Source organism: Triticum urartu, chromosome 2 (assembly GCF_003073215.2).
Source record: "Triticum urartu cultivar G1812 chromosome 2, Tu2.1, whole genome shotgun sequence".
NCBI lineage: Eukaryota > Viridiplantae > Streptophyta > Magnoliopsida > Poales > Poaceae > Triticum > Triticum urartu.
This window is the reverse complement of record NC_053023.1, coordinates 666217733-666289059: the sequence shown is the minus strand read 5'-3', so window position 1 is coordinate 666289059 and position 71327 is coordinate 666217733. Positions and strand designations below refer to the sequence as shown.

Sequence of the window (71327 nt, the reverse complement as noted above, 5' to 3'; positions counted from 1 at the left end):
ATAAGATAACTTCAAAGGGAAAACTCAATTCATTACAAGAGAGTAGAGGGGGGAAGAAACATCATAGGATCCAACTATAATAGCAAAGCTCGCGATACATCAAGATCGTATCACCTCAAGAACACGAGAGAGAGAGAGAGAGAGATCAAACACATAGCTACTGGTACATACCCTCAGCCCCGAGGGAGAACTACTCCCTCCTCGTAATGGAGAGCACCGGGATGATGAAGATGGCCACCGGGGAAGGATTGCCCCCTCCGGTAGGGTGCCGGAACGGGTCTAGATTGGTTTTCGGTGGCTACGGAGGCTTCTGGCGGCGGAACTCCCGATCTATTGTCTCTTCTGGAAGTTTTAGGGTACGTGAGTATATATGGGTGCAGGAAGTACGTCGGTGGAGCTTCGGGGGCCCCACGAGGCAAGGGGCGCGCCCCCCACCCTCGTGAGCACCTCCCTTGGCTCCTGACGTGGGGTCCAAGCCCATCCGGTAGCTTTCCTTCCAAAAATAACTTCTCCAGTTGATTTCATTCCGTTACGACTCCGTTTGATATTCCTTTTCTTCGAAACACTGAAATAGGCAAAAAAACATCAATTTTGGACTGGGCCTCCGGTTAATAGGTTAGTCCAAAAAATAATATAAAAGTGGATAATAAAGCCCAATATTGCCCAAAACAGTAGATAACATAGCATGGAGCAAACAAAAATTATAGATACGTTGGGGACGTATCAGGGTCCCTCGTGTCAACGGTCAAACAAAATGTGTTGGTTTAAGCTGCCTCGTCAGCATGGACGTGTGGGCCAACCCTGTCATAAATGGGTTTAAACTAACCTAATCGGTACCCCCTCTGTCCCATAATATAAGATGTTTTTGCAAGCTAAACTAGCTTGCAAAAACGTCTTACATTGTGGGACGGAGGGAGTACTAGGTAGTAGTTTCTGGCATGGATTAAGAAATTTTGGGTATGTTTTGGCTATTTTTGTACAATAGATTCTTCCTAGGGCTAGTTGAAAGTGGTATTTTTGTTAAATACTCTACATATTGTAAGTAGGAGTGAAAGTTAAGCTTTGGAACCCAATAAGCAAGGCTAGTTACATAGTGCATATGTGTACATGATTGAAAGTAAATATCAACCATGAGTGACTAATATCTTGATGGAAAACTCGAAACTATGGAATACTAGGAAAAAAATTGCATGGTTGGAAATACTAGCAATGTTCATGTGCATTGCAACGAATCATAATTAGAATAATACTTATTCACAAACTTGATACAAAACACTCTAATTTTGATATACATATATCACTAGAGATATATTATGTTTCAATTAGAATATATTCCTTGGGCTGTTTTGGTGAGGTTAGGGAGGGATGTGGTTGGTTTTAAGATACTAATTATGGGTTTTTTCTGCAAATTGGTAGACAAGTGGGATGTTGGTGAGAAAAGGCAACAACTTACCTCACGGTCGTTAGATGTAGATCTAATGGTCACAAACGACGAATGGCATAGACCATCATCACCAACTTAGTCTTCTATAGGAGTACTAGCAAGATTCGTGCATTGCACGGAACATCAAGATGCATTTTTTTATAAAACACTTGTTGTGATTGACCCATGCGGGAGTAATCCCATGTAAACAAACTAATGATATCTCGAGAAATAGGAGATAAGGTGAAGAGGAGTTGGGCGTGGTGGTGATTGGTGGTCGGACTAAGCGGAGGCATGGGGATTGATGACACCGGCAGCGGCCACTAGGCCAGTTTGTTCCAGAGGCTTCCTTTCTTAATTGCTCCACCATGAGGTTGTTGGAGATAAGGATGAACGAGGGAAGGCCTTGTCTGCAAATGTGGAGAGGGGTGCGGGTATCTATTAGTTTAATTTCCATTCGTCAGATATAGATCGGACGGTCTATATTGCAAGATGGCACGCGTACCATCATCACCAACTCGGTTTTTATAAGAGAAGAAATATAAGTATGGAGATACAAACGTATTATGATACTTGTTTCCGTAAACTAGCATCTACATTCTATTCAACGCCTCAGCATGTGAGGCCTTAGCACAATGACTTCTTGACTGTGTAAAACAAAGGTTTTCCCGTCGCCGATAAGGAGAGGGTGACGGCGATGCGCTTTTTGGCTTGCTCTAGTCCTAGTAGTCATACTAGGTGGTCTAAGCACGTGTAGATTTATTCTTTTTCATGTCTCGTGTTTGCTGTACTGCCACGACTGTTGATGAATAGACGGTAAGTTATTCATGGGGAAACCCTTGTTGAGCGTGTTTGCGGGAGAGAGAGAGAGACAATGTGCGTGTGTGATATGTCTAGAGACTGAGGCAATGATAACAGATTCTTTGTGTCTATGTGTGTGGAGGATAGAGAGAGACATGTACATGGGGCTTTGCGTTGTGTAACATGGAGAAACATATACATAATTAGAGAGTGAGTGTGAGATACACATGCGAACATGGGGAGAGATGAGGATCCAGATTGATGGGTGTTTGTGCATGTCTGTGTGTGTTTGTGCGCGCGTTTGTGTGTGAGAGGGAGTGTGTGTATGTGGAGTAGAGAGACCACTAATGATGTAAACCTAGTATAAGGGAGAGGGGGAATGGTGTGACATGTGTAGTAGCGGGATAGCATGGGTGTGGGCGGGGGAGCAGACTATTTGGAAGAGACATCGAGTGTGTGTGGGAGAGGGGTGTGAGAGTGAGAGAGAGAGAGAGAGCTAGCGAAGGAGAGAGAGAGAGAGGAAGAGAGGGGGCGTTTGTGTCCATAAATGGCGTATAGATTGGGAGACAATTTTGATGTTGTTTGAAATTGGCCTATGTACGGAGACACAAGGGAAGCGAGTCATCGTGTGTGTGATAGGGACTTCATGAGAGATCTAGAATAGATGGTGTACAGAACAATGTGCGAGATCGAGAACGATGATACATTAGGGAGCAATGGAAAGAGTCACGACATATATGTATACAGGGAGGAGCTAGGGCAGGTCCGCATGTGGGAGAGATAGAAATAGGAGAGTGGTGCACAAGGAGACAAAGTGTGCTTGTTTGCAGTGGGGGTGGTGTGTGAGGTGAGTGTGCGAGAACCACATAACTAGGGAGATAGACGTTTGGGGGCGACGTTTTGTGTGTATGGGAAAGATACACTCTACATAGTGTGTGTGCTTGGGAAAGAGAGATGTCGAGAGACCTAGCTAGAGAGTGGGGGAAGAGATGTGTGCATGCCCAAGAGACAAAGTGATAGAGACCTATATTGGGGTCCGGACTTTAGAAGAGAGAGGGGTGTTAATGTGCTCGTGTGTTGGTGTTTGGGGGAGAGAACGACTTCTCTGTGTGGGGGGGCGACGAGGCTTTAGATAAAGAGTGAGGTGTCTATATTTGAGGGACTTTAGCGTACCTGAGATATACATGGTCAATAGTGTGTGCACTCATGGTTGATCAATTTGTTTCACAGTTTGGACTATGAGATAACGATACTTTTGAACATGCATGATATACCTTGATGTACCAGAATTACAAACCTAAGATTAGAATTTTGGAATTCGACTCCATCATTAGCTTTTGTAATTCATTTCAACGGAGGTACATTTTTTAAGCCGGGATTTTGTGATTTCAAATTCATATATCAAACCTAGATATATACACATACGGGCATGTTCAAACCTTATAATCATCCACTTTATTCATACACATACACATTTTTGCTTTTGTCATCATATTTAGGATAAACACATTTGGAATTTCATTTGAATTGGGCCGTATGATGGTATTTGCCTGTAGTAGCTCAATGATCCATATTTGAATTGACTGGACAATCTAATTTTTGAGTTGGAGACATTGATTTTCAAAACTTGCACTTTTTTGCATGCAAAACAAACAAATTCTCGGCCATGATATCATAGTCGGTCGTACAAGAGCAGAATATAATTTCAGGTGCCAAAAGCTTTCAAACTTCTCGCTCACATCGAAATATCTTGCGCCCGAATGTTTAGCCCTGCTATATTCTTGTTTTACCCCTACCACATGAATGGAAAAGGGTTGCTTTGGTAACTCCATTGTTTTCCCCTCTTTGCCCCCAACATTCTTCCCAGAGCCCCTCCCCTTCCCCTCCCCCCCCCCCCCCCCAACCACGGCAAGCCGCCGAATCTAGTCCTCCGCCGCAGCGGTGGACCTCACACCCTGATGGATCTACCTTCCGCACCTTGGAACCCCCAATTGCCAACTCACCACTTCACCGGAGCCGCTTCAGCGACTGGCTTGTCCACCGCTCCAGATCTCCTTGACCGCCATCATGGTCCACTACACCAGATCTGCTTAACTGGCGCCCTCGTCCACCACAGTGTAGGTGTAACGCCCCGTATGTAACTTGCCATATTTGTATTCCAACTCTTGCCATTTTCGGCTCTAAGTTATGATATTCTCTCGTGGTTGGGTTTTGTCTTCGTTTTGCATTTTGTCCATGTCATGCATCTCATATCATGTCATCATGTGCATCGCATTGGCATACGTGTTCGTCTCATGCATCCGAGCTTTTTCCCCGTTGTCCGTTTTGCGATCCAGCACTCCTATGTCCTCCGGCGCCCCCTTTTGCCTCTTTCTGTGTGCGGGTGTTAAACATTCTCGGAGTAGACCGAGATTTGCCAAGCGGCCTTGGTACACTACCGGTAGACCGCCTATCAAGTTTCGTGCCATTTGGAGTCCGTTTGATACTCCAACGGTTAACCGAGGAACCGTAAAGGCCTCGTGTGTGTTGCAGCCCAACACCCCTCCAAAGTGGCCCAAAACCCATCCAAACCCCCTCCATCCTCTCGGCAGTTCGATCACGATCGCGTGGCCGAAAACTGCACCTCATTTGGACTCTCCTAGCTCCCTCTATCTATAAATAGGTGCACTCCTCCGAATTTTCGGGTCCAAACCCTAGCCTCTTCTTCCCCGCGCCGCTGGACACGTCCGGATCGGACCGGACGCGTCCGCCCCGCCGCCTCAGCCACTCCCGTGCCGCCACGTAATTGTCGCCGACCCGCGCGCCGCAGAGGCCCACCGGGGCCAGCCGCCGCCCGCCTCCACCGCGTCCTCGCCCCGCCGCCCGGTCGCCCGCGCGCACTGGCCGCCGCCACTCCACGCTGGCGAGCTCGCCGCCCGGCTGCCCCGGAAACCTCCGCCGCCCCGCTCAGCCGAGCCATCACCGAAGCGCACCCGCCGCCTCCGCCGGTCCCGGTCGCCGCCCGCGCCGTCCAAGGTCGCCGCGCCGCTGCATCGTCGCCTCCCCACTCCGGCTTCAACTCCGGCGAGCTCCTGCGACGCCGGCTACCGCGTCCCTCAACTCCTGCAAGAGCTCCGGCTGCCTCGGCTTCTGCGCGCTCAGATCCAGATCCAGAAAACCTAGGGTTGACCTCGTATTTTTCCTAAGTGTGCAACATTTTCATGCACTATTCATCATGTCATAACTCCGCATTCATAGCTCTGTTTTGGGCGTGCCATATATCAAAATGTTCGTTAGGATGTCCTCTTCATTTTGTTCCATTGCACCATGCTTGTTTGAGTCCATCTTGATGCCCAAATGTCTGTTGCAAGAGTGCTATAAAATGTTAGTTCATGATTCTTATCAGTTTATGAGCATTTGTCATTTTTGCCATGATTATTGTGTGCCTCCTATGGACTTGAGCCCTATATGTGTTCTGGGCTATGCCATGCCATTTTTACAGGGGTGTATGCCATGTATTTTTTTATCAATGTGGTGACTAGAACAAGCATGCAAAGTAGCTCTCGTGATGTTGCTGATTTCAGGGACTTAGAATTTCACTAAGTCATTTCTCTGATGTTATTTTTATGCCATGTATTCATGTTGATACAGAGTGATCCATGCCTCTTTTGAGTATGTTCAGTAAGGATGATTTGGGCATATGGTTATGCTCTATCCATCCATGCCCTTGTTTTCATTTATGGAGTGCCCTAGCATGACTCAATCTTGCTCTACTTTTGCTATAAAATGTTCCTGGCAGATTGTTTACGTGTTAATCAATTTTGCCAAGGTTGTTGTAGTTGATTCATGCATGCTATGAGATTGTTCTTGCCATATTTAGCTTCTTGATCATGTCTTCTTGCTGGGTGTATGCTTAGTTTGTCATGCAATGCCTTGTGTTGAGTGCATCGAGCTCGCAAACATGCCTACGTAACTCTGTTTTTGCCATGTCCAATTTTCTGCCAAGTCTGAATCTGTTAACGAAACTTGCTATGTTTACATGGGTGTCATCTTATCTTATGATCATTTTTGGCTTATGGTCAGTAAGGGACTTTTGTTATATGCTTTGAGTAGATTCATGCCATGCCTTTGTTTGCTATGATCTGATCCTGTAGCATGTTGTTATCATGCTCTAAATATTGCTTTCTGATGTTAATTCCTGACATGTTAGTATTTTCACTAAGTCTGTGAAGCTGATATCTTTTGCACTTTTGCGATGCTTGTTTGAACCTGCTATTGTGTGATTTAGCCGTAGCTCAGTGTTCATCTTTTGTCAAGCATCTTGAGTAGACCACTGCCATGTGCTTTGTTGCTATGTTAGAGTGCAGTAGCTTAGTTTCTTGTTGCATTTTAGATGGCATCGTGCTGTTAATCGCAAGATAGTGCCATTATTGTTTTGCTTGCCATTTGCAAACCGTGCATCCGATTCCGGTGATCTTTATATCGATTTTGACCGAAATCAACTCATCTTTCCAGCGGCACACTTGGTTTTCCAAGTTGAGGCCTGGTTCAATCTTTTCCTTCCGGAGCACGTATATGCATTGCATATTACATCCCGCATATCATGCCATGTTTTGCATCATGTTGCTTGCGCATTGCACCGTGGTTGATTGTGGTTTCTTTTGCTTGTGTTATTGCCTTGGGTAGAGCTGGGAGACGAGTTCATGATCGAGGAACCCATTGAGTACGCTTACGAGGATCAAGCTTACGTCAACTCGGAGAACTTTGCAGGCAAGATGACCATACCCTCGAAATCACTTCTATCTTTGCTTGCTAGTTGCTCGCTCTATTGCTATGCCTATGCCGTGATACCTACCACTTGCTATATCATGCCTCCCATATTGCCATGTCAAGCCTCTAACCCACCTTGTCCTAGCAAACCGTTGTTTGGCTATGTTACCGCTTTGCTCAGCCCCTCTTATAGCGTTGTTAGTTGCAGGTGAAGATTGGAGTTTGTTCCTTGTTGGAACATGTTTATTGTTGGGATATCATTTTTATATCTTGTTTACTTTAATGCACCTATATACTTGGTAAAGGGTGGAAGGCTCGGCCTTATGCCTGGTGTTTTGTTCCACTCTTGCCGCCCTAGTTTCCGTCATACCGGCGTTATGTTCCTTGATTTTGCGTTCCTTACACGGTTGGGTTATAATGGGAACCCCTTGAAAGTTCGCCTTAAATAAAACTCCTCCAGCAAGGCCCAACCTTGGTTTTACCATTTGCCACCTAAGCCTTTTTCCCTTGGGTTCCGTGGACTCAAGGGTCATCTTTATTTTAAACCCCCGGGCCAGTGCTCCTCTAAGTGTTGGTCCAAACTAGAGCCCCTTGGAGCGCCACCTCGGGGAAACTCGAGGGTTGGTTTTTGTTGTACGGATTGCTTATCCGGTGTGCCCAGAGAACGAGATATGTGCAGCTCCTATCGGGATTTGTCGGCACATTCGGGTGGCTTTGCTGGTCTTGTTTTACCATTGTTGAGATGTCTTGTAACCGGGATTCCGAGTCTGATCGGGCCGTCCTGGGAGAAGGAATATCCTTCGTTGACCATGAGAGCTTGTGATGGGCTAAGTTGGGACACCCCTGCATGGTTTTGAACTTTCGAAAGCCGTGCCCGCGGTTATGGGAAGATGGGAATTTGTTAATATCCAGTTGTAGAAAACTTGACACTTAACTTAATTAAAATGAATCAACCGCGTGTGTAGCCGTGATGGTATCTTTTCGGTGAAGTCCAGGAAGAGAACACGGTTTCGTGTTATGCTTGAATGTAAGTAGTTCAGGATCACTTATTGATCATGATAGCTTATCGACTGTGCCTTGCTTCTCTTCTCGCTCTCATTTGCGTAAGTTAGCCACCATATATGCTAGTGCTTGCTGCAGCTCCACCTCACTACTTTTGCCTACCCTTAAGCTTAAATAGTCTTGATCGCGAGGGTGTGAGATTGCTGAGTCCCCGTGACTCACAGATTACTTCCAAAACCAGATGCAGGTGCCGATGATGGCATTACAGGGGATGCGACTGAACTCAAGTGGGAGTTTGATGAGGATTCAGGAAGTTACTATGTTTCCTTTCCAGACGATCGGTAGTGGAGCCCAGTTGGGGTGATCGGGGATCTTATGCATTTGGGGTTGTCTTTATTTTGGTTCTGTAGTCGGACCTTGATTGTATTATGGATGATGTAATGCTATATTTATGTATTGTGTGAAGTGGCGATTGTAAGCCAGCTCTTTATCTCTATCTTATTCAGTACATGGGATGTGTAAAGAGTACCCCTCTTGCGACATGCCTACTATGTGGTTATGCCTCTAAGTCGTGCTCCGACACGTGGGAAATATAGCCGCATCATGGGTGTTACAGTAGGCCCTTCACTGACTCCCTCGTTCGTCCCTTCGCTGGCCCTTCATACAAGCCCTCATCCATCGCAACAGATCTGCCTCACCGAAAGCACTGTACAACACGCCCGATGAAGCCTTCGTCCACTGCACCGGACCCGCTCGACGGACACCATATTCAACTCCACCGGCCCTGCTTTACCGACGCCGCAGCCTCATCAGGTTATTTCGATTTGTACTCCTTCGGTTTTTCTCTTTATCGTGCAACTTTTCACTTACCACAGATGAGCTTTCTTGTATGTCGACGGGCGCCGCAACCGTAGCACCGGAGCCGCTTCAGCGATGGCGACAGCCGACCCAAACTCAACCGCAACACGAGCACCATTGACGATCCTTAGCTATCAAGTATGCCAACAATACCCATACGCCGCCGAGGATCAGGTACTATTATCCAACGGCCGGCGCCTACGTTCACTTTCTTAGCATAAGCACCGCACCTTTGAATTTCTTCAGGGCATCATTCAGTTTTTCATGATACGCGTTATTCTGCTTGCACCTGTAGGGCCATACTTCTGGCAGTGAACATGTTACATATGCTAAATTACATACCAGTGCACATATAGTTAATATGCTTTAGTTTTGTCCTAAGTATTACTGTGCTTCCTAGATATCGCTGCCTACTATTTTACTTCTTGCATGCCATATTTATGATAATGGTGTTGTTCTGATGCCACCTGTTGGTTCCATCAGATTGCTTCATGTTCTCTAAGCTTAATTACACATCAGCAAACTAGCATGTGGTTCCGCTGGTTTTTGTTCATTTTACCCTACATTTTCTGATGCTAGCTATTACATCACTGCTCCGAGCCTCTGTTCATTACTTTTTTGTGTGTTCTTGATCTTCCCAAGTTGCATGACTAATTTGATGATTCTATTAATTATGGAGCTGCCAACTCCATCAAGCAAAATATTTGTTCTTTTGGGGCTGGCACCTCAAACAAGCATAAAAATATAGGGAAGCAGATATATTGTCGTGTATGCACACACCCTTCTTTCATTAGTTTAGATGAACCATTGATGATCAATTCAAACCAGTGCATGTGATTAAAATTAATTTTACCTAAATAGAGGGTGCAGAATAAACTACAACAAGTAGATTTGCAACCACGGGATGCTGACGATATCTTCAAAGAACATTGCAACAGCAGCGAGGCTTCACAGCAACATATGGTAAGCCAGTGTGTTTTAGTACATGTGAAATGTAATGCGTGTGGGCTGCTTTCTTGGCTTGTGCTCTCAACCTGTAATCCTACAGAATAACAAATAGTTCAGTTGTCTGCTTTGCTATATTGCTTGATTCGAATGCTTGTTTGTTACTTGTTACGCTATACCTGAGTTGGCCAATATGTCAGCAGTGTCTGTTGTACTATCGTAAAGAAATGCTTGCCTAGTTCATTTGAGTCCTTAACTTTTCCTTTGAACTTCATCACAAGACTATCTTCGTAGTTTATATGAGGCCACACTGTTAAGTGTTTTCTCAGATTATTTCAACTGCTTAGATGCCTTGGCAACTTCAATATAGCGGTGGTACACTCCCTTTCAACTAGGGATGTCAACTGGGTCCCGTTTAATCCCGATTAAAGTCCACTAGTGGTATGATAGTTCAAAAGAGTTTTTTGTTTTTTGAGGAAAATGAACCAGGGAGCTAGCAAAAACTAACTAGATGGGACTGGCGGATGTCATTTATTTGCCACTTACATCCCTAGTTTCATCTTACCATTTTAATTTCTTTTCGGCTGATGCTGCTTCAAACCATTTAAATATAGCTTGCCATGCTCGGCAATAATTCGTATGTCGTTTACCATGTAAGCTTACTGCCTGGATCATGCGATGACTATCTCTTACTTATGTCCAGCGAAAACCTTTCAGGATGCCGTTCACACTAGGACACAATGTACAACCCCAGAATCTATTTGTGGAAGCAGTGCGCCATCCATGTTACCAGATGGTAGCAGTTCAGAGGCAACACCGCCGGAGAGCAGTCTGAGCACATATATTATAGTTCTCGAGGCTCTACTAGAGGCAGAAAGAGATGGTGTGGCTGCCATGAATGATGTAATCTCGATCTTGAAGCTGGAAATTATGCAATTAGCTACAGGCATTATGCAAGCAACCCAAGAATTGGAGGAAGTAAGAATGTTGCATTTGAAGACGGAGGAGGTCCTGCTGCTTCTGCTATCTGAAGCACAGGGTAATCCCAGTTCTTCTTTAGATAGCAGTTGAAATTGTCATTAGATTATTGTAATGATCTGAATTTTTTAGGCGAGGTAATCCTCAGTAGTTGTATGATTGACATAAGGTGAACTATTTTTCATGTGAGCATATTGTATTGGATGAAATAACTGTTTGACTCAAAGTGTATCCAACCTACTAAATTCGAAGATCATGGCATTTCTAAATCATAATCATATATAAAGGTGGAATAAATCTTTGTTGTGGTTTTAAATAAATAAATAACAAAACGTAGAATTATCTGTGGATATTCATAATCGAATAAAAATTGGATTTGGATTTAGTTGCCAGGGCCCAGGGCAAACGTGAATGCTAATTCTCCCAAGTTTTGAACAAAGTGGCTAAACACCCACTATCATTTGTGGGCTGCCCGAAGCAAGTGTTTGCGAGATGGAAATTACTTTCTACCCCTGACACTTGACACCTTATCGACCGAATTTGCACTGTTGTCGATAGTGGTAGACTAGTAACTTTAATCAGACGTGACACGGGGGCCTCTGAGCCCATTCAGACACGGTGGGTGCCAAACGTGGGTGGCAAAACACATTTGATTCAAGCTTGTCTGAAAGACATGTGTCTCTCCCTCCATTTCCCCATTCATCCACGGTGGGCGGCAAAACAAACTCTCCTCGTCTGAAATCGATGTAGGCTAATATTTTAAATAGGGGCAGATGTGTAACTTCTCTCAGACGTGACACAACCGCCCTACCTGTCAGCCCCATTCATACACCGTGGGCGCCAACCGTGGGCGGCAAAACACCCTCTCCTCGCCCGAAATTGTTACCGGCAAATATTTGGGAGATGCGAGATTACCGTCCTATCCCCAACCGACGTGATGTCCGAAATTTTAAATGAGGGATAAGTTCGTAACTTTCCCACATTTCAGACAAGCACGTCCCAAAGTTTGAGATCCCCCCTCCCCCTCCATTTCCCCATTCATACACCGTCGGCGCCACGACAACCTCCCCACTGCGGCCAGCCTCCTCCGTCCGCCACCCCATCCTCCACCTTGCCGGAGCCGCTACCCCTACCCCGTCGTCCACTGCAAGAGATGGACGTCTCTCATCCACGGCGCCGGACCAGGATCCTTTCATCGCGTCGTCTCGCTTCATCGGCGCCATCGTCCACCTTGTCGTTGCCGCTCCTATGACCGCCTCGTCCATGGCAACAAGATTTATCCCCCGACCCGGCTATCTGCCATCTAAAGTCTTCTTCCCCACCGCCGACAGCCATCGCACCTGCAGCACCCTCAACGTATCAGCAGGGGCCTACACGGCGTCGCAAGAGAGGTGGTACTCTTCCATATGTGCTTAAGTTATTGATCTCACCCGGAAAATAGATCTTAAATTGTTTACTGTACTTTTCTTGTCTGTACCAAATCGTAGTGGCTAGTTGAATGCAAACATTGGTTGCGAAGTAGCTTTGTCCGGTTTGCACCTTCAGATCCGCCATGTCACGGTCACTATACTTGTAAAGCTTATGGTTTCCTCCCTTTATATTCACTACCATCATCGTAGGTGCTTCACTGCTTCATGTCGTGCTAGCACTGCTCCTCAAGACCTCAACCCATCAAGCGAAACAACATGCCACTCATAATTCCAAAGCTTATGTGTTGAAATACGAATATGATATGATGCTCATATTACTAAAACAGAGAACGTTTAATTGGTCACCTAATGTTCCTATATTCGTTTCGAAAAGTATGTGCGCCACCCACTGGTCCAGCTAGTTCCACTCTCCTGATTTTACTCTTGATGCTTAGGGTTTTCCCCTTTAATCTACTCTACTATGATGTGTGTAGGTGCTTTCTGTCATACTAACATTACTCCACCCTTCAAGCTAAACAACACAACACTCAAAATTCCAAAGCTTAGTTGTTCAAATATGATTGTGATATGATACTGATATTAGTTAACAGACACATTTAATTGGTATGCTAAAGGTCCCACTTAAGTTTCCAAATGCATGTCGCGACATATAGAGAGACAGCAGAATTGCATTTCTTTGTCACTTGTTGACTGTACTTTCTTGTCCATACCAAATCTTAGTTGTTATTTCAAAGCAAACATCGGTTGCTAACTACCCTTTGCGCGGTTTGCAGCTTCAGATCTGCCATCCCACTGCCACGGTCAACACTATACTCATCATGCTTACGGTTTCCCCATTTTATGATGACCACGATCAGCTTGTTTTTATGTTTTCATGCATGTCAGGTATTCAACATTACCAAAATGAATATGAGAATGGGCGCACGAGAGGAATATTGCGAAACAATCCACTGGCTAACAAACTTGGCATGGTGGAGGATGGCCTATCTTATTCACCCATCAAGGTGCATGCTCTAACTTGCCAAGGTTGTATTGGTCGCACATATTTTGCATCTGACCTCTTGCATTACTTCTACTTTGTTACACCATCTTCTTAGTTTAAGCATCATATATGAGTATATGCCATACCTATCCATTTTCTGTACCTATTCCATGTGTCGTCATACTATGTTTTTCCAGTCAAATGTTGTTCTTTCGTAATAGATGTCCAAAAGGAAGAGGGTAAGTGCAGATCCTCAAGGAGTACAAACTAGGTATTTGGAAAAGGTAGTGATACCTGTTAAATCAGATAGATCAGCAGCCACAGAAAACACAGGCCCAACTGTACCAGACTTTACCCCTACTCTAGTGGCCAAACCCCTATTAGAACTGCTGAGAGCCCAGCGTCAGGTATTGTCTATGATATCAATTCAAAATTTGAACTCCTAAATTTCTGTATGTGCCTTACCTTCTCTCTTGTATGAAAACTAATTTCAGATGAATCTCCTTGCTCAAAGGATCATAGGATCTCACGACAATACTGGGCTCTGCATTGCTCTTGTCAGTACCTCTTGCCCTTTGTCAGCATACTTACACTCATTGTTGTTTGATTATGTAGCATCACTGTAAATGTTCGCTTCTTTATCCTCCCTTTGCTTGAAATTATAAGATCTATATTTACTCTTAGATAAATGTAGAATTAACACAATGGTTATGAAGTTTTGGATTGCTCATGTAAGTACCTGTTGTCATGTACTCCCTCTGTATCGAATTAATTGTTGATTAATTTGATGTATTTAGAACTTAATAGTGCTAGATACATCCATTTGAGCGACAAGTAATAACGGACGGTGGTGGTATTACTGTACATGCATCGCGAGATAGTTGATTGTCTAGCATTACTATGCATCTTATCTGCTCTGCCCTCCACTTTCTCAAAATTATCATATCTACATTTACTCTTACCAAAATGTTGAATAAAGCCAATGCCACTGCACACGTTGATGTCTGCATTCCTCTTGTCAGTACATTTTGCCTTGTAATGCTGTACTTAATTAATTGCTATTTGATTATGTATCATCAGTCTGCACCTGAGCTTCATTATCCTCTATTTCTTCCAATATTATTTGATCTATATATAATCTTTGCAAAATGTAGAATAATGGCAACGCTTATAAAGAATTTTCTTTGGGAAATTTATTGAATTATCCTTCCATCAACATGGAGAAGGGCTTTGTCCAGCCTGTGTTAACATGTAATGTAAGTTCATCCTTATCAAGCCTTCAAACTTTGTTCTAGTATAGATTTGGATAGGCATCATTTCCTCCACTGCTGTTTACATCTGATTGGATGTTTGCAACAAGTACCAGTTTTAAATTGTAGTTGTAAAAACATGTTCCTTATGCAGAACAGATCCATTTATTTGCTTATATAATTGTGAAACCTATTACTTGTCTCCTTGTTTCTCTTTCAGAGTCGTATCTCTTATGCCAGGCAGAACTTTAGGAAAGATAGTGAGCTAAACCATCTTGAGGATAGCGAGATGACCCCAAGGTCATGTCTTGATGAAAATAGTGAGTTGAAGCTACTCACCAGCAGGTGTGAGACAACCTCTGTGCAGTTGCTGCCTCAATCAGTTCGACTTCTTCAGTCTCAACTTAAAGCGGAAAGGCTTGCTTCAGCTCAACTCCGACTTGAAGTCAAAGATGTAATGAAGATGTCAGGGGACTGCCTTGCGCACTATGATGCCATATAGCTAGGGATGAAGCATCTATCGTTGACACAACTGAGGTCTCATCAGCTTGTTCGGCTGCTTGCGGGGCCCGACCTTGCCAGGTCTATTGCCTTCTGAAGTGCTCTCAGTTTTGCATATTCTTTTGTCGGCGCGTTTATATGCACTGGTGGCGACCTTTGATGCCCAGTGTATGTAATCCGTGGTCATGTTGTGCTTTATTATCACCGGTAGCGAACTTTGATTCCCAGTGGATGTAATATGTCGTAATTTCTTTATTGTATAGTCTAGGTTTATTCTTTGGTCGGTATGCTGTAATTTAGGTCATAAGGTTCAGTGGATCTCAGTGTTGTCGGTCTTCAGGCTGGCCCGTTACTCATATGGGCCAAAACGTGGGCCTATAATCATCTTGGGCCATTAGCAGGTCTAAACCTATATTTACTGTAGTGACACTGGGCCTCCTATGGGCCGTAGAAACAATGGGCCTTCTACGGTCCATAGAAACAATGGGCCTTCTACGGGTCGTAGAAACAATGGGCCTTCTACGGGCCGTATCATCAATGGGACTTATATGGGCCGTATGATCAATTGGCCAAACATGGGCCAAAAACAGACCGCATTATGGCCGTAAACGGGCTAGAGTTGGAGTCGTCCGTTCATGGGCCGACCATAACGGGTCGTCGTTAATAGGCCGTATTTGATGACGCTATGAAAACGGCCCAACATATTAATGGGACACAAATGGGACGACTGTAACCACGAGCTGAATTTGGTCCACAAGTAGAAAATGGCAGTAACCGGGCGTAAGTAACCGAATGCTGGAAATGAGCCCAAGAATAAATGGGCCCTGAGAAGGCCGAAAGATAACATGGGTATAAAGTGATACACTGTTCATTACGGGCCAGTTTCACCACAGGCCGCTAATGGGCCAAGAGTTACAAAGGGCCTCATATGGGCTGAAAGACGTCATGGGCCATACATGGGCCGAAACTTAAAATGGGCTGGAATCATATTGGACGGCTCAGATGACGCTACTAGGCCTAATTCGGATAGGTCGTAACGGACCCTACGTTAGCGGGCTATAAATGGGCTATATGCGAACAAGCCGTTAACAGGCTTTCCTTGGGCCAGCCTGCCACCTTTTGACCAAGTCAAACGGGCTGGACTTTTCACAGTGGGCCTCTGTTGGGCCGTGCCACGTGTCGACGTATCATAGGCGCCTTGGGTCCGATGAGTGGATGACATCTGTCCCAACGGTGAGCCAACACGTGTTTCCTCCAGCCAATGATGATTTTACACATGGAAAATCCCCATTGGTCGGGGCTATTAGCGGGTTATCGGATCCAAAACCGGACCCGATAGCTTAACGGCGTTTCGTTACGGTGGATGCCACATGTCGGTCACCCTTGACGAAAGCACTTCTGTGATGCGCGATTTATCGTCATGGAAGTGGACACTTCCGTGATGATAATTTTGGTAATGTCATGGAACACTTCTACGACAGCACAGGTATGACTATCTTGATTCTGTCATAAAATCGTCATGGATGTACATGCATGACAAAAAACGCGACCTACTGTGACAAACACGTATCATCACGGAAGTGTATTTTTTTGTAGTGATGCATATCAAATATACCTTTCACTTTGCCATCCTTCTTATCCGCCAAATACTTGGGGCAGTTCCGCTTCCAGTGACCAGTCCCTTTGCAGTAGAAGCACTCAGTTTCAGGCTTAGGTCCAGACTTGGGCTTCTTCACTTGAGCAGCAACTGGCTTGCCATTCTTCTTGAAGTTCCCCTTCTTCCCTTTGCCCTTTTTCTTGAAACTAGTGGTCTTGTTAACCATCAACACTTGATGCTCCTTCTTGGTTTCTACCTCCGCGGCCTTTAGCATTGCGAAGAGCTCGGGGATTGTCATATCCATCCTTGCATATTATAGTTCATCACAAAGCTTTTGTAGCTTGGTGGCAGTGATTGAAGAACTTTGTCAATGACACTATCATCAGGAAGATTAACTCCCAGTTGAGTCAAGTGGTTGTGGTACCCAGACATTCTGAGCATATGTTCATTGACAGAACTATTCTCCTCCATCTTGGAGCTGTAGAACTTATTGGAGACTTCATATCTCTCAATACGGGCATTTACTTGAAATATTAACTTCAACTCTTGGGATATCTCATATGCTCCATGACGTTCAAAATGTCGTTGAAGTCCCGATTCTAAGCCGTAAAGCATGGCACACTGAACTATCGAGTAGTCATTGGCTTTGCTCTGCCAGACGTTCTTAACGTCATCAGTAGCACCTGCAGCAGGCCTAGCACCCAGCGGTGCTTCCAGGACGTAATTCTTCTGTGCAGCAATGAGGATAATCCTCAAGTTACGAACCCAGTCCGTGTAGTTGCTACCATCATCTTTGAACTTAGCTTTCTCTAGGAACGCATTAAAATTCAAAGGAACAATAGCATGGGCCATTTATCTACAATAACATAGACATGAAAATACTATTAGGTACTAAGTTCATGATAAATTAAAATTCAATTAATCATATTACATAAGAACTCCCACTTAGATAGACATCCCTCTAGTCATCTAAGTGATCACGTGATCCATATCAACTAAACCATGTCGATCATCACGTGAGATGGAGTAGTTTTCAATGGTGAACATCACTATGTTGATCATATCTACTATATGATTCACGCTCGACCTTTCGGTCTCACTGATCTGAGGCCATATCTGCATATGCTAGGCTCGTCAAGTTTAACCTGAGTATTCTGCTTGTGCAAAACTGGCTTGTAGAGCTTATCACACCCGATCATCACGTGGTGTCTTGACACGATGAACTGTAGCAACGGTGCATACTCAGGGAGAACACTTATACCTTGAAATTTAGTGAGAGATCATCTTATAATGCTACCACCGTACTAAGCAAAATAAGATGCATAAAGGATAAACATCACATGTAATCAATATAAGTGATATGATATGGCCATCATCATCTTGTGCCTTTGATCTCCATCTTCAAAGCACCGTCATGATCACCATCGTCACCGGCTTGACACCTTGATTTCCATAGTAGCATCGTTGTCGTCTCGCCAACTATTGTTTCCACGACTATCGCTACCGCTTAGTGATAAAGTAAAGCAATTACATGGCGATTGCATTTTATACAATAAAGCGACAACCATATGGCTCCTGCCAGTTGCCGATAACTTTGTTACAAAACATGATCATCTCACACAACAATTTATATAATCACGTCTTGACCATATCACATCACAACATGCCCTGCAAAAACAAGTTAGACATCCTCTACTTTGTTGTTGCAAGTTTTACGTGGCTGCTATGGGCTTAGTAAGAACCATTCTTACCTACGCATCAAAAATCACAACGATTTTTTGTCAAGTGTGTTGTTTTAACCTTCAACAAGGACCGGGCGTAGTCACACTCGATTCAACTAAAGTTGGAGAAACAGACACCCACTAGCCACCTGTGTGCGAAGCACGTCGGTAGGACCTGTCTCATGAACGTGGTCATGTAATGTCTGTCTGGGCCGCTTCATCCAACAATACCGCTGAATCAAAGTATGACATGCTGGTAAGCAGTATGACTATTATCGCCCACAACTCTGGTGTGTTCTACTCGTGCATATAACATCTACGCATAGACCTGGATCGGATGCCACGGTTGGGGAACGCAGTACTTCAAAAAAATTCCTACGATCACGCAAGATATATCTAGGAGATGCATAGCAACGAGAGGGGAGAGTGTGTATACGTACCCTCATAGATCGAAAGCGTAAGCGTTAAGTAACACAGTTGATGTAGTCGAACGTCTTCGCGATCCAACCGATCAAGTACCGAATGCACGGCACCTCCGCGATTTGCACATGTTCATCTCGGTGACGTCCCTCGTACTCTTGATCCAGCTGAGGCCGAGGGTGATTTCCGTCAGCAGGACTGCGTGTTGATGGTGATGATGAAGTTACCGACGCAGAGTTTCGCCTAAGCACTACGACAATATGACTGAGGTGGAAAACTATGGAGGGGGCACCGCACACGGCTAAAGATCAACTTGTGTGTCTATGGGTTGCCCCCTCCCCCGTATATAAAGGAGAGAGGAGGGGAGGGCCGGCCGGCCCCTAGGGCGCGCCCCAAGAGGGGAATCCCTACTCCTAGTAGGAGTAGGTTTCCCTCTTTCCTAGTCCAACTAGGAGAAGAAGGAAGGAGAGGGAGACGGAGAGGGAAAGAGGGGCCGCGCCCCCTCCCCTTGTCCTATTCGGACTCCCCTTGGGGGGCGCCACCTCCTCGCTGCGTCCCTCTCTCTCCCCTAAGGCCCACTAAGGCCCATAACTTCCCGGGGGGTTTCGGTAACCCTCCGGCACTCCGGTTTTATCCGAAACTATCCAGAACACTTACGGTGTCCGAATAACATGGTCCAATATATCAATATTTATGTCTCAACCATTTCGAGACTCCTCGTCATGTCCGTGATCACATCCGGGACTCCGAACAACCTTTGGTACATCAAATCACATAACTCACAATACATATCGTCATCGAACATTAAGCATGCGGACCCTACGGGTTCGAGAACTATGTAGACATGACCGAGACACATCTCCGGTCAATAACCAATAGCGGAACATGGATGCTCATATTGGTTCCTACATATTCTATGAAGATCTCTATCGGTCAAACCGCATAACAACATACGTTGTTCCCTTTGTCATAGGTATGCTACTTTCCCGAGATTCGATCGTCGGTATCATCATACCTAGTTCAATCTCGTCACCGGCAAGTCTCTTTACTCGTTTTGTAATGCATCATCCCATGACTAACTCATTGGTCACATTGCTTGCAAGGCTCATAGTGATGTGCATTACTGAGAGGGCCCAGAGGTACATCTCCGATACACCGAGTGACAAATCCTAATCTCGATCTATGTCAACTCAACAAACACCATCGGAGACACCTGTAGAGCATATTTATAACCACCCAGTTACATTGTGACGTTTGATAGCACACAAAGTGTTCCTCGGTATTCGGGAGTTGCATAATCTCATAGTCATAGGAACATGTATAAGTCATGAAGAAAGCAATAGCAATAAACTAAACGATCATAGTGCTAAGCTAATGGATGGGTCTTGTCCATCACATCATTCTCTAATGATTTGATCCCGTTCATTAAATGACAGCACATGTCCATGGCTAGGAAACTTAACCATCTTTGATTAACGAGCTAGTCAAGTAGAGGAATACTAGGGACACTTTGTTTGTCTATATATTCACACATGTACTAAGTTTCCGGTTAATACAATTTTAGCATGAATAATAAACATTTATCATGATATAAGGAAATATAAATAACAACTTTATTATTCCCTCTAGGGCATATTTGCTCAGTCGTACCCTGTTCTTCAATATGCAGAAGGCACTCTCATCGTCCTCTAGCCAAACGCCGATCAATTGCGGTCTCTAAAAGACCTATTTTTACAATTCTCTAGAGCAACGGGTCTACCCATAAATTTACAAAAGAGCACTTTCGGACAACTTTATTATTTCCTCTAAGGCATATTTGCTTCAGTCGTACCCTGTTCTTCAATATGCAGAAGGCACTCTCATTGTCCTCTAGCCAAACCCCGATCAATTGCGGTCTCTAAAAGACCTACTTTTACAATTCTCTAGAGCAACGGGTCTACCCATAAATTTACAAAAGAGCACTTTCGCACCTATACACGTGGACGACGACCTATCCAAAAACATTGTTGATATCCTTCGTTGTCCTGTTGCTACCTTCCCACAATCTTACCTTACCCGGGGCTTCCTCTCTCTACAAAAAACTGAACCTCTCAAACTTGTTTTTTCATCATTGACAAGGTTGACCACAGGCTTGCTAACTAGAGAGGTCTAATGCTTTCTCTTGTTGGCAGGGCAATCTTGGTTAGAGTGGTGCTTCGGGCACCACCAATTTACATGATGAGTGCTCTTCTATAGCCCACGGGGACGCTGCAAGAGATAGACAAATGTGTTGGGGAACGTAGCAGAATTTTAAAATTTTCTACGCATCACCAAGATCAATCTATGGAGTCATCTAGCAACGAGGGAGAGAGGAGTGCATCTACATACCCTTGTAGATCACGAGCGGAAGCGTTCAAGAGAACGGGGTTGATGGAGTCGTACTCGTCGTGATCCAAATCACCGAAGATCCTAGCGCCGAACGGATGGCACCTCCGCGTTCAACACACGTACGGAGCGAGGACGTCTCCCGCGCCTTGATCCAGCAAGGAGGAGGGAGAGGTTGAGGAAGAGGGCTCCAACAGCAGCACGACGGCGTGGTGGTGGTGAAGCTGCACTACTCCGGCAGGGCTTCGCCAAGCTCTTACGGAGGATGAGAGGTGTTGGGGAGGGGAGGGGCTGCGCCTTGGATGTTGTATGCAGCCCTCCCCTTACCCCTCTATTTATAGGGGAAGGAGGAAGGGGGCCGGCCCCCTCTAGATGAGATCTAGAGGGGGGGCGGCGGCCAAGGGGAGGGGGCTTGCCCCCCAAGCAAGGGGGGCGCCCCCTTTAGGGTTTCCCCCCAACCCTAGGCGCATGGGCCCAAGGGGGTGGGATGCGGCCAGCCCATGTAGGGATGGTTCCCTTTCCTCTACAGCCCATTAGGCCCTCCGAGAGATGTGGCCCCTCCCGGTGGACCCCCGGAACCCCTCTGGTGGCCCCGGTACAATACCGATATGCCCCCGAACCTTTCCGGTGACCGTATGTCAACTTCCTACATATAAATCTTCACCTCCGGACCATTCCGGAACTCCTCGTGACGTCCGGGATCTCATCCGGGACTCCGAACAACATTCGGTAATCACATACAAGTCTTCCTAACAACCCTAGCGTCACCGAACCTTAAGTGTGTAGACCCTACGGGTTCGGGAGACATGCAGACATGACCGAGACGACTCTCCGGTCAATAACCAATAGCTGGATCTAGATACCCATGTTGGCTCCCACATGCTCCACGATGATCTCATCGGATGAACCACGATGTCAAGGATTCAATCAATCCATATACAATTCCCTTTGTCAATCGGTACGTTACTTGCCCGAGACTCGATCGTCGGTATCCCAATACCTTGTTCAGTCTCGTTACCGGCAAGTCACTTTACTCGTACCGTAATGCATGATCCCGTGATCAACCACTTGATCACATTGAGCTCATTATGATGATGCATTACCGAGTGGGCCCAGAGATACCTCTCCGTCATACGGAGTGACAAATCCCAGTCTCGATTCGTGCCAACCCAACAGACACTTTCAGAGATACCTGTAATGTACCTTTATAGTCACCCAGTTACGTTGTGACGTTTGGCACACCCAAGGCACTCCTACGGTATCCGGGAGTTGCACAATCTCATGGTCTAAGGAAATGATACTTGACATTCAGAAAAGCTACAGCAAACGAACTACACGATCTTTGAGCTAAGCTTAGGATTGGGTCTTGTCCATCACATCATTCTCCTAATGATGTGATCCCGTTATCAATGACATCTAATGTCCATAGTCAGGAAACCATGACTATCCTTTGATCAACGAGCTAGTCAACTAGAGGCTCACTAGGGACATGTTGTGGTCTATGTATTCACACACGTATTACGATTTCCGGATAACACAATTATAGCATGAACAATAGACAATTATCAATTATCATGAACAATGAAATATAATAATAACCATTTTATTATTGCCTCTAGGGCATATTTCCAACAAAACGTTGTAGAGAATTTTTGGGATGGGCAGTAAAAATTTACCCGCGGACGGTGTATAGTGGTTTGGGATTTGGTGTGCGCACCTTTCTCTCATGGGGGTCTATGCTTCTCCTCTCTCAAACACATGAACTTATGCTTACTGCTAAGGCATCTTTCCAAGACTCGCGAGAATGACACTAACTCAAACACATCCTACATTGTCTCTAAATATGGCTGATCCACCGCTCGTGACCTTGGGGCTCCAGACAATTCCCACACTCTTATCTAGCTTGACGTAATTAAGGGGCTGGACTTATTCCGTTCCATCACTACGATTAAGCTTGGGAATGGTATCACCACCTCCTTCCGGTATGACCTATGGCTTTCGAACTCTATCACTACCTTGGTGCAACAATTTCCAACTCTTCTTTCTCACTCCGACATGCAACATGCTTTAGTTCCCTGGGTGCATGCTAACCCCAACCTCAACCTTAACCTTACCAATAGACTCTCTCACGTCATTGGATGTGAACTAATTGCTATGCACATTACTATGGTCTCGGTTAACTTGAACTTGCGGGTTGCTGATAAAAGAGTTACTATGCAGGGGGCAAATCTCTAAGCACCAAGCTAGCATACAGAGCCGTCTAGAGTTTGCAGCCGCCTGATCGAATAGTCATTGCTATCTGGAAAAACTACGTGCCAAACAAATGCAGAATTTTCATTTGGCTGGCACACAAGGACCGTCTGGACACCAATGAGAGGCACTTCCGTCGGACTATTGCTATTACATGCCTTCTTTGCAACCAACACGAGAACATCAATCATCTTCTATTCAATTGCCAACTACTAAAACCCTTTTGTGATGAGCTAGGCAGCTTACATGATGGCACCCCTCAAAATCTCCAACATTTGTGGCATGAGTCTATGTTTAAGAAAATTCGATCAATGGTGATCATTTGGAATATTTGGAAACGAAGAAATGAAAATTGTTTTAAAGGCATGCGAATTAATGGCCTACGAACATTGCTAGAGCCGCGCCTGATGATCTGCAATTGTGGGCCGACCGATGCAAAAATACTCAGAAGCAGATCCTGCTCCGTGACTAGGGTATAAATGTTATTCCACTTAGCCGCGAGATTGTAATGTAATGGCTAATTACCCCCCCCCCCCCTTATGCAACTCTAATTCATCGCTGTATTGATCGGATTGAATGGGTAATAAAGTGGTTTAGGTCGGCATAAGCCCGCCGTTGGTGCATAAAAAACATTCATTGCCTTGGACTTCTTATAGGGAATTGAATAGGAGGTCGGAGCTCATGTTTGGTAACTCCCACGCATGGAGAAAAACACTCATTGTGTTGGACTTCTTAAAGGAAATTGAATGTGAGATTGGAACTCATGTCTAGAAACCTCCAATTCTTGGGGAAAAGGGGGTTCCTAAATTCCTAAATCATTTTATGGTATGTTCCTACTGTCCAAATGGCATCCATGGGAAATTCCTATGCAATCTCAGTTATATGCAATTATATTTGTTTTAACGTAGGTCTAAAGGGAACTCTAGTTATTCAAATCCAAGATATAACACTACAATAGTTTCATTAACTCTAATCATTCTAAGATACGACACCAAATTAGTTTCCCTAGCTCCAACCATTCTAAGATACAACACCAAATTAGTTTCCCTAGCTACAATCATTCTAAGATACAATCATACAACACCAAATTAGTTTCACTAGATTCATCATAGAATGTATATTTCATACTATGTATATTTGATGTTGTATATATTAGAATATGTTCTATATATTGGGTCAAACTTAAAGAAGTTTGACTGAGCGCAAGGCTATAACTTCAAGTAATCTAGAACAGAGAGAGTATTTTGTATTTATTTCATACATGATGTTGGAGCTATGTATGTCTAGTGTGCGCGTGCAATGTATAATGTTCAGTGCAGAACTATTTTTAGCCTAAAGTAATTTGTGTTTTCTTCCAATCGTTTCTAGTAGAAAATAATTTGTACTATTTTCTTTCAGCAGATTCCACTCAAACAATATACCTTTTGAGGACTAGATATAGAGCCATCTAGGAATCTTTGTGGGCAAACTTGGTTCACTTAAGTCCCGTCCCCCCCCCCCCCCCCCCCCCCCCCCCCCCCCCCCCCCCCACCCCCCCACCTACCCCGGTCTGTCCAGCCACCCACATACAAAAAAGAGTGCATAGAGCGCAGATACCTGAATACTTAAAAATTGTAGTTGACTCCAATCGACCGTTGGATTGTCAATCCTATGGATGCTTGTTTTCTTCAACCTTCAGCCAACCGCCACCCCGTCGATACCCAACCTTCACCACCGCTCATCCTATCGTCACCCCACCCATACTCTCCGGTGACGAAACCGCCCACCCCCAAACTATAACCACCCGCAACATGAAGCTCTGTCCTCGGTTCTGCTCCGTGGCCTCGGTCTCCGCATTTGAGGAACGTGAATCACAAACAATTTGCACGGTCTACAAATCGATGAAGACTCCATGAATTTGCAGTCGCCTAACTCTTAGCACAACTGGAAAAAGAACTATAGGTTGGGTGGTTGAAAGTTGAAAAGTCAAAAGTAGAGCCGAACAAAGCATCCACTAGATCGGAGTGATAAGATGTGCACGGGTGCTTTTGGACCGACCATGGCCCTCCCAGCTACGCACACCTGATGTGGACGTCGTTTAAGTCGATAGCAAAAGTTTATCCCAAATCAGCATCATCTGATTGCTACCGGTGCGGCGGATAGAATACACCTTTTTTTGTCCGTGATGAGGTAACTTCTATTGGCAGAAAAATAATAACTTGGATGAATAAAGGCATATCCACTTCCAGGTTGTCCGGCACCAGTAACTTCAAGGAGTTTCTATTTGGAGAATCAAGACATTTTTATCCGCCTTGTTCGCATTCCAGAGCTGTGCAAAGCAGAATGACAGATTATTCCAGAACTGTTTCTTGCTAAAAATGACTGATTATTCTAAGCTAGCTGTGCACCAGAGGCAAAAGAACTGCAGCTCTGCAGTGAATTTCAGATTCCATGGAACAAACCGGGGGTTTCTTTTCTTCTGCACACTTGATACAGTTGTACAGTTGTAGCATATATGTTTAGGCACACTTGATACAGTTGTACTACAAAGGCTTTCACACAGCGAACCTACTGGAAATGTTCGATGTCCTCCAGAAAAAGCGGAAACTATTCTGTTCGAATCTAATGAATGGCAGAGCTTCCAGAAAAACTAGCTGTAAGCGAACCCATTTACATCAGCAACAGTTCTTAGCATTCGCCCCAGATTGACGAGCTGAGGAATGACTCTTCAGCTTGATGAAATTCCAGATTTGTGTTGTATTGTGTATAAAATCCATGACATAGCTTGCTCGTTTGGCATCTCTCAAGTCCATGTTGTAAAGTGCTTTTCTTAGACATATCAATGATGAGGACAGCAGGGGGTAAGCGTTGCCTATAATAAAAAATTAAGACAATCAGTACTCAGTTTCCAGGTTCATATTTACATTAGAAGGGAGAAAAACTGTCTGTATCGCTGGTGACCCCAAAACATACATGTTGCAATGCATGTTCAATGATTTTGTGATAATGCCACATGCGCACAACCTTTAAATACTGGTTGGTTCAAGATAAGCCAATGAGCTCATGGATTGGCGACGTGAGCAATCCATATCTTGGAATCTACTCCCTCCGTTCCTAAATATAAGTCTTTTTAGACATTTCAAATGGACTACAACATACGGATGTATGTAGACATATTTTAGAGTGTAAATTCACTCATTTTGCTCCGTGTAGTCACTTGTTGGAATCTCTAAAAAGAGTTATATTTGGAAACGGAGGGAGTATTTGTCTTTTTAGAGATTTCAAATGGACTACCATATACGGATGTATATAGACATATTTTAGAGTGTAGATTCACTCATTTTGCTCCGTATGTAGTCACTTGTTGAAATCTCTAGAAAGACAAATATTTAGGAACGGAGGGAGTAATCAGCAGCTAGAACAACACATATTTCTTACCTTGTGCAGTTTGTAACATAGTAATTCTTTTAAATTTCTTACAAATTACAAATTTGCAATTCCAGGGTATCTATGACATATATATTTGTATGGTCTTTCTAATGTAATGAAAGGCCCCACCTATAGAAGCACAATATCTTTAAACAAAAAAAACTGTACCTCCTGAATATATCTGTCACGATTTGAATTTTTTTGCTATTTACAAAGTATACATATGTTAGAGTACGTAATGGGCCTAATGGCCTGGGCTGGCGTATAGCCCGTTAGTCTTAGGGTTAATTAGAGATAAGGGTCGCTTTTCTTAGGGGTCAAGTAAGCCTTGCTTGGGAGTCAAGTAAACCTCTCTATATAAAGAGAGGAGATGTATCAATCTAATCAAGCAAGAATTAAGAAGGAAATCCCTTCCATCTTGCCCGGCCGTGGGCAAAAGGCCCCCGGCCGGCCCTCTCGCGCCCTCCTTCTAGCAGCGCCATAACAATTTGGTATCAGCTAGCTTCGGTTCGATCATGTCTTCACCACCGCCCAACCTGTCTCTTCCGCTGCCGGTCACGACCGTCGCCCCGCTCCTGCCCGCGCCGGGATCCTCCGTCGCGCCCGCCCCCGTCGTCCTCACCCCGGAGGTGTCCGGGGCGCTGCGGGACCTAACACAGGCGGTCCAGGAGATCCATCTGTTCTTGGCCGGGTCCTATGGGCCGCACCCGGCTGCGCCGCCCATCACCGCCACCGCGCCGCCGTGGCAGCCGCCGCACCAAGCGGCCCCCGCCGCGCTCGCCGGGCTGCTGCAGCAGCCGCTGCAGCTGCCATCCATCGCCCCGTCCTGGCTGCCGTGGCAGCCGCCGCACCAGGCGGCATCCGCCGCGCTCGTCAGGCTGCTGCAGCAGCCGCTGCAACTGCCATCCACCGCCACCACCGCCCCGTCCTGGCTGTCGTGGCAGCCGCCGCACCAGGTGGCCTCCGCCGCGCTCATCAGGCCGCTGCAGCAGCTGCCATCCACCGCCCCGCCCTGGCTGCAGTGGCAGCCACCGCTCCTGGTGACCTCCGCCGCGCCCGGCGCTCCGCCGCAGCTGCCACTGCAACTGCAGCAGCCATCACCGGTCAGCTCCGGCCCCGCATCGACCGCGCCGACGGGAGTCCCGATCCACCAGATCAAGTTCCCGCCGTTGCCATCACCGCTTCCCCAGGGCGTCCCCATCCAGCAGATCAAGCTTCCGCCGTCGCCGTCACCGCTTCCAGCTTGGATCACTACCCGCCACGTGTCGGCGACGGTGAGGCTGCAGGCTGCTGCACGCGGCCTCCTAGCGCGTCGGCGTGTGCGGGAGTTGCGTGGTCTGCAGCTGCCGCTCCTCCCAGTTGCGCTTCGCTGCGCAAAGGACCTCGATCTCGTCCGCTGCGTCGGGGATCTTGGGCATGCTGTTTTCCCCACGGACAACGCCCTCAAAGTCTGCGACATCGGCGGTTGGGGAGGCGCACCCCTCCTCGCCATTGTCCATCGACAACCCTCCACTCTTCTATGTGCGGTGCCGACCAACAGCCGTCCGGCGGGGAGAAGGCATGGTGTCACCGACAAGAGCGCACCGCGTAGCACCACTGCATTCCGCCGCCGGCCGCCGCGAGGGCGCCTCTGCTGGTCGCTCTTGCGACCACTTCCAGGTGGCCATACATATGCACTGTTTTTGTCCAGATGGTGTCCATGGGATCCAGGTGGCTGTACACGTGCACGTCCGACGTGCGGATGGTATCCACTTTTTGTTAAGAGGTCCAAAATAAATCATCCCAGTCCATTTCAGGTTGAGAGTAATAAAACAAGCCGAGATGTAAAAGGCTTGTTTTTAGGTGTTAGGTTGGTGTTGCCTCGAGTCATGGTTATAAGTTGGTTAGGCTGCAGCTTGAGGACAAGCTGCATGTCCAGGTGGGGTGTAGTGTTAGAGTACGTAATGGGCCTAATGGCCTAGGCTGGCGGTATAGCCAGTTAGTCTTAGGGTTAATTAGAGATAAGGGTCGCTTTCTTAGGGGTCAAGTAAGCCTTGCTTGGGAGTCAAGTAAACCTCTCTATATAAAGAGAGGAGATGTATCAATCTAATCAAGCAAGAATTAAGAAGGAAATCCCTTCCATCTTGCCCGGCCGTGGGCAAAAGGCCCCCGGCAGGCCCTCTCGCGCCCTCCTTCTAGCAGCGCCATAACAACATAAGCAATAGATGACACTAAAATACATGAAAGTTGAGAAAGTCGTGTGTAAGACGTGAGATGCCCACAACATGGTATGGTCGTTGACTCAAAAACAATTCTCAAAACTAGTGTGAAAGTGTGCTTCAAATCTGAAACTGCAACTGTTGGAGGTTATTACGTACAAACAGGTGGTAAGGCGGACTTGTATAATACAAACTTTAGATTCTGGTAGACTAGATCAATCACTCAAACTACTAAAAGTTACCCATATTCTTTAAAGACAAACTATACAGAATTATGACACATAAATATCCAACTTTTCTTACTTATAGAGCATGTATCTACCAGTGTACACTGACAAAACTTTATGGTTGGAGCATTAAAAATAATGTAACAAAGCAGTCTGTTAACTTGATAATCCAAACACATGGTGTGAACAGAACGCTGGAAAGCGAGGACTCAATAACTTACTTTGCAAGTTTGAAACACTCAGTTTATAAATGGTAACCCCGAGTGCACTTTCCGTGCATATTCTTCATATTGAGAGCCAAAAAATTGCCTCAAGAAAAATTCTTCATATCTGCTCTCGAGTGAAGGGGTCACAATAAAAACTGTAGAAGAAGCACACAAAATAATATACTTAACTCTTATATGAAATATTCACATTAATTGGGCACATTCTGACAATGGGGAGCCTAGGATATAGAGGTAGAAATATGGTTCTTTTAGAAGGATACGGTATCCGCTTTGCAAAGAAACGCCACAACACCAATGCAAATACAACTGTAGATACTGGATTGCACAGCATAACCTGCGTTCCAACTGCCCATAGAAGAAAGCCTGAATACCCAGGATGCCGCATAAATCTGTACAATTAAGAACATACTTTAGCAGCTATAACCAGTTAGTTTTCTGTTCCTATGATAATCATATCCTATGAACCAAAGGTCTTATGCAGAACTATCACCATGTTTTTTATGTTGCAACGAAAAAAATGCTTAAGTTGGAGCACATGCAGAGGAAGGCAACAACATTACTCAAGACTATAAATGTTGAATTGTGATGCAAGTACCTATAAATTCCATGAGTTACCAACTGATGCTGGTCTTCATACTGAATCCGTATAACATGTGTAAAGGCACGTCCAGCTGTTACAACAGCAATTTTACGAATAATTTCACCAACAAGCACCATCAGAAGGCCAATATTACTGACAAACAGATACCCTTTTATTTCTGGGAAGAAAAGACTTTCTGTCAGGTGTTCCACCATTGCAAAACTCATTGCCAAAACATACTGCTTGCTGATAAGAAGTGCTGCATCAGAAGCACCTTAATTAGCTCACAACATGGTCACGCAGTTACATAATGCAAATTACAATTAAATGGTAAAGAAAGAAGATAAATGAAATAAAGAAGCGGATGCCAATCTATGCATGGTAGTGTTCTTTCAGGGGCTCTTTGGATTTGAGCCAACAGCTGCCAGCAAAAAAGTTGGCGTTGACTGCATGTTGGGCATATGTTTGGATGAGCACCAATTATTTGGCTCGCCAACGCTGCATGGCCTTCCTCAGTTCACTTTCACGCCAAACCATGGGTGAGACGCCGGCGAGCAAATAGCTAGCCAATTTTTTGGCGTGCCCGTGATTTGGCTGGGCTAGTATGGGCAACATCCAAACAGCCCCTCATATTCTTTTTGACCATCTTATGTGTCAAGTTGATAACCTATGATTATGAATTTTCTGATTGTGCTAGTATCCAATCAAATAGAGATCTGAAGGACTGGAGTATCACCAAAGAACTAGCCATGGATAGGGGTGCATGGAAGCTTGCTATCACCAGAACCATGAGTTGGTTGCGAGATACTATGGGTTTCAGATCTAGCCTCCCCCGACTTGTTTGGGACTAAAGGCTTTCTTGTTGTTGTTGAACTAAAAGAGTTTAGAGCCAGAGTTAAGTGAACTAAAAAATGCAAGTTGAACAAATCAAGTTTGAATAACTATTTTTAATCATCCCCAATTTGTACTATATATGAAGATAAATACTTATGATGGCTTATGAAGCACTTAATTAGGAAATTAATTCATCAGGCATATTAAAACTTAATTGGTAAAATACTACTCTGTAGAGGCACTCAAATTGTACTTTCTGATTTTGGAGTTTGACCTCAACCTTCATGTCAGCCCATTGGTACTCATTCTTTCTGAGAAACGAGTGGTGCTCGGTTGGCTAGAGCACACGTCTGTAAGCTTACTCACCCGCGTTCAAGGCGCAGACTCTGCATGATGCCTTGTTTCTTCTAAAAGGCCGACATGGGAGCTAGTCTCCATGGGTCAAAGAAAAAAAGATGCTTGCTCTTTCTTATCCCCTAAATTTATCACAGTATAGTACTCGGTAGCTTCGTTCTGTTGAGTTCTTAAGCTAAACAGAAAAATTCTTACAATTGCATATAGATCGGACAGCGCAGGTATACCATGGTTGTTTTTCAGTTAAATGCTAGGTAAGAAGAAATTGCCGAGACCATGACACCGATAATTATGCAAATAGGGGAACTGCCAAAGCATGCATTCTGCCAATTCCTCTCAAGTCATCTCAACTATCTAAACAAAATCAAACCACACCAGCAGCAATCCAATTGGATCAGACGAAACGACACATATTGACATCCTCATGGCCCCACATATGTGCTTCACATAACCACATGTTAACCAGGGCGCTGTAATCTAAGCATATAGGAGTACTATACAAGAATCATGTGCATCGGTAGCACCTTCTCTACTCTCTACCAGTAGTAGCATCTAGACAATCTCACGAGCACCGTCTCAGGACGGCAAAGATGGGGGCCGAAGAGGCGATTCACTCACAGGTGGCGGTGACGTTGCTGTGGCCGTGGAAGGCGGCGGCGAGGACGTACTCGGAGCCGTGGAAGAAGGCCAAGGCGGCCGCGAACTGCCACGCCTGCGTCCGCGCCGCCATGGGCACAGCGGGGATCTGGGGACCGGAGCTTGCGCTGGGGCTCAGGGCTTGGGCAGCGGGAAGAGATGCTTGGCGTTGGAGAGGTGCCGGGAGGGGGAGATGCCGCATGCGGAAGCTTTTACTGGGGACCTGGACGGGGACCGGAAAAGCTCGGGGCGGCCACGGCGTCGGCGAGGCGAAGCTGTCGGGCCGCCGGGATGGATAGAGAAAGGGGCGACTCCTATTCCCCGACCCACGCGGTGGAAAGCAAGGTAAACGCACGGGACTTTGGGCCGGCCCATGTAGGGGCGGGGCGCCCCTGCTTTTATATCCTTTCGTTTTTTTCTGCTTTTTTTTGCTTCATTAAAAATGTTCGGAATTTCAAACAAAAATCGAATCTCAAAATCTTCACGAATTTTAAAAATGTTCGTGATTTTGATGAATATGATCATGGATTTTAAAATGTTTGTAAATTCAAAAAATGTTCATGCTTTTGAAAATAATTCATGAATTCAAAAAATGTTTTCGAATTTGGAAAACATTCGTGAATTCAAAAAACGTTCATGGGTTCTGAGAAAATGTTCACAAATTTAAAAAAGTGTTCTCAAATTTTTAAAAATGTTTGCGAAATCAAAAATTGCTCATAATTTCAGAAACTATTCATGAATTTGTAAAAACAAATTGAATTCAACAAAATGTTCACGACTTCAAAAAATGACCGCGGATCTGTAAAAACTGTTCACAAAATGTAACGAATTTGTAAAAAAAATTACGTATTTTTTCTTTCAGCTCGGGTTTTTTCTTCTAATTTTTACAGTTGTGTTTCTCGCGGAAGCAAAATTGTACCTCTGTGGAGGAAAAACAAACACGTTTTCCCTTTTCGAGTTGTGCTTCTCGCAAAAGAAGCATGCGCCTCCATGAAAAAATTGTGCCTCTCGCAACAGAAAGAAAAAACATGTTTTATCTCTCTTTTGATAGGCAAATCTGTGCCTCTCGCGGTTCCCTTTCCGAGTGTGCCTCTCGTGGAAGTGAACCTGTGCCCTCACGAGAAGCAAATTTGTACCTCTCGTGTAAGAGAAAAAAATATGTTTTCACGCAAAAAAAAGGATGTTCAAAACCTAGGGAAAAACTAGGCAAAAATCAAGAAGTCATAAAAACAAAAAAAATAAAAAACCCGAAAACGCGTATAGAAAAATAAAAAATCCAGAAAAATGCCCAGTAGGCGACATGTGGCGGCGGCGCTCTCCCTATGCGATGCCCAATCCTATTTGCCACCAGCGGTCGACAAATAGATTTTTTAGGTGAGGTCGACAAATAGTTATCGCTTTGCTGAAGCAAGCTTTCAGTTGGGCCGGCCCAAGTATGGATTTGTGTGATGTTTTCTTCGATGTTTCTTGCGTTTTTCGTTTTTCTTATGTGGTTTTTGCTTCCGTTTTCTTCACTGTTTTGTTTGGTTTTCAGTGGTTTCATTCCCTTTATTTGATTTTTGTGTTTTGGCTCCTTTTTTATTTTTTTCATTTTGGTTCCTTTTTCCGGTTTCTTCACTGTTTTTGTTTTGTTTTCAGTGGTTTCTTTGTATGGCGCTGAGTGTTGATCGACTAAAAGGCGACATGTCCAGCGGTTAGGTGTCGCGGAGATGTGCATGTTAAGATGGATGTGTGGCCACACAAGAAAGGGCATATAGTTCGGAATAGCGATATACGAGATAGAGTTGGGGTAACACCGACTGAAGAGAAGCTTGGCCAACATCGTCTCATATGGTTTGGGCATATTCAGCGCAGACCTCCAGAAGCTCTAATGCATAGCAGACGGCTAAAGCGTGCATATGATGTCAAAAAGGCTAGGGTAACCCGTACTTGACATGGGAGGAGCACGTAAAAGAGAGATCTGAAGGACTGGAGTATCACGAGAGGACTAGCCATGTACAGGGGTACGCTTCTAATATCGAGGCACATAGCCTCGCTAAGCATACTTTAGGACTTTTTTTCAGACGCCATTTATGGCTCCTCGATACTCCGGACCTAAGTTGTATCTCAATGTATTTGGACTATGGTTAATAAATAAAGTGTGTTTAGACTAAAAAAATATTGGTTACAATGCTTGATCGGCTCATGCCATCGCCAATTTTGAAGAAAAAATATCGCTTGCCTGACTACTATGTCAAAAACTAGGTGGTTTTCTTTTTTTAATTATTTCTTAAAAATGTTTGTGTATTTTTAAAAGGTGAGAATGTCAAAAAATGTTCATTTATTCAAAATTGATTGCGGGTTTGAAAATGTTGGCGAATTCGATAAATGTTCATGGATGTGAAAAAGAAACAGGATTAAAAAATCCATTGATTTGAAAAGGTGTTCACAAATTTGGAAAATATCCATTCATTCAAAATATGTTCACAGATTTGAAAAAAAATCATGAATTTGAAAAAAAAATGTGAGTTTAAGAAAGTTCACGTATTTAATAAATATTCAAAAAATTGTGGAAGAGTTTGCATAAAAAATCACGTATTTAAAAAAATGTTCGGAGATCTGAAAAATGTTCAGATATTTGAAAATAAAATCACAGGTGGAAAATGTTCACGAAATTTTAATGAGGTAAACAATAAAAGGAAAATAGAGTAAAAAAATGAAAAAAGGAATGTAAACTGAAAAACCTGAACAAAGCCCAATCCAAAAGAAACCAGAAAACTCAACCCTAAAACTGAAAGGCCAAAACCATTGAGGGAAAAATAAAGAACATGAGTCGACCCCGTTAGAACTGACAAATGAATGGTTGTGTGAGCTCCATGTACCGAAGAGCCCAAAATCGGCGCTTTAAGCACTAAATAGGGCTTTTCTTCCCTCGGCCTTCAAAAAAAGCATATAGAGTCTTAGGATAGCATGGATTTGATATCACATAAATAGGTAAAATGTAATTCTTGAAAAAAAGAAAGACATAAGATTGAGGAGAACTATGAATTCTTATGTGATTTTAAAACAATGAAAACATTGTGAGATGTGCCTTTTGAGAGTGCGTAGGAAATAAACACAAGTAGTATTGGTAATCGAGGAGAGACTGTAGAGTGAGATAGAGTAAAAGTGCATTGGATTTCCCCGGGGAGAAACAAAATGAGGTTTAAGCTCATATTGAGATTCCTATGGAACGGAGGTCACATAAATAGATTTCACAATAATTTAGTAGTCCCAATCCGCTAACGGTCTATGAAAATCCTACAGTTCAAAGATCCCCATAATGTTCGCTTCATGGGACACCTACCAACCTGTATGTTCTTCATTAAAAAAGTTAGGTTGTGTTTTATAGAAAAACCTACACAACTGTGACATCACCAATAAACAATCCCCTTACCTAGGAGCAAGATACTTATGATAATAGGGAGGAAATGGCTCTTGCTCAAGAGTCTAACTCTAGGTCTAGCGTAATTTCTAGAATCAACATCATTTTCTCTATACGTTTTTAGTCGTATCTTCGTATAAAATCAATTTATGAGACTCATAATCATCTGTGTTACTCAATTGTTAGCCATAAACAGATTAGATAAGCGGATGATCATAACTACTTCTATATTTTTGGATGCCATGCTTCTCTTTCGACAATCTATTGACCATTTTTGAGGAGCAGTGAAATTGTAACATGGTTCTTATCATGGTCCAGCTTGACACATGAGAAGTTTGCCATGTTCCCAGGGCTATCATCATGGTCAAGACTCATAGGGAAATAAATAGCAGTAACAGCTCATCATGAAGTGTGTGAGCAAGTTTTTCCGCATCATATAGGTCTAGGAAGTCACAAGTCAGCAACAACAGGGTATTTCCTTAATATTCTACTCCCTCCGTTCCTAAATATAAGTCTTTGTAGAGATTCACTAGATGGACTACATACGGAACAAAATGAATGAATCTAAACTTAAAATGCATCTATATACATCCGTATATGATTCATAGTGAAATCTCTACAAAGACTTATATTTAAGAACGGAGAGAGTATAATCCAGTCAAATATTCTTTCGTATGACCGTTTCTCGAAGTGCCTCGAACATAAAAACATCAAAGAATATGATAAAAGAGCAATGGAGAGGAGGAAGGTGCATGAGACGCCCATAATTGGATGGCAGTGATGCGCGGTCAACCCACCACGTAACCTGTTTTAACCCATGCGTACAATGCATATCACCCAAACAAAAGTACAGAAGAATCTAGATAAGCAAGGAGACTCGATGCTTAGTGAAGAACAATCTCTTGGCGTGTGGGTGGAGTTATGCGTGCGCACTTGTACTTCCACGTAATTGGCATGGTTATTAGGTTGACCGATTCAACTTTGAACACAGTCGAGTGGACACACGGATACGGTGGCGGCGCCTCACCATCTCGTCTGCGCCCGCTTGTAATAAAAAAAAAGGGGGGAGGAAAAGGACAAACGGTGCATGTGCATGCCACCAGCCACCTGGACCGGGTTCACGGGACAATGCGCCATGTCACCTGGACAGCTTTATCGGCAGAATCCACGACGGGACAGGCAGCCGGCCTACCTCGCACGCCACTGACACGCGGGCTCCACGGGCACACCCACGCGCCCCCTACGTCGCGACGCGCGGGGCCAGCAGGCAGGCAACGCATCTACCCTTCATCGCGCAGACACGCCCACACCGAGGTCTCACGGCTAACAACGGCCAGCGCAGCGCAGCGCAGTCAGCCGGAATAAAATTAAAAAAAGCCCGAGAGGGGAGACGCCTAGGAGCAGGCGAGTAACAAAAAACGGGAAGGTTGGTTGGTGCTTATCCTCCCATTAACCAGTCGTCGATAATCAAACACCCAATCGCCATCGCCCGCCCACAGTATCCTCTCTCCACACGACGGGAAAACAAAACAAAACAGGGGGCAGAAGAAAAGAAAAGAAAAGAAAAGGCAAGGAAAATAGCCGAGGCGAGGCGGAGGAACACGAGCGGGGAGGGAAGGAAGAAATTTCGGAAGGGAATCCATCCGCCCCCCGTCGAGGAGCCAGCTCGCCTCCCAGGCCGCGTCACCCCCCTTCCATCCTCCCCCCCGAGAGGAATCCCTAGTTTCCGGGCCGCCGAATCGGGGATCCAAATCCGGAGCCAGTCCACCCTCTTCCTCCCTCCCTCCCACCCACTGCTCTCTCTCTCTCTCTTCATCCCGCGATTATTTCTGTTTCGTTTCATCCGCCGTTGTTGCAGTAATTAACAAACAAACGGGACAAAACCCTACCCGCCGGGCCCAATCCGATCCCAATTCCGCCGCCGGGGCACGGAATTGCCGCCCGTCGCGTCGCGTCGCGCCGGGGGATCGGGATGGCCGCCGCGGACGCAGCCTAGGATGGAGCTGGACTCCTCCGGCGGCTGCTCGGCTGCTCCCGCGGACGCTGTGATCGTCGCCGCTCGGGCCGGGCTCGGAGTCGGGGGCGCGTGGCGGTGGGCGTCGGCCGCGAGGGCGAGATCTCCCCGCGCGGCCTCGGAGTAGGCTAGCTGCCCCGCCCGCGCGCGCGTATGGAGGGGAGCGGCAGGCAGGGGAAGGACGCGGCGCCGGCGTGGGCGCCCAGCGAGGGCACGGTGTTCCGGCCCTTCGTCGCGGGCGCAGGGGCGGGGGCGGCTGAGCCGTCCCCGTCGGGGTCGGGCAGTGGCGTTGCCGCACGCATAAGCAAGCTTCATGGCGTCAAGAGGAAACCGGTACGCCTCATTCTCCTCCTATTTGCCATGTTCCTTACCACAGGCTGGCTCTTGGATGTTGCTGAATTCAGCTTACCATGTTGATGTAGCTTTTGACTGCTCATCGTAGCACTAGTCCATTACCACTGTTGCTTCCTTGCTCCTTGCTAGCATGTTTAGTCAAATGCTCTTAGTTTCGTCTCTATGAACTAACAGGTTTAGAGTGCTGGAGTTTCATATAAGATGGCGTTGTTGTTTGCCCGTCAAGTTTGTAGTGTCTTGTACTGTACTCATTAAGTGCAACTGAAGGGGGGATCACAAATGGGGAGAAAAATGTACGTACCAAACTATATTTAGCTAGTAAGAATGTTCCGAGGTACAGCACTCATTTGTAGCCACTTCAGCATCCACCCTAAGTCCTAATAGTGCTCACTGTTCAGCTAAGAAATGTTGTAGGTAAAGTTCTCCAAGTTTGATGTGCATTTGGATAAGACACAATCCATGCATTTGAATAAGACACCGTCCATGCACTTTTAAGCGACATTTATGGGCGAACATTCTCACTAGTTTGTTTGTATGCGCTATAAACGATTCGATATTACCATATCGAGACATCCAGATGCTGTCTCACTTGTTCGTTACAACTCTTGTTCCATATGCTTTTGTCCTTCAGCTGCCAGCTGACACTTCTTATCGTGTAGTGCGTTGCAAGGCTAACGGCGGACATCATTAACACTTTTGAAAGATGCCACCCTGAGTTTAAGTACTCAGAGACACTAAACCCAAAGCGCTTTCTCACCCATCCTTCGACCCCGGCCCACAATGATGGAGTTGATAATGCAAATTGGGACCTCATATTGTATGTCAACCTGGAGTTGGTCAACAAGACATCAAATCGGAGGTAAATTTTCCCCAGACTTGGTGTTTGATGTGCTCATTAGCTTTGTTTCATCTTCCTGTCCATCTTTTTAGTGCATCATGCACTGTTACTGTATAAATTAGTAGACTATTATAGGGGATGGTATTACTCTTCCAGAATCAGTTACTCCCTCCGATCCGAATTAATTGACCAAGCCTCTATACAGTGTCCATTTTACATTGTATAGAGGCTGCACCAATTAATTTGGATCAGAGGGAGTATGTGAAAAAGGCTTTATACATCCTGACCAGTGATCAATAAACAAGTATGTTCATCTTGAAATTCGCTAAGGCATGTTTGTTGAGAAGTAATTGAAGATTATACTTATACATATGCAGTTAAGTTAGATGAACTGGCGTCTCCAATTTTCATGTCATGTCCGGAAGTTCTGTTAATAAATCGGAATTGGCTGTCTCAGCATTTGCTGTTCTGAGAGTCTGGAAAGCTGCGGCTGAGCATGACTAGCATATCGTTGAACTGTACCTCTTTCTCATTTTGATACTCAGGTTCGTTGTCAAGGAAATGCTTGGCCAAGGCACGTTTGGCCAAGTTGTGAAATGCTGGGACACAGAAACCAACAAGTATGTTGCTGTGAAGGTTATAAAAAACCAGCCTGCGTTTTATCAGCAGGCCATAATGGAGGTTTCACTGTTGAGAACGGTATGATAGCCCATTAGGAACTTTTTTCATTAATATATGCGATGGCTCACCATTTTAGTTGTGGCTATGCTTGCAGCTAAATCAGAAATTTGATCCTGATGATAAGCACAACATTGTCCGAATGCTAGATTATCTCTCATTCCAAAATCACCTGTGTATTGCCTTTGAAATGCTTGGTCAAAATCTGTAAGTTTACTTCTGTCGAACCTTTTCGGTTGTAGGTTCATTCCTTTTTAGTTTTGTTCAGACTGCACTATGAACTTCGAGATTATAGGTATGAGCTTTTAAAAAGGAATCATTTAAGAGGATTGAAAGTGCAATTTGTACAGGCCTTCTCAAAACAGGTATGGTCTTAGTATGCATTTCCCATTAACTAGTAACCTAGTACCTGTTACTTGATCTTGTTTTACGTTTTCAGATATTGGATGCCATGATAGTGATGAGAGATGGTGGCATCATTCACTGCGATCTGAAACCAGAAAATATCCTCTTAGCTCCGACGTGAGTAGCCCCTATCAGTATTGAATTTTACACTATTATGTTTTGGATGGTATTTTCCCTGGCTAACTATTGCTTGAGGTTGTACAATGAATTTACAGTGCAAAAACAGCTGCAGCAGTGAAAGTTATTGATTTTGGATCAGCATGCCTGGAGGGTAAAACTGTGTACTCATACATCCAGGTTTCTTTAAACTTCTGTAACATCATAATTAAACCCTTTTTTTATTCAAGTAATGTTTGTTATTTGAAAGTAAGACTTCGACCCTTCCTTTTTGCTAGAGCCGCTATTACAGGTCTCCAGAAGTTCTCCTTGGCTATCCGTATCCTATATACAGGGCAAGTTGTTGCATATCATTCACCATAAGGATCTTGCTCAACATTTTCTGGAATGCTCTTTTATATTTATTATTATTATAAAGAGCAATGCTTTCTTCAATGAAGTTCTTTTTGCCTTTTCAAATTACGTGAGCCTTAACAGTTACAGATATACTACTGCGATTGATATGTGGTCATTCGGTTGCATAGTTGCCGAATTGTTTATAGGTCTACCCTTATTTCCTGGGGCATCAGAATATGATGTGCTTAAGCGTATGCTAAAGATTCTCGGGTAGGTCCTGTACCTATAATTTTCTCTCCTAGTTCTGTATCTACATACTATTAAGTACATGTCAGCATGCTAAAGCAGATGCCTCTGCTGAGTTTACTGTTGTTATAATCTTACCCTTTTAGTTCTTTTGGTCAGTTAAGAAATTTACACAGGCGAGCTTTACCATGTTATAATGCTTGTTTTTTTTGTTCCTTTGAATAAAACATTTATAGGGGGCAACCACCAGATGACTTGCTAAGGGAAGCTAAGAATACTACTAAATTTTTTAAACATGTTGGAAGTAGTTATCTGGGTATTGGGCCACATGATGGCCCTGGCACTGCATACAGAATGTTAAGTGAAGACGAGGTTGAGGGGGTAAGTTTCTTGTGGTTCGACAAAATAACATTGATTTCTGTCGTATTATAGACTATCTTAATGCTCTGCCTTGCTATCTATACCAGAGGGAGACCAAAAGGCCGAAATTAGGGAAATGGTACTTCCCACAGCAAAGGTTGGACCAACTAATATATACCTATCCTTGGGACAATACAAAATTGCCAGGTTTGTCTTTTTGTCGTCTCCTTAGTTCTGTGAATAGATTTTGGCTTCTTAGCTGTTGCCTAGAATAGGCTTCAGATCAGTACCATATGTACTCTCGTTGATATTTCCTCCTGCTCACAACGTGTCACTTTTGACATAGCTGCAGTCAAACTTTTGAGTTTGACTACTGTTATCTTTATAAATATCTTGATCGGATTTTGGAAATCACATGTGTAACTTATATTATCAAATGTGCTTTAGTAAATTGTAGTTTTGTCAGGCTTTTTGGATATTATAATAAAACATGGTAGTCAAAGTTGTGCCTTTTAGACTGCTAGTATCTGAAATGACATTTTTTGGGAACTAGAGGGAGCCCTTTCAATCTGCTCCCTGTCAGTATTGTTTTTTTAATTTGCCGTACATGCTGGTGTCCTCTTGAGTTGTAATTTCGTCTTTGAAAGCAATGCATTGTGCCCCTATAAAGGTTATCTTGTTATAGTTAGGCGTTGTGCTGCTTTCGATCAGTAACACGAATGATAAACTGGTTGCAACTTGACTCAGGGTTAGTGGTCATTAGTATGGACTATGGAGTATAGACATTGTAGGGATATTTGCTTCAATTTGGGCTTGGTATTAGAGTACAACTATCTTGAATCTGCAGAATAGAGCTCTTAGAGTACAGCTTGCAAGTTTGATATCATGTTCTCAGGTGTTGCATTTTGATTCAGAGACAGAAAAAGCAGATCGCGTGCTGTTAGTTGATTTCTTGAGGGGACTTCTTGAATTTGATCCAAATAAGCGATGGTCGCCATTTCAGGTATTCCCATGCTAGTTGTGCAATTGTATTGCCTTGGCCTTTATGTAAAGGTTGAGACTTCAATATTTTCAATCTCATTAGAGTCTATTATGTCAGGTTAAGTTGATGAATCGTCATTTCTTTCTATAACAGTATATATATATTTTTACTAGATTTTACTCATGAAAACACAATTTATTCTTACGTACAAGTTGGTAATTTCACATAATTCAGATCCATGTGCAAGGACATGATTTGTACAATCCTATTTCAGGCGTCAGGCCATCCATTCATTACAGGCGAACCTTTTACTGGTCCATACGAGCCTGTCTCTGAGACTCCAAGAATTGTGAGTACGGTTTTACTTCTAGTGTCTTAACTTCGTATTTATCAAAGAAGGAAATTGAAATTAAGCTAGATGACGTGCTTCTGCTTTGGGGTTTGAAATTATCTATCTTTGGAGGAATGACAAGTATATTTGCATAAAAATAAGATTAGGTTGTGAATTTTTGTTGGCATATTGCCTCGTTGAGGATAATGATCAATGGTCTGCGGATAGTTAACTTAATTCTGTCTCTTTCATACAGACATACACCAATCGACAAACCTATCAATATGTAAAATGCTCCCTGTGTACACTAGTGTTGTTCTACAGGTTGCATCGTTGATCTTAGTAGATATAAGATAGCTTTCTACCTTAATTAAAAGACAGTTTAGTTTTAGCTTGTAAACACATTCATTCAATCTTTCTTTCTTTCTCAAACCTATCCTGTTTTTGATTTGTGTTGTAGCCTGTTGCTCATGCTGCAGCAGTTGATCACAATCCAGGAGGAGGTCACTGGTTAGTTGCAGGTCTTTCCCCTCAGGTGATAACTACTCTCTTATGTTGCTCCTGAGTTAAATTTGCAGAATTATAATCCTATGGTATCTTTCTTGTCCATTAAAACTGAAATGTCCCGTGTTCTAATTTTTTTTAGGTTGGAAGTGTGAACAGATGTCTACCTCCTAATAACCCCTATCCTCCAAAAATGCCTTTTTCTTATGGGAGTAGTTATGGAAGTCTTGGTAGCCATGGTAGCTATGCTGGCAATGCTGGTCTCGCTAGCAGCTATGGAAGCTATGGTGATGTTAATAATGGCAACATGTATTACTCACCAGTAGGTCCTTCTGGATTTTCACATGTTAGCTCTAGTCCAGATATTAGGCTGAGACCTCGTCTCTCTTACGATAGAGGCATTCGATTGAGCCCTGGAAGTATGGGGCCTATGTCTCTTGGTGCCAGTCCATCACAATTTACCCCACCAAACTACCAGATGCATACCCCGGCTAATTCTACTGGGAAGCATGGCTCTGGTTCTCCTGCGAGTGGAGGCATTCATGGCTCCCCATTGGGAAAAGCTGGACCAGTAGGCCAATACAGCAAGAGGAAGAACATGCCGATGCCACCACATGAATATGCATCTCAGCATGGACAAGGACGGCATGGAGATGGTGTCAGTTTTAGTCATTCGGATGCCTATATTCGCGGACATGCTGGCTACTCTCAGCATTCATTACCTAGTTCTGGTCATTCTAGTTGGAGACCACAAATAGCTTCCAGGAGTGGTTTTTCCGTGGAGGCTTCTTCTAGTCATGGGCCTTCCCAAGCATATAATTCACATAATGCTCCACCTTTGCCCTCATTTGACGTATTACCGGATACATCAGCTCCATCAACACTTGATCCTTCTGATTGGGATCCTAATTATAGGTAAGGAATTGTGTGCTCAAATTGCTTCCTGTAAAGTTAGTCTGAATACAAATGGTTACACTGTTCTATTTTGCAGTGATGAGTCACTATTGCAAGAAGACAATTCATTGTCAGCTGATTTAAGCAGCAGCCTTCATATTAGAGATGCAACTGGTCAGCCAGGCGGATCTGCCAGATCAACCCGTGCCCAAAGCCACAACTTTGCAAGCTCTAACCCTTTACCGACAAGCCAAAGGTATTGTGTTCTAAATTTTTTAAATGAGTTTTTGTCAAAACAAGAACCCACCTGACAGAATATCTTGAGATGTCCCTTTTTTTGCTTCACAAGATCGGTCTTTTCAGTTCAAGAATCAAGACACAACAATCCATGTTATATGATCTGCTCCTTTCCAAGTTATGCCAACTAATTACTTTTGTTGCGCTTCGTAGCTACGGAGCGGGTCAGCAACTTCACTCAGGCTCCCATGGGAGGGGCACCCGTCCTACTGTTCCAATCAATTACGGTGGTTTCAACCCTCCGAACTATCCTCAGCAAAGTCTCCGAGGTCGCCATCAATTTCTTCAACCGAGATACAACCAGCCAACTAACAGTCATATGCGGCCACCGATGGGGAGTCACCAAAGCGGGCAGCCTGCATGGCCTCCCTATGGCATGGGTGAGGGAGTGCCCTGGGGTAATTTCCAAACCCTTTTAGCGGATTCGAGAAGCACCTTTTCTTTTGGTATTCTTAAGTAAGTTGTCCTAATTTGCGCAGGAGGATCAGGCGTGCATCCGTTTACGACGGGCGGGCTACCCTCGTCCCTTCCCAGAAAAGATTATGGGAGCATATTTTAGTGTGGACTCGGAGGAATGCCATTCATTGCCGGGATAAATTATTTGTACTGGCGAAACCGGAGATGCGATGGTTCTGGCTATTGGTTTTCTTTTTCTTTCCTGCAATGTTGCTGCATTTGCGTTGCTCCATTGGGTCCCTGATTGTCAAGACAGTCTCGAACTCTATGATATATAATAGAATCGATCGTTACAGCATTATCTGGTTGTGTTCACTTGGTGAAGCTTTTCGAGCCTTTGGAATCCGGACTCAGCGCTGTCTTAGAGTTACAACTATCCCAGATTCTACATTGTTTTTTAACTGTTCATTGCTCTCACTGTTGCAATGCCATTGCCTTGGTGCTCGCATACGCTTGGGGTCCGGAAACCTTGGGAGTTTTTCCTTGATACCTGCAGAAACTGAAAGGTTTCCAGTGATATTCATGGGCTCCAATCCAAATAGAGCCGAAATTCCCCTTCTGAGGCATTTTGTCGAAGTTCCGTGGTTGTGTTTGGAATGTGGGAACTATCCCTGTTCTCTAGCCATTTCTCGTGCTACTTTTGCGAACTTATGAGGTTCTGTATGAAATTCCCGTTTATGTAACACCCTGAGCAAAAACGGCCGAAACTGGGCCGTCGCGCGGGGAAAAGGAAAGCCGCGACACGACTGCCCGCCGCGCCGCCACTGCCGCTCGCGTGCTCGTTCCCCTCTCCCTCTACTCGATCTCCGGCTGCCGCGACGCGATACCGCAGATGGTCAAGTCTGGGTACACGCGCCCGCCGCCCACGGCCGAGGACGCCGCCGCGCTCCCTGCTCCCAGCGCCGTCCTGTACGTGGCCAACTGCGGGCCGGCGGTGGGGCTGACCCACGACGACGTCGCCGCGGCCTTCGGCGCCTTCGGGGAGGTCGAGGCGGTCAGCGCCGCCGACGACAGCGGCGCGCGCGTCATCGTCCGGTTCCGCGAGCCCGCCGCCGCGGGGGCCGCGATGGCCGCGCTCCACGGGCGCCCCTGCGCCCGCCTCGCGGGCCGCGTGCTGCACATACGCTACTCGGTGCCCGCCCCGCCCAAGGCCCCCGTCGCCGTCTCCGCTCCCCCGGTGGCCCTCTCGTCGTCGGAGCTCGGCATCCCGGGCGTTCACTTGGTCCAGGAGTTCGTCACTGCCGCCGAGGAACAGGTCCGTGAACTGGAGTCTCAGCGTCCATTGGCGGCTTGCTTGCTGCTAATAAATTTGGGTTGAGCAGCGTCTGTAATTTTGCCCCTTCTGCAGGAGCTTCTTGCAGCCGTGGACAGTAGGCCGTGGAAAAGGTTGGCGAAAAGGCGAGTTCAGCATTACGGTTATGAATTTCTGTATGAAGTAAGTTCGATCTTGTAAGTATATGATCGTCCAGATTGTTCTTCCCTCTGTGACTACGCTTGCCTTTTTGCAATTAGTTAGTTCTATCTATCTATTGGTTACCTTGTTTTGTCTAATAAGTTTGTACTCTTTTATTTGGTACAATAAGTTCATGTACTGTCTAAGGATATAGTAATTCTTTCTTCAGTACAAAATGAAAAAGGTTCCCACTAAAAGAAATGTCAATTGCATTTTGCCTGCCATTGTTAACTCCGTAGCATCAGTGCTCGCCTGCCATTTTGGCAAATTCTTATCCTTAGCCTTGTGTACAAAATGGAAATTGGACAAAAGAATAGGGATTGTTTATGTAACAAGAACTACTTTCCATAGTTTCACCGTGAAATGATATGCAGTCAACTTAACTTCTTCTGTACAAAAGGATGGTTTATGTACCATGAACAATTTTCCATAGTTCCTATCTCCTTTGCCACTCCTTACCTTTAATCATCAAACCTTGATGTGAAGGCTGCTCAAAGTTACATTGTAACGAGGTTTTGTTGACTTTACAGACCAGGAATGTTGATTCGAAGCAGTTTTTGGGTGAATTGCCATCTTTTGTTTCAAAAATCCTTGAAAAAATTGTGACATTCCCTGGTGTGAAGAATTGTACTGGAAAACTGGTGGATCAATTGACGGTAAGTTTCCATGTTCCTACCACTGTTTTGGTTTCCACTGAACGTGGCAACTGTAGCTTAAATTTCCTGTTGTTGGTTTGGTCACGGTCTAATTACGGATTTCTTTTCTTACTTATCTATCACTAACAGTATTAGCGGTTGACAACTGATGATAGAATTAACCTGATTGTGCTTACAGGTAAATGAATATCCTTGTGGTGTAGGTTTGTCTCCACACATAGACACACACTCAGCATTCGAAGAAATGATTTTTAGTCTTTCTTTGGCTGGACCTTGCATTATGGAGTTCAGACAATACCCGAAAGGCAGTTGGCGTGCTCCAAGTGTGGTCAGTGGAACTGATGAAGGTAGCATCCAAGATCCACAATGCATACGGAAATCTGTATTTCTACCTCCTCGGTCAATGTTACTCATGTCTGGAGAAGGTCGATATGCTTGGCATCACTATATACCACACCATAAGGTATTTAAGTCAGTATTTTGTTCCTCCTTTAAGCATAACATTGAACATACAGTAATACGAATACACAAGTTAGCTAGTAATCTCTGTAAGTGCCAAATAGTTAACTTGTCGTACTCCAGCTCTAAACATACCATTTCTCATACAGTAATTCAACCGCCAAGGTACATAAATTAACGACTGAACTTCATTTTTATTCACAGGAATCATGTATATGTTGGATAAAAAATCAACCTTATAAATAAGTCTTTGCCAATTCTTCTCTTGTATTTAATACCAAATGATGCAACATTGTATAATGTTGTAATGTGATCCTTGTAGATTGATGACGTGGCTGGTCAAGTCATTAAAAGAAATTCGCGACGGGTTTCCTTCACTTTACGAAAGGTCTGCTGTCAATTTGCATCACTATATACCACACCATAAGGTATTTGATGTGGCTGGTTTACTCACCCCCTTTCTGAATTAAAATTTCAGGTGAGGATGGGTCTTTGTGAATGTGAATATGGGCAATTTTGTGATTCACAGAGCAAGTAAGATATCAACATAGGATTAAGGATAAAATCTTGAACATTACCTGCTACACCATTGGCGAATTCATCATCACCAATCACAGGCTGGTGATCTGGTGGGTGATGTTTCATAGGACAACCACTCCAACTAAGTAAAGTCAGCTGAAGCATACTTGAGCAAACCAATAGATAATGTCACCATTCCAGCAAGTTTTGTATCTTGTAGCGAACTAAGTTTGAGACTGAAATTCTCAAATGAGGCATGTAATTTGCCACCCGGAGGCCCGATTTATCCAATTGCGATATTTTTGTTGTATTTGTATAACTACAGTGATCACCTTTATTCTCATATTGTTAATTCTTGTCGTGGTTTCAACTAAAACCATGGCAAGAATTATGGAATAGAGGGAGTATGATTCTTTCACTGCTGGGTTCTTTTGCTCAATGTTTCATTTGAACTTTAGTGCTTTGGTGTATCCCTGGCGTTTCAGTTCTTTTGCTGGTTTTGTTGACGGATTCGAGCTACTGTTCTGCAGCTATATCATGGGGATGCTTCAGGCTGTACGTTTGAGGCTTGTAGTAATTTGCTACCTTGATCTGAGTGATTCCAAATATTTTAGTACAGAGTGCAGAGTGCAAGCTGGGTAATCATGTGATCTTAATTGAAGATATTACATTCATATCTAGAATGCTGAAGAAACATCATTAAATTGGCTGTATAAGTATAACCTTGTGATACTTTTCTTTAATTGACATTTTACATGAATGTTTACAGCGTCTCGGTAGCAACAAGTATGAACAAAAATTTGATGTACACTTCATTCACAGTGGCGTACTCACATGTCAGGTCTCAGAATTAATGCTGTCCACGCTGCAGCTGGTTCTTCACCCAGTGGTTCATGGTCTCGATCTCAACATCTTGTTTCATCTCTGATGGATGCCTATATTGATCTCAACTTGTTTCATTTCCGATGGAAGCATGCGATGTTGTCTCGGCACACTTGCTCCCCTTTTCACCATGGCGGCCTCGCCTGCAGGCTGGGGTTTCATGTTTCATCCAGTCAAAGACTCCAAAGGAGTTGTATTCTGGGAGAAGGCAAATCATGACAACTGCAGGCAGCAGGAGTTCGATCCGTGACAGTATGAGCTAATCGACACCTGCTAATCTCCAGGTATCAACAAATCTGCAATCTATCCGTGCCATAAGTACTTAAACTGTTAAATGATTGCGTCTGTACTGCAAGCATCCCCATCCAGCATCGAGAACACATGCTCATTTTCGGGGAAATTTTGCTTTTGGTTCCTCTCCACAGATCTGTCCTGCAATGCTGCAGTCTGGACTTTGATCCAACTAGAACCCACCTCTTTCCTCACCCCCCTCAATCTCATCTCCTTTCTCAGACTATCAGCGCTACTCCAGTTACCTTCAGCAGCAAATAGCTGCGACAGCAAAACATTGTAGCCTGCATGACCATACTGCTTCTCAATGTTGAGCACCTTCTCAGTCGCCCATGCTGCCAACTCCATCTTGCCTTGCGCTTTGCAGGATGCCAGAAGCGATCCCCAGATGGCGATGAAGTTCCCATCCTCAGCCAGGCTTTCTACAAAGTCGTATGCTTCATCCACCCTCCCGGCTTTAGCCAACAAGTCCACGATACAGCAGTGGTGCTGAGGGGTAGCTAAAAGCCCAAATGTTTCCATTGACCTGTACAAAGAAAGACCTTCATCGACGAGTCCAGAGTAATTACATGCTGAAATGGTTGCCAGGAAGGTCACGGCGTCAGGCTTTAACCCCTTGTCTCGCATCAAGTAGAAGAGGGATAGTGCTCTCTCGCCGAAACCGTGCTGGCCAAGACCAGAGATCATTGTCGTGTAGGTGACAGTGCTCTTGTCAGTCATGCCACCAAAGACATTCTCTGCTGCAGAAATCTCCCCGCACTTGGAGTACATATCAACAAGAGCTGTGCCTACAAAGACATTGGTATCCAAGGAGTGGCGCAGAGCAAAACAATGTATCTGCTTCCCTGCACATACACCCCCTCCAACGGGGTCACAAGCAGGAAGCACTGAAGCAAGTGTCACTGAAGTAGGTTCCACACCTGCCTCGATCATCGCCCGGAATGCTAAGACTGCCTGTTCAGGCTGGCCACTCTGCGTGTACCCTGCTATCATGGCATTCCAAGTGACTTCATCTCTGTTATTCCCATAGCCATCAAACACTCTCTGAGCCATGTCTATGCGGCCAGACTTGGAGTACATGTCTATTAGATAGCTCTCCAAGCCCTCGCCCTCAATGCCATGTCTGATGAGATACCCATGCGACTGTTTACCAATCTGAAGGTCTCCTGTATTTGATGCTGCAGACAGCACTGCAGTCAATGTCACCGTATCAGGAATGAAACCTGATTTCTGCATCTGATAAACGAGCAACAGGCCCTCCAAGTCAAAATCATTTTGCACAAAAGCAGTGATCATGGTGTTCCAGGAAACAATGTCCTTCTCTGGCAACCGATCGAACAGTTCAAATGCAGTCTGAACATTGCCGCATCTCGAGTACATCACGACAAGCGCATTACCCAGTATCACAGGCAGTGTGCTGTGCATTCCTTTCATCAAGTAGCCATGCAGTTGCTGACCCAACCTGACATCTTGTGACTGCGACGCCGCTGTGACGGCTGACAAGAAAGTCACAACATCCGACGGAACCTCTTTAGACCCCAGTATCTGGATAAAGAGATCCATGGCTTCAGAAAACTGCCCATTCTGCACGTACCCAGTGATCATCGTGTTCCAAACCTCAATGTTCTTCTTGGCAGCACGGTCAAACACCATCCGAGCTGTCTGCACATCGCCAATCTCAGAGAACATGCCGATCGCCGAGCTGACAACAAAGAGATCATTGACATACTCCACCCCATGCTTTATCAGCAAACCATAGAGCAAGAATGGCCAGCTGGGATCGCCGCTCCCCGCCGCCGGGAAGACGTTCACGAAGCTGACCGGCGTGGGCCTAACGCCGTCCTCCAGCATGCGCACGAACATCTCCAGGGCTTCATCGGGACGCCCCGTCTTGACGTACCAGCCAAAGAGGGTGTTCCACGAAACGACGTTCTTCTTGGGCATTGCGTCGAACAGCCTGCGGACGACGTCGACGCCGCCGTGGCGGTACCTCGCGCAGGAGGCGTAGAGGTTGAGCAGCGAGTTGCGGAGGACGGCGGTGTCCGGGAGCGAGCGAGCGCGGCGGAGGAGGTGCGCGTGTACGGACCTCCCGAGGCGCAGGCGGCGGGAGCGGGCGCAGGCGGTGAGCGCGCACGAGTAGGTGTAGTGGTCGGAGCGGGGCGCGGGGCGCGCGGCGTGGTTGAGGAGCGCGTAGAGGCGGAGCGCGTGGTCCGGGAGCGCGGCGGCGACGTAGGCGATGAGGAGCACGTTGCAGAGCAGCGTCGGCGGCGGGCGCGGCAGCGCGTCCAGCAGCAGCCGCCGCGCCTGCTCGAGCCGCCCCTGCTTGCAGAGCTTCTTCACCTGCGCCACCGCCAGCTGCGTCCTGCCCTTGCCTCCGCCGGCGGCATTGGCGGCATTGGTGGGGGCGGGCGGCGACGAGACGGCGCACTGAGGAGGAGCCATGGGGTGGTGTCGCTCCTCCTAGCAGCTCTCGCTCATCTCCTCATCCCCTGTGACTGTGACTGTGAGCTGTGCCTCGTGCCGGGTCGAGCGGCGAGGAGGGCCAGCCACAGACGCATCGACGGCAGAAGCGTACTCGCAAAACCCGCTTTCTTTTTTTGACAGTCCATGCATGGTGCATCTGCTCCCTCCGTCACAAGATGTAAGGCGTTTTTTGACTTAAAAAAGATTTTACATTATGGGACTGAGGGAGTATATTCTTTTCTTCTTTAATTTCATTAGGGCATCTTCAATGTTGATCCGTAAATTTGCTATGGCATCCGTTCACGAACATGAGACCAGTACACGGACACGAGGGAGCTGGCCATCGGCCATCGAATGCTGCACGCAAACATTTCAAGCCGGATTCAACTAACTGGACGAAATTCATGCAAACACAGTGGGTTTCATCAATGTTTGGATAAAAAATAGCACAGATTATCCGTACATAGCATGCAAATAAGTCAAGTAAAACAATAGTTCAAATTCAACAAAATAGCCGAATGTTCAAAAGTTTTTCATGAACGATCATGTCGTCTCACACATACTGCCCCTGGAATTTCATCCAACAGTCTATGTGCGTAAATGACCATCCTTGTATCCTGTTGTACATAACGATAGCGTGTGCGGGCTACACAATATGTAGAACAACATTGAATGAATGAATGAACCTATCAACAAGTTGAGCAAGACGAAGCAAAACTTACGATCTCCTCGGCTGCCGCACACAATGGCCACCTTGCCTCCAACATATCAACTGTGTCATAGAACTTGGTGACTGTGGTCTGGATGGCGTACCATCGATACGATAACGACATCACATTGCGATCATGGATGATGTGCATATTGTACGGCGCAATGTGCTTCGCGCGTGAAACAAATCATGCACGCGCTGCCAGAAGAGCCCTTCTCTGCTCCTGCCTACGAAATCCGCGGATACGGCCAACCACACATCGCACAAAAACTCATCCGCCATGGTCGAGTATCCCTCCATCATTCGTACTCTAAAACAATGACTTGGAGTTCGAAAATAAGTTCAATGTCATTTGACCGAACACCTACCGTGTGTGGTGTCTGCCATGGATGACGGCGACAAGGGGGGCAGAGTGTACTTGCCCACGGACGGGTCCTGGGTGAAGGGTGTCGTCTTAAAAGGCGAGCGGGTGCTGGTTGCGGAGGTCCGCGATGCCTGTGTGCCGACCGAAGAGGTATAGCTGCGACATCAGAGGAGGGGCGTGCTGATGCAAAGCAGGGGCGGATTGGAAGAAAATGAGACCGAAGGGGGGATTTAGTGGGCCGGGGTTGTCGGAGTCCTACGTAGCTGTTGTTCGGACTCCCGCAAAGCCCTCCAACTCTGCTTTCATTTTGCGGGAGAAAGTGCGTTCGGGCCACTCAGCGAACCGACACCGGCCCGCTTTGGATGACACAATACGTCCAGACCATGCGGTCCAGACGTATGCGAACAGTTTAAGAATCAGTGTTGGGGATGCCCTTATAGGATGGGATTCATGGGAAGCCACGTTATCACATACAAAAAGTTTTGGACCCTTTTAGAACGTCCATTGGGAAGGGGTGACACTTTGAATGATTTCATTGGCAGCTTCAGTTGTGAGGGGATAACAACTTCTCCAGAACATCATGGCAGTTTTATCATAAAAATACATTTTTTGTTTAAAACAATCAGTTTGATCTTACGAAGCAACTAAAACTATCAGGAAAAAGCATTCATTTGCCATCCTCGTCCCAGCTAACATTCGTCAGATAACATTACCGAAAGTTCTATTCTTTTGACACTGATTTTTTTTGCTGAAGTAGTACTCCCTCTGTTTCAAAATAAATGTCTCAACTTTAGTCCAACTTATACTAAAGTTAGCATAAAATTAAGACACTTATTTTGGGATGGAGGGAGTATATTCTTGCTAGTATAAAGGATGTTGATTTTTTAGGTGGAATGCTCAGATTCTGTCGATTTCATGTTTGTGCTGCTTCGATTTCTTCTCTCCTCCCAAGGGAAAAGACAGCTAGGGTTCTAGTCTCCCGTCGATGTATCTCTGATCTGCCTCATTCCTTTGGCCTTAGGATCATGGGGGAGCGATGGATCTCGAGCCTTTTCGGTGGGAGGGCCCCCTTTTACGTGTTTTTCAGTTTTGGTACAGTTTGTGTCTTGTTCTAAAAAACGAGACGATGGTGGCTCATTGAAGATGGAATAAGGATCTCCTCGCCTAGGCCTCTTCCCCATGGTGCGTTTAGCATCGCCAGAGGGCGTGAGGAGGTGTGTCTCCGGCGGATCTCGCGGGATTTGATCGGTGGTTGACTTTGGTGGATCAGCTTGTCGGATTTCGGGTTCCGGCAGACCCTTGAGGTTCGAACACTGGGGTGCGCGCGGAGATTTCGCCTCCTACCTACCTGCACCCCTCCGCCTCACTGAGATCTAAGCTATGGAAAGAACAACACAAGAGACACAGGGTTTATACTGGTTCGGGCCACCGTTGTGGTGTAATACCCTACTCCAGTGTGTGGTGTGGTGGATTGCCTCTTGGGCTGATGATGATGAACAATACAAGGAAGAACAGCCTCGCGAGGGCCTGTTCTTGGCTGGGGCGATGAACTGCTGGGAGGAGTTCAGTCACCCTTCTCTCTCTCTCTCTCTCTCTCTCTCTCTCTCTCTTCTCGATTGTTTATCTCGATCTCCTTCCACCTCTCTCCTCTAACCTCTCACCTCCTCCAACCTTGTGGGTGGCTGGTCCTATTTATAGAGGCCCTGGTCCTCTTCCCAAATATCGAGCGGGAAGGGAGCCAACAATGGCGGGCTAATTTGAAGGGGGACAGCTAGTACCAGCTATCCTGACAAAAGTAGTCTTCGCCTGCACAAAGCTCTGGTGGTGACGCCGTCTTGGGCTCCACGATGACCTCCGTCTTGCAGTCCTCCTGGCCTTGGTCTCGTTGCACCGAAATGGCAACCTTTGCCTGATGCCTCGGTACTCCGCGACTGCGCTTGCCCCCTTTGCACCAAAGGGGAAAGGAGGACACTGCGCGGGCTGGCACCCGCTTGGCGCCCTTGGTCGTCATGGCTTGCATCACGGGCACCTCGTGAGGTACCCCGCTTTGATCTCTCCGCCTCCTCGCGAGCCAGCCTGATGAGGCCGTGCCTGAGGAAGCTCCGTGTCGTCCGCCCCGCGAGGCTTGGCCCCTCGCGAGGGTCTTGGGTCTGTGTTGGTGAAGATGGGCCATACTGGGCCCCCCTTTGAGCCACGCCGCAGGCTGCAGGCAGGCAAGTCTGGGGACCCCCGTTCCCAGAACGCCGACAGTAGCCCCCGGGCCCAAGGCGCGCCCGGACTTGGCCGTGCAGGGAGGCGGAAGGGCAAGAGCGAAGCGCCGCGGGCCCTAACAGCCTGCGGCCTTGGGCGCCGCGTGGCGGTTGATTGGACATGGGCGCCTCCACTTCCCCATGGCGCCTCGGCAACTGCATGGATTGGACAAGTTTCTGCATGCAAAGTGGGTCATGATTACCTGCGATCGTGGAGGTCGGCGGTTGGCCTTCGCCGGCCATAAGTACGGAACGGCGCGCGCCCTTCCAGTCCATCCCTCCTTGCTTCTCCTTCTTCCCGGTCCTTGCTCCGTCTTGCTGCGATGGCTCCGATCCGCCGGTTCTCGACGGCAGAGAAGGGAAAGGCTCCCCGAGAGGAACCAGACCCACTTCCGCCGAAGAAACGGCTCGTCCTCCGTGGCCCGGACGAGGGGGCCCATCAGGTGGTGTCGAGGCCTTGGTGCGAGCGGGCACCGCCGGGGTTCCCGCTTCCCTTGTACGCCCACATCGAGGGCCCTGAAGGAGCTGATGCTGATCGCCACGGGTGGTGCCGCCGTCGGCGCCGACGGGTCACAAAGGTGTGGGTCGTCCCCCTGGGGTACACACCGAGGGCTCCTCCCGAGAGTTCGTGCTCCACGTCGCCATGCCTCCTCAGTCTTGGATTCGCCTTCCTCCCTTCTTCGCCTCCATCATCCCGCAGGGAGAACTCCTGGAGCTTTGGCTGCAGCATGCAGGCTGCAGCACCCTCGCGACCGAGGCAGAGGTCGCGGTCATTGCCCCGGGCGAGGTCTTCATGACTCGGGGCTGGAGCGAAATCGCTCAGGTTTGCAGGACAAGAGGCGCCTTCGCGATCCACTTGGAGTACGACGGTGCTTCGGTGATGTTCTTCAAGGTCTTCGATGCGAACGGGCGCCGGCTAGAGTGTTGCCCCGGGAGAGGTGGCCGGGACCCTACTGTGGCGAGGACTGGGCCCGCCGACCGCTCCCTTGGCGGCTCCTCAGGCGGTGGAGGCGTCGGAGGTTCCAGCGACTCCGACGAGCTCTTCGCGACTCCGGAGACGAGCGACGACAGCTACGAGCCCCCGAGCCGGCGCCGCTCCTGGAACAGGGCGGGCTCGTCAGGCCGCCGCCGACTCTGATCTGGATGGGGTTGGCGCCGGTGCTTGACGGCCCACTGTTGATGATGGCGTCTTTTGCAGGGGCGCGCGTAGTTAGTGTCCCTTTAGGATCTGTTCCCTGCGAGGAATCAAAGACGCGTCCCGTGGGGGCTTGTAAGGTGCCTGTGATCCTGTTTTGTTAATATAACCCTTGTCGTAGAATTGTGCGAGTTGCTCATTCCGTCTTAGCTCAGTCCTCCCTTTCAAACCTCACGAGGGCTTGGTGCTCTGCGCCGATAGGTCCCAGTCCCAAGGCGGCTTCAGCCGTCGCTGGTATGCCAGGTCGCGATGCCGTGGTCAAGGCCAGGAGGTGAGCGACCCGGAGTCCGGTAAGAGCCCCTGAGTCGCGATGCTCAGGAGGTCCCCTTTGGCGCTCAAGCAGCCGTCGTTCGGTGAGAAAGGAGAGCGGCGTCGCTAACACGGGATTGCATTAGGTGCGGGGATGGTGCCACGGTAGGTGGCGCTTCCGAGTGGTGACTTATCTCGAGAATCAGGGGCCGCTCTCTGGTGTGTCGCTGGGTCCGTGCATCGGCAGGCGCGAGGTTGCTCGGCGAGGTCCTCGTGTGTCCCTCCCCTCTCGCCCTTGCTCCCCTTTCTGCTCTACGTCCTCGGGTCCCGACCCTCGAGCGAGTCTCAGCCGTCGCTGGTATGCCAGGTCGCGATGCCGTGGACAGGGCCAGAGGGTGAGGGCTGGAGAGCCAGTAGGAGCCCTGAGTCGCGATGCTCAGGTACCCCCCTTTAACGTGCAAGCGGTTCGCGCGGATGAGAGTGAAGGAGACACCGCAAGGGCCTCGCCTGACGCAGCTCCTTTAAGAGATCCTGTAGACCCATCAGAGAAAGAACGAGGGGTTTCCATGACAATTGACAGTCAGCCGTTGGTTGCTTCCGAGGGGTAATGAGGCACTGAAGGCTTGACGAGGTGGCGCCATGAGGGGCTGCCGCGGCCAGAGCTCAGCCATTCAGGTTTATCGGCGTTGCAGGGACGGACCCATGCGCAAGCGTCGTGCCGTTTGGGAGCAGTTCCGTCAGTTGAGCGGGCAACTAGGTCAAGCACATTAGCCGCGAAGGAGTGGATTCATTTAAATAGATGCTGGGAAGGCAGACATCACTGGGTCAGGCCCGAGCGACTTGGGGATCATGCAGCCCGAGGGGCGCCCCCAATAAGGTAAGCTAACAACATGAAATAAAAGGGATACACGCCGCAGGGGCGGACCCACGCGGCCTGGGAATAATGCAGCCCTGGGGGGCGCTCCCAGCTGGAAGTGAAACTTGAAAGATGTCACCTGATGATGTTGAGGACGAAGGGGTGTTGGTGTAGCAGACTCGGTGGGCTGCGGAAGCCGATCCTCATGAGCCCCCAGGCCCAGGGGCCTCGGGAGGCTCCGGAGGCGCTGGCGGCTCCTCGCGGACCATCTCCATCTCCGCCAGGGCTGCGGAACGCCTAGCCTCTTGTGCCTCCGTGACGCCCCTCATGAGGCACTGGTACGTGGCAGCCGCGTTCGGCAAGCCGTAAGGCATGCGAACGTAGCTGTGGGGTGGACCTCCGCAGCGCCCCACTCGCGAGGGCCAGAGGCGCTCCAGAGAGGCGACTCGGCTGAGCCCTGGTATGTCGATGCAGACGCGCAGCCCACCATCCTCGCCTGGATGGGGAGCCACTGCTGGTAGGCGGCGGCCGCCTTTCATGACTCTTGACTCCTGTAGCTCCTGAATGGCCTTGCTGGCGAACTCCTGAGGGTCTAGCTCTCCTTGCCTTGCTCATTCTTGAGGGAAACGTGCTTCGAAACACGCCTCCATGTGGTGCCCAAACGCCTCCCTCGTGACCCTGGCTAGGTCGGTGGCCCTCCAGGGGAGAGCCTCCTAGCCCTGCCTGAGGAGGGCGCCGGGCGCGCTTTCCTATGCGATGGAAGGAGGTTCCCCCTGGGCAAGCACGGGCCCAGAGGGGTCTGCCTCCTGAGGGGCTGGGCCGGACGATGTCTTCTTCTTCTTGGGGGCAGTCTCGAGAAGCCTCCTGCTTCCGCGATCCAGGTCTTCCAGTGACGCGGCCTGAAAGGCTCGTTCCAGGGAACACACCGCGTCCTTCTCTTCACAGGGCACCATGATGACTCCGCCACTTCCTAGCATCTTGAGGACGTTGTAGCCGTGGTGAGTTACGGCCATGAACTTGGCCAGCGCTGGGTACCCAAGGATGGCGTTGTACGGCAGGTGAATGTGAGCGACGTCGAAGTCGATGAGCTCGGTGCGATAGTTGTCACATGCCCCGAAGGTGACAGGGAGGCGGACCTGCCCAATCGGGACCGTGGAGCCGTCGGTGATTCTGGAGAAAGGCTTGGTTGGCTGAAGCTGACTGTAGGGCACTTGGAGATTGTTGAATGTTTCCACGGACAGGACGTTGAGCCCTGCCCCGCCATCGATGAGGGTCCTGGTGACCACCACGTTGCTGATGATTGGGGAACAAAGCATCGGGAGGACTCCGGCTGTAGCCGCACACTTGAGCTGATCTGCTGAGCTGAACGTGATGGCGCACGCCGACCACCTGAGAGGGCGCGTGGCTTCGAGCCTGGGGAGGACCGCATTCACTTCGCGGGCGAACTGCTTGAAGATGCGTTGAGAGGCTGGGGCTTGAGCCCCTCCCAGGATGCAGGCGATCACGCGCGGCTCCTGGAAGCCCCCAGCCCCCTCGTCCTGCTGGCGGTCCTCGTTTCTCCTTGGCTGCGGCGGCAGCGGGGGGAGGCCTGCGTTGCCTTGCGGGCGATCCTCGCGAGGCTGATCCCTCCAGTCTCCCTCGCGAGGCGGGTCTTGCCAGCGATCCTCGCGAGGTTGATCGCGCCACCCTTGGCGCGGGCCATGGTCTTCCCAGCATCCTGCGTTCCTTCCTCCTCCTCGACCGTAGCCCCGATCACCACGGTCGGGGCGACGACCGATCCTTCCTTCTCGCACGGCTCGGAGCTCTTGATATTCGTTGGTGTTGTGGGTGTGGAGGTCGTGGTACACACAGTACCGGCTGCCCTTCGAAGGTTCGGGCTGATCTCTGCCCCGCTTGGTGTCTGGTTCTGCCGCGAGCACGGCAGCCCCCTTGCGCTTCACATCCTTTGCCTTGGGCTTCTTCTCTTCTGGGTCTCGGCAGGCAGCTCAAGGAGGGAAAGACGCCCTTCCTCAGCCCTGGCGCACTTGGTTGCCAAGTTGAACAGCTCCAAGAAAGTGCACAGGTCTTCATGCATCGCCAGCTCCTCCTTCATCTTGACATCGCACACGCCGTCGGAGAAGGCTGAGATGATGGCCTCCTCAGTCACCTTGGGAATCTTGAGGCGTGCGTTGTTGAAGCGCTGGATGTACTTCTGCAGGGTCTCCCCGGGTTGTTGCTTGATGCGGTGCATGTCGCTCACGGCGGGTGGCCGGTCGCGAGTACCTTGGAAGTTGGCGATGAAGCGGGTGCGCATCTCGTCCCAGGAGGAGATCGTGCCTGGAGTCAGGTTCAGGAGCCAGGTGCGGGCCCCTTCCTTGAGCGCCATGGAAAACCAGTTCGCCATGATCTTCTTGTCTCCGTTGGCAGTTTCGATGCCCAGCTCATAGAGCTGGAGGAACTCCGCAGGGTCAGCCGTGCCGTCGTAACGAGGAGGCAGGTCTGGCTTGAACTTGCCGGGCCACGCAACACTGCGTAGCTCGATGGTGAAGGCACGGCAGCCTGCTGTGGCCACGGGAGGCCTTGGGTGACGGAGAGCTTGGTCTTGCATGTCCCCTCGCGCTGCAGCTGGGAGCAGAGCGGGGTCTTGACGTGCGGGAGCAGGAGCATGGTCGCGACGTGCTGGAGCACGGAGCGCCCGGGCAGCTTCTTGCGGGCGAGGGACTTCTTGACAGCTCTGCTCTTGCCGCGCTGACACCTGTCGGAGCGGGTTCCGCCCAGGGACCACGTGCCTTGGAGCCATGGCGCCTTCTTGAGGAGGAGGCGGCCGGGGCGCCGCCGGAGCTTCGTCGCCCGCGCGGGGCGGGGTGCGGTGCAGCGGAACGGACGGCGTAGGAGAGCCCCCTGTGGCGCGGACGAGCTCGGCAACGCGGTCGAGCCATTCTTCGTAGACGTCGTTGACGGGACGATAGCGCAGGAGCTCGTTTGCCGCGATGAGCGCAGCTCGAGCCTCCATGGGTGCGCGGAGTGCGCGGGACGAAGAACCAGCTGGGGTGAGCGAGGGAGTTGCGGTGCGGCCGTCTTGCCGCACGGACGGATGCTGAGACGATGCTTACTGCTCGTCCCCCGCCGGGCCGGTGGCGGCGTTGACGGCAGGTGACGGGGAACGACGAGGACGCCCACCGACAGGAGCCGTCTGGGCGACGCGGGAAGCGAGGGCGGCCCGGCGCTCGGCACGGGCCCGACGAGCGTCAGACATGGGCGCGATGGTCGGAGGAGAATGGGGTGGTGGAAGACGAATTCCGGCGCACCCCTACCTGGCGCGCCAAATGTCGGATTTCGGGTTCCGGCAGACCCTTGTGGTTCGAACACTGGGATGCGCGCGGAGATTTTGCCTCCTACCTACCTGCACCCTTCCGCCTCGCTGAGATCTAAGTTATGGAAAGAACAACACAAGAGACACAGGGTTTATACTGGTTCGGGCCACCGTTGTGGTGTAATACCCTACTCCAGTGTGTGGTGTGGTGGATTGCCTCTTGGGCTGATGATGATGAACAATACAAGGAAGAATAGCCTCGCGAGGGCCTATTCTTGGCTGGGGCGATGAACTGCTGGGAGGAGTTTAGTCACCCTTCTCTCTCTCTCTCTTCTCGATTGTTTATCTCGATCTCTTTCCACCTCTCTCCTCTAACCTCTCACCTCCTCCAACCTTGTGGGTGGCTGGTCCTATTTATAGAGGCCCTGGTCCTCTTCCCAAATATCGAGCGGGAAGGGAGCCAACAATGGCGGGCTAATTTGAAGGGGGACAGCTAGTACCAGCTATCCTGACAAAAGTAGTCTTCGCCTGACGCCGTCTTGGGCTCCACGATGACCTCCATCTTGCAGTCCTCCTGGCCTTGGTCTCGTTGCACCGAAATGGCAACCTTTGCCTGATGCCTCGGTACTCCGCTGCTGCGCTTGCCCCCTTTGCACCAAAGGGGAAAGGAGGACACTGCGCGGGCTGGCACCCGCCTGGCGCCCTTGGTCGTCATGGCTTGCGTCACGGGCACCTCGTGAGGTACCCCGCCTTGATCTCTCCGCCTCCTCGCAAGCCAGCCTGATGAGGCCGTGCCTGAGGAAACTCCGTGTCGTCCGCCCCGCGAGGCTTGGCCCCTCGCGAGGGTCTTTGGTTTTTGTTGGTGAAGATGGGCCATGCTGGGCCCCCCTTTGAGCCACGCCGCAGGCCGCAGGCAGGCAAGTCTGGGGACCCCCGTTCCCAGAACGCCAACACTGCTCGGATTCGGTCTTCATTCGTCTATGTTTGTGTGTTTTTAGGTTGGATCCTTCCTATATACAATTCTCTTCATTGGTGGCAATTACTATTCTGGTGCGCTGGTTCTATAGGGCCTTAGAACGATAACTTTTTGACCGTCAACTATAACAAGTTTTGCCTGGCTCCGGTGAGGAAGGGGTGATGACTGCGGCGCCTTTGGCTCGCTTTAGTGCTTGTAGTCTTCGCTAAGTGGTCTACGAGTCTGGATGCATTTCTTTTATTTATTTTTTGATATTTATACTGTCATGATTGAAGATGAATAGATTTGAAGTTTCCCAAACAAAAATTAAAGATTTCTCCTGTTGCAGAAAACCAACCAGTGGTTGGATAGTCAGCAGAGAGGTGGCATCCGAGACACCATTGATCAAATCTCAAATTTGACGTTTTGGTGTCTTATTAATTCAAAATATTATTTTAGTGAAAGGTGATTTTCCCGTCAATAGTAAGGCGTCCAGGGTGTAAACGTCGTGTGGGTGTGTGTGGTGCTGACTGCTGAGAGTTGTAATCGGTGTTAGAAATAAAAAAGTTTTCATGCATTGCGGGAGCTTGTAGGTTTGATTTGGCTTCTTTGATAGCTGCCTCCCGGTTTCTTGGGTCACTGATGGTTGATTTTGTTGTGACATGTCAAAAAGCAGAAAACCCTATGGAAAACCAATGGTTTTGAAGTCTAGTTAGACTATAGGCTCGACTAAATTATTGGTCACTAACACATGTACAAGGTTTGGCGAAGATTCCTTGATGCCCAAGAGGACATTGTTTTTGTGCCGTGCTTAGATGAATGTCTTGCTTGATGCCTTGGTTGGTACTTATCAAATGAAGGAGAAGTTTTGGAGTAGGACTGAAGACTACTACTCCAACATTGTGACCATTCATTCCTGCCACACTCAACGAGGCAAGGCTCTGTTGCTCACCGGTGGGGTGTGATACAAGAGCAATGCAACCGATGGTCCAGTTGTGTTGATCAAGTCAACATTGCGTCAGTGAGTGGTGTGCAAATAACAGACTATGTGCCTATCATCCAAGAGCTATACACGCAACCCAACAAGAAGGGTGGAGACAAGCCATTTGTGTTGCACCATTACTAGGGCTTGGTCCACTACATATTTTTGGATAAACTTGGTCGATTTGGTGGCTCCTGGATGAAATATATGCATGTTTTAATTTGAATTGTTCGATTGGATGAACCATATGTGTGTCTGTAGTTGAATTGTTGCATATTATGCATTTAAATCATTAGAATAATTATTCAACTACCATGCAATTGTTTGAAATATATGTCACAAAAGATGAAAGAATTACTAAAACAATATTAGAAAGTCAAATATAGGCGTTCGATTAGGTCCGGACACTTTCTATTTTTCTCATTTTGAGGAGTTAAGGGAGGAGCATTTGAGAAGTTATAGGGCATATTCGATTAGAGATGTCCTTATAGGGCGACTTATCTCCTAGCGACTCCACTCGCTTTCTCTCTTTTCCCCTTTCTTCCTAGTTCGTCACTAGCAGAGCAGAGGCCGTCAAACCCATGGCGAGCACCACCAACCACCACAATTGGGAACCGGGAGGACCGTCGCCGACGCCGCATGATGCTACTCTGCCGCATCGGCAACCCTGCTATTGCAATCCCGCCATGGCTGCGGCTGCATTGATGCAAGCAGGAAGGGATCACACCATCAACACCCACGCAGGAACACATCTCTGATTATCTCTGATTCGCAGCATCGGGCGAGCAACGCGTTGCTGAAAGTGCGTTATATCGACTAGAGGGGGGTGAATAGACGATTTTTACGAAATTCTTCACCGAGGAATTTGCTGGTGAGGAAATTCCTTAGCGAAGAACTACTAGCAGCGGAATAAGTACTCAAAAGTAAACACAACAGAATACAAGCATAGTCATCATGATGAAATGAAGACAGTCACAGAATACAGGAAGCGTAATCACAGGATAACACAGGATGAAGACAAACAGACTGAAGAAATTGAACCGAGGAAATTGAGAAAGTCTTCAGTCAAAGTCTTCAAACACAGATATGAACAAACATACAACACAGTTATAAGGAAATGAAAGAGTTGAGGAAATAGAACCAGTAAGCTCGGTGAAGACAATGATTTGGTAGACCAGTTCCAACTGCTGTCTCAGTTGTACGTCTGGTTGGAGCAGCTAAGTATTTAAACTCGAGGACACACAGTCCCGGACACCCAGTCAAGGACACTTAGTCCAAGACACCCAGTCCTCACCGTATTCTCCTTGAACTAAGGTCACACAGACCTCGTCCAGTCACTCGTGGTAAGTCTTCAGGCGACTTCCAAACCTTCACAAACTTGGTCACTCGGCGATCCAGAATTCCTCTTGGATGCTCTAGACCATGATGCCTAACCGTCTGGAAGAAGCACAGTCTTCAAAGGTAACAAGCGTCGGATCCACTCAGGATCAATCTGTTGGGGAACGTAGCAGAAATTCAAAATTTTCCTACGTGTCACCAAGATCTATCTATGGAGAGACCAGCAACGAGGGGAAGGAGAGTGCATCTACATACGCTTGTAGATCGCTAAGCGGAAGCGTTCAAGTGAACGGGGTTGATGGAGTCGTACTCGTCGTGATCCAAATCACCGATGATCAAGTGCCGAACGCACGGCACCTCCGCGTTCAACACACGTACATCCCGGTGACGTCTCCCATGCCTTGATCCAGCAAGGAGAGAGGGAGAGGTTGAGGAAGACTCCATCCAGCAGCAGCACAAACGGCGTGGTGATGGAGGAGCGTGGCAATCCTGCAGGGCTTCGCCAAGCACCACGGGAGAGGAGAAGGACTTAGGAGAGAGGGAGGGCTGCACCAAAGGCATAAGGGGTGTATCAAGTCCCTCCTCTCCCCCACTATATATAGGAGGGCCAAGGGGGGTGGTGCGCCAGCCTAGGAGATCCAATCTCCTAGGTGCGGCAGCCAAGGGGAGGTTTCCCTCCCCCCCAAGGCACCTAGAGGTGCCTTCCACCATTGGGACTCTTCCCTTAAGTGGAACCCTAGGCGCATGGGCTTTTGGGGCTGGTGCCCTTGGCCCATCTAGGCCAAGGCGCACCCCCTACAGCCCATGTGGCCCCCCGGGACAGGTGGCCCCACCCGGTGGGCCCCCGGGACCCCTCCGGTGGTCCCGGTACAATACCGATAAACCCCGAAACTTTCCCGGTGACCAAAACAGCTTCCCATATATAAATCTTTACCTCCGGACCATTCCGGAACTCCTCGTGACGTCCGGGATCTCATCCGGGACTCCGAACAACATTCCGTAACCACATACAAACTTCCTTTATAACCCTAGCGTCATCGAACCTTAAGTGTGTAGACCCTACGGGTTCGGGACATGCAGACATGACCGAGACGTTCTCCGGTCAATAACCAACAGCGGGATCTGGATAGCCCATGTTGGCTCCCACATGTTCCACGATGATCTCATCGGATGAACCACGATGTCAAGGACTTAATCAATCCCGTATACAATTCCCTTTGTCTCGGTATGTACTTGCCCGAGATTCGATCGTCGGTATCCCGATACCTTGTTCAATCTCGTTACCGGCAAGTCTCTTTACTCGTTCCGTAACACATCATCCCGTGATCAACTCCTGTCACATTGCGCATATGATGATGTCCTACCGAGTGGGCCCAGAGATACCTCTCCGCTTACACGGAGTGACAAATCCCAGTCTCGATTCGTGCCAACCCAACAGACACTTTCGGAGATACCTGTAATGCACCTTTATAGTCACCCAGTTACGTTGTGACATTTGATACACCCAAAGCATTCCTACGGTATCCGGGAGTTGCACAATCTCATGGTCTAAGGAAATGATACTTGACATTAGAAAAGCTTTAGCATACGAACTACACGATCTAGTGCTATGCTTAGGATTGGGTCTTGTCCATCACATCATTCTCCTAATGATGTGATCCCGTTATCAACGACATCCAATGTCCATGTAGGAAACCGTAACCATCTATTGATCAACGAGCTAGTCAACTAGAGGCTTACTAGGGACATGGTGTTGTCTATGTATCCACACATGTATCTGATTCCTATCAATACAATTATAGCATGGATAATAAACGATTATCATGAACAAGGAAATATAATAATAACTAATTTATTATTGCCTCTAGGGCATATTTCCAACAGTCTCCCACTTGCACTAGAGTCAATAATCTAGTTCACATCGCCATGTGATTACACTCACAGGTCACATCGCCATGTGACTAACACCCAAGAGTTTACTAGAGTCAGTAGTCTAGTTCACATCACTATGTGATTAACACTCAATGAGTTCTAGGTTTGATCATGTTGCTTTGAGAGAGGTTTTAGTCAACGGGTCTGAACCTTTCAGATCCGTGTGTGCTTTACAAATCTCTATGTCATCTCCTAGATGCAGCTACCACGTTATTTGGAGCTATTCCAAATAACTGTTCTACTATACGAATCCAGTTTACTACTCAGAATAATCTGGATTAGTGTCAAAGTTTGCATCGGCGTAACCCTTTACGACGAACTCTTTTACCACCTCCATAATCGAGAAAATTCCTTAGTCCACTAGTTACTAAGGATAACTTTGACCGCTGTCCTGTGATCCATTCTTGGATCACTCTGGTACCCCTTGACTGACTCATGGCAAGGCACACTTCAGGTGCGGTACACAGCATAGCATACTGTAGAGCCTATGTCTTAAGCATAGGGGACGACCTTCGTCCTTTCTCTCTATTCTGCCGTGGTCGAGCTTTAAGTCTTAACTTCATACCTTACAACTCAGGCAAGAACTCCTTCTTTGACTGATCCATCTTGAACACCTTCAAGATCATGTCAAGGTATGTGCTCATTTGAAAGTACCATTAAGCGTTTTGATCTATCCTTATAGATCTTGATGCTCAATGTTCAAATAGCTTAATCCAGGTTTTCATTGAAAAACACTTTCCAAATATCCCTATATGCTTTCCAGAAATTCTACGTCATTTCTGATCAACAATATGTCAACAACATATACTCATCAGAAATTCTATAGTGCTCCCACTCACTTCTTTGGAAATACAAGTTTCTCATAAACTTTGTATACACCCAAAATCTTTGATCATCTCATCAAAGCAATACATTCCAACTCCGAGATGCTTACTCCAGTCCTCAGAAGGATTGCTGGAGCTTTGCATACTTATTAGCATCTTTCAGGATTGACAAAACCTTCGGTTGTATCACATACAACCTTTCCTCAAGAAAATCGTCGAGGAAACAATGTTTTGACATCCTATCTGCAAGATTTCATAAATAATGCAGTAATCGCTAATATAATTCCAACAGACTCTTAGCATCGCTACGAGTGAGAAAGTCTCACCGTAGTCAACTCCTTGAACTTGTCGGAAAACATCTTAACGACAAGTCGAGCTTTCTTAATGGTGATACTTACCATCATTGTCCGTCTTCCTTTTAAAATCCATATGTACCTAACAGCCTTACGACCATCAAGTAGTTCTTCCAAAGTCTACACTTTGTTTTCATATATGGATCCTCTCTCGGATTATATGGCCTCGAGCCATTTATCGGAATCCAGGCCCACCATCGCTTCTCCATAGCTCGTAGGTTCATTGTTGTCTAGCAACATGACTTCCAAGACAGGATTACGTACCACTCTGAAGTAGTACGCATCCTTGTCCCACGAGGGAGTGACTTGATCCGAAGTTTCATGATCAATCATAAGCTTCCACTTCAATTGGTGTAGGTGCCACAGGAACAACTTCCTGTGCCCTGCCACACACTAGTTGAAGAGACGGTTCAATAACCTCATCAAGTCTCCACCATCCTCCCACTCAATTCTTTCGAGAGAAACTTTTCCTCGAGAAAGGACCCGATTCTAGAAACAATCCCTTATTGCTTTCGAATCTGAGACAGGAGGTATACCCAACTGTTTTGGGTGTCCTATGAAGATGCATTTATCCGCTTTGGGTTCGAGCTTATCAGCCTGAAACTTTTTCACATAAGCGTCGCAGCCCCAAACTTTTAAGAAATGACAGCTTAGGTTTCTCTAAACCATAGTTCATACGGTGTCATCTCATCGGAATTACGTGGTGCCCTATTTAAAGTGAATGTGGTTGTCTCTAATGCCTAACCCATAAACTATCTGGTAATTCGATAAGAGACATCATGGTATGCATCATATCCAATAGGGTGCAGTTATGATGTTCGACACACCATCACACTATGGTGTTCCAGGCTGTATTAGTTGTGAAACAATTTCCACAATGTCTTAATTCTGTGCCAAACTCGTAATTCAGATATTCATCTCTATGATCATATCATAGATATTTATCCTCTTGTCACGACGATCTTTCAACTTCACCCTGAAATTACTTGAACCTTTCAATAATTCAGACTCGTGATCATCAAGTAAATATACTCAACATCTACTCAAATCATCTGTGAAGTAAGAACATAACGATATCCACTACACGCCTCAGCACTCATTGGACTGCACACATCAAAATGTATTACTTCCAACAAGTTGCTTTCTAGTTCCATTTTACTGAAAACGAGGCTTTCAGTCATCTTGCCCATGTGGTATGATTTGCATGTCTCAAGTGATTCAAAATCAAGTGAGTCCAAACGGTCCATTTGCATGGAGTTTCTTCATGCATATACACCAACAGACATGGTTCGCATGTCTCAAACTTTTCAAAAAATGAGTGAGTCCAAAGATCCATCAACATGGAGCTTCTTCATGCGTTTTATACCGATATGACTTAGTGGCAGTGCCACAAGTAGGTGGTACTATCATTACTATCTTTTGGCATGAACATGTGTATCACTACGATCGAGATTCAATAAACCATTCATTTTAGGTGCAAGACCATTGAAGGTATTATTCAAATAAACAGAGTAACCATTATTCTCCTTAAATGAATAACCGTATTGCGATAGACATAATCCAATCATGTCTATGCTCAACGCAAACACCAATCTCGATGGTAGAGGGAGCGTGCGATGCTTGATCATATCAACATTGGAAACACTTCCAACACATATCGTCAGCTCACCTTTAGCTAGTCTCCGTTTATTCCGTAGCTTTTATTTCGAGTTACTAACACTTAGCAACCGAACCGGTATCTAATACCCTGGTGCTACTAGGAGTACTAGTAAAGTACACATCAACACAATGTATATCCAATATACTTCTATCGACCTTGCCAGCCTTCTCATCTACCAAGTATCTAGGGTAATTCTGCTCCAGTGGCTGTTCCCCTTATTACAGAAGCACTTAGTCTCGGGTTTGGGTTCAACCTTGGGTTTCTTCACTAGAGCAGCAGCTGAATTGCCGTTTCATGAAGTATCCCTTTCTTGCCCTTGCCCTTCTTGAAACTAGTGGTTTCACCAACCATCAACAATTGATGCTCCTTCTTGATTTCTACTTTCGCGTGTCAAACATCGCGAATATCTCAAGGATCATCATATATGTCCCTGATATATTATAGTTCATCACGAAGCTCTAGCAGCTTGGTGGTAATGACTTCGGAGAAACATCACTATCTCATCTGGAAGATTAACTCCCACTTGATTCAAGTGATTGTTGTACTCAGACAATCTGAGCACAAGCTCAACAATTGAGCTTTTCTCCCTTAGTTTGCAGGCTAAGAAAATCGTCGGAGGTCTTATACCTCTTGACGTGGGCACGAGCCTGAAATCCCAATTTCAGCCCTCAAAACATCTCATATGTTTCGTGACGTTTCAAAACGTCTTCGGTGCCTCAACTCTAAACCGTTTAACTGAACTATCATGTAGTTATCAAAATGTATGTCAGATGTTCGCAACATCCACAGACAACGTTCGAGGTTCAGCACACTGAGCGGTGCATTAAGGACATAAGCCTTCTAAGAAGCAATGAGGACAATCCTCAGTTTACGGACCTAGTCCGCATAATTGCTACTATCAACTTTCAACTAATTTTTCTAGGAACAATACTAAACAGTAGAACTAAAGCGCGAGCTACGACATAATTTGCAAAATCCTTTTGACTATGTTCAGGATAATTAAGTTCATCTTATGAACTCCCACTCAGATAGACATCCCTCTAGTCATCTAAGTGATTACATGATCCGAGTCAACTAGGCCGTGTCCGATCATCACGTGAGACGGACTAGTCAACATCGGTGAACATCTTCATGTTGATCGTATCTTCTATACGACTCATGCTCGACCTTTCGGTCTTCTGTGTTCCGAGGCCATGTCTGTACACGCTAGGCTCGTCAAGTTAACCCTAAGTGTTTTGCATGTGTAAAACTGTCTTACACCCGTTGTATGTGAACGTAAGGATCTATCACACCCGATCATCACGTGGTGCTTCGAAACGATGAACTGTAGCAACGGTGCACAGTTAGGGGAGAACACTTCTTGAAATTTTAATGAGGGATCATCTTATTTACTACCGTCGTTCTAAGCAAATAAGATGTATAAATATGATAAACATCATATGCAATCAAATAATAGTGACATGATATGGCCAATATCATATAGCTCCTTTGATCTCCATCTTGGGGCTCCATGATCATCTTGTCACCGGTATGACACCATGATCTCCATCATCATGATCTCCATCATCGTGTCTTCTTGAAGTTGTCTCGTCATCGACATGCAAGTCGTGATTCCCTTGACAAGAACATGATCAATCTCATACATCACATATATCATTCATCACATCCTTTTGGCCATATCACATCACATAGCATACCCTGCAAAAATAAGTTAGACGTCCTCTAATTGTTGTTTGCATGTTTTACGTGGCTGCTATGGGTTTCTAGCAAGAACGTTTCTTACCTACGCAAAGACCACAACGTGATATGCCAATTGCTATTTACCCTTCATAAGGACCCTTTTCATCGAATCCGATCCGACTAAAGTGGGAGAGACAGACACCCGCTAGCCACCTTATGCATCTAGTGCATGTCAGTCGGTGGAACCAGTCTCACGTAAGAGTACGTGTAAGGTCGGTCCGGGCCGCTTCATCCCACGATGCTGCCGAATCAAGATAAGACTAGTAACGGCAAGCATATTGAACAAAATCAACGCCCACAACTACTTTGTGTTCTACTCGTGCATAGAATCTACGCAATAGACCTAGCTCATGATGCCACTGTTGGGAAACGTAGCAGAAATTCAAAATTTTCCTACGTGTCACCAAGATCTATCTATGGAGAGACCAGAAACGAGGGGAAGGAGAGTGCATCTACATACCCTTGTAGATCGCTAAGCGGAAGCGTTCAAGTGAACGGGGTTGATGGAGTCGTACTCGTCGTGATCCAAATCACCGATGATCAAGTGCCGAACGCATGGCACCTCCGCGTTCAACACACGTACAGCCCGGTGACGTCTCCCATGCCTTGATCCAGCAAGGAGAGAGGGAGAGGTTGAGGAAGACTCCATCCAGCAGCAGCACAACGGCGTGGTGGTGGTGGAGGAGCGTGGCAATCCTGCAGGGCTTCGCCAAGCACCACGGGAGAGGAGAAGGACTTTAGGAGAGAGGGAGGGGCTGCACCAAAGGCATAAGGGGTGTCTCAAGTCCCTCCTCTCCCCCACTATATATAGGAGGGCCAAGGGGGGTGGTGCTCCAGCCTAGGAGATCTAATCTCCTAGGTGCGGCAGCCAAGGGGAGGTTTCCCTTCCCCCAAAGGCACCTAGAGGTGCCTTCCACCATTGGGACTCTTCCCTTATGTGGAACCCTAGGCACATGGGCTTTTGGGGCTGGTGCCCTTGGCCCATCTAGGCCAAGGCGCACCCCTTACAGCCCATGTGGCCCCCCGGGACAGGTGGCCCCACCCGGTGGGCCCCCGGGACCCCTCCGGTGGTCCCGGCACAATACCGATAACCCCGAAACTTGTCCCGATGGCCGAAACAGCACTTCCTATATATAATTCTTTACCTCCGGACCATTCCGGAACTCCTCGTGACGTCCGGGATCTCATCCGGGACTCCGAACAACATTCGGTAACCACATACAAACTTCCTTTATAACCCTAGCGTCATCGAACCTTAAGTGTGTAGACCCTACGGGTTCGGGAGACATGCAGACATGACCGAGACGTTCTCCGGTCAATAACCAACAGCGGGATCTGGATGCCCATGTTGGCTCCTACATGTTCCACGATGATCTCATCGGATGAACCACGATGTCAAGGACTTAATCAATCCCGTATACAATTCCCTTTGTCTATCGGTATGTTACTTGCCCGAGATTTGATCGTCGGTATACCGATACCTTGTTCAATCTCGTTACCGGCAAGTCTCTTTACTCGTTCCGTAACACATCATCTCGTGATCAACTCCTTGGTCACATTGCGCATATGATGATGTCCTACCGAGTGGGCCCAGAGATACCTCTCCGCTTACACGGAGTGACAAATCCCAGTCTCGATTCGTGCCAACCCAACAGACACTTTCAGAGATACCTGTAATGCACCTTTATAGTCACCCAGTTACGTTGTGACGTTTGATACACCCAAAGCATTCCTACGGTATCCGGGAGTTGCACAATCTCATGGTCTAAGAAAATGATACTTGACATTAGAAAAGCTATAGCATACGAACTACACGATCTAGTGCTATGCTTAGGATTGGGTATTGTCCATCACATCATTCTCCTAATGATGTGATCCCGTTATCAAGGACATCCAATGTCCATGGTTAGGAAACCGTAACCATCTATTGATCAACGAGCTAGTCAACTAGAGGCT

The 71327-nt window shown here is 46.9% G+C and overlaps 4 protein-coding genes across 4 annotated transcripts; 2 read left to right on the top strand and 2 right to left on the bottom strand.

The window, feature by feature from the left end:
• Positions 1–25512: 25512 nt before the first annotated feature.
• Positions 25513–32066, bottom strand: LOC125539581 (probable protein-S-isoprenylcysteine O-methyltransferase). The gene is made up of 5 exons (XM_048703069.1): positions 31718–32066; positions 29927–30170; positions 29592–29720; positions 29326–29434; positions 25513–26122 (listed from the first exon to the last, which is right to left on the bottom strand). The coding sequence occupies exons 1-4, from the start codon at positions 31935–31937 to the stop codon at positions 29344–29346; spliced, it is 684 nt and encodes a 227-aa protein (XP_048559026.1). The 5' UTR covers positions 31938–32066; the 3' UTR covers positions 25513–26122; positions 29326–29343.
• Positions 32067–36651: 4585 nt separating this feature from the next.
• On the top strand, positions 36652–44251 carry LOC125539578 (dual specificity protein kinase YAK1 homolog). The gene is made up of 18 exons (XM_048703065.1): positions 36652–37485; positions 38166–38365; positions 38890–39043; positions 39120–39229; positions 39318–39387; positions 39462–39544; positions 39643–39724; positions 39823–39863; positions 40028–40150; positions 40363–40507; positions 40594–40693; positions 41401–41489; positions 41743–41817; positions 42260–42334; positions 42446–43218; positions 43295–43453; positions 43648–43892; positions 43974–44251. Exons 1-18 carry the CDS (start codon positions 37306–37308, stop codon positions 44051–44053), a joined length of 2784 nt encoding a protein of 927 aa, XP_048559022.1. The 5' UTR covers positions 36652–37305; the 3' UTR covers positions 44054–44251.
• Positions 44252–44393: 142 nt separating this feature from the next.
• LOC125539580 (alkylated DNA repair protein ALKBH8 homolog) lies at positions 44394–47455 on the top strand. The gene is made up of 6 exons (XM_048703068.1): positions 44394–45205; positions 45299–45385; positions 45934–46059; positions 46238–46522; positions 46841–46906; positions 46997–47455. Exons 1-6 carry the CDS (start codon positions 44783–44785, stop codon positions 47054–47056), a joined length of 1047 nt encoding a protein of 348 aa, XP_048559025.1. The 5' UTR covers positions 44394–44782; the 3' UTR covers positions 47057–47455.
• Positions 47456–47750: 295 nt separating this feature from the next.
• Positions 47751–50773, bottom strand: LOC125539579 (pentatricopeptide repeat-containing protein At3g22150, chloroplastic). The gene has a single exon (XM_048703067.1). The coding sequence runs from the start codon at positions 50650–50652 to the stop codon at positions 48250–48252; it is 2403 nt and encodes an 800-aa protein (XP_048559024.1). The 5' UTR covers positions 50653–50773; the 3' UTR covers positions 47751–48249.
• Between the last annotated feature and the right edge of the window lie 20554 nt (positions 50774–71327).

Bases quoted from the DNA above. Each gene is read 5' to 3' on its own strand.
- LOC125539581 (XM_048703069.1), bottom strand. From the start codon at position 31,937: ATGCGGCATCTCCCCCTCCCGGCACCTCTCCAACGCCAAGCATCTCTT. The intron at 29,721-29,926 runs GTACTTGCATCA...TTAATTGTACAG, and splicing joins GTAACTCATGGAATTTATAG to ATTTATGCGGCATCCTGGGT. The intron at 29,435-29,591 runs GTATCCTTCTAA...ACTCGAGAGCAG, and splicing joins TTCTTTGCAAAGCGGATACC to ATATGAAGAATTTTTCTTGA.
- LOC125539579 (XM_048703067.1), bottom strand. From the start codon at position 50,652: ATGGCTCCTCCTCAGTGCGCCGTCTCGTCGCCGCCCGCCCCCACCAAT.
- LOC125539578 (XM_048703065.1), top strand. From the start codon at position 37,306: ATGGAGGGGAGCGGCAGGCAGGGGAAGGACGCGGCGCCGGCGTGGGCG. The intron at 40,151-40,362 runs GTAGGTCCTGTA...AAACATTTATAG, and splicing joins CGTATGCTAAAGATTCTCGG to GGGGCAACCACCAGATGACT. The intron at 41,818-42,259 runs GTGAGTACGGTT...TTTGTGTTGTAG, and splicing joins TCTCTGAGACTCCAAGAATT to CCTGTTGCTCATGCTGCAGC.
- LOC125539580 (XM_048703068.1), top strand. From the start codon at position 44,783: ATGGTCAAGTCTGGGTACACGCGCCCGCCGCCCACGGCCGAGGACGCC. The intron at 46,523-46,840 runs GTATTTAAGTCA...TGATCCTTGTAG, and splicing joins ACTATATACCACACCATAAG to ATTGATGACGTGGCTGGTCA. The intron at 46,907-46,996 runs GTCTGCTGTCAA...TTAAAATTTCAG, and splicing joins TTTCCTTCACTTTACGAAAG to GTGAGGATGGGTCTTTGTGA.